This window comes from Phasianus colchicus, chromosome 1, assembly GCF_987193195.1.
Source record: "Phasianus colchicus chromosome 1, bPhaCol1.hap1.1, whole genome shotgun sequence".
In the NCBI taxonomy this organism is placed as follows: domain Eukaryota; kingdom Metazoa; phylum Chordata; class Aves; order Galliformes; family Phasianidae; genus Phasianus; species Phasianus colchicus.
Genome location: NC_143436.1, coordinates 32,175,481 through 32,247,569, shown reverse-complemented (window position 1 = coordinate 32,247,569; position 72,089 = coordinate 32,175,481). Strand labels below are relative to the sequence as shown.

Below are 72,089 nucleotides of genomic sequence, written 5' to 3'. Positions count from 1 at the left end.
CTGTGGAAAAGAAATGAGAGTTCCTGATAGTTATAAGGGGATTACATATGCTTCTATATTTCATGGCACCTAGTTCTGTTGAGGACTAGAATATCTATTTCTGATTGTCTTGGAGAATAATACTGAGCATGTAGTTTGGAACAACAACAAAAAAAAAAATAATAATAATTAATGAAAAATGTACACTCCCTTTCTTAATAAAACAAGTTAATCTCCACAAGAAGGATGGTTTTTATGCAGACAGAATATGAGAGTATGAAGAACTTCCTATAGTGTTAAGCCTCATCTCCTTAATCAGCTCAAAAGACAAGTTATCTACCAGTCAACATCTTAAAAGTCAGGAAAGAGTTACCTAAACATTAACATGCTAGACCTTTTACAGGACTAGTGGTATATATTTACATTATGAATGACACTTTCAATTTGATATTTGAAAAAGTGAAGGGAAAAACACAGTGTATAAATATTTTAATAGCAAGAATCCATTGTATATCAGTGTTGGGATTATAGATCATGGTATGAAGGTACAGACTTAAAGATATCCATACTGCAGCTGTAACAGAAAGTCATTGCTGTGAGAAGGAAGCATCCACAGAATATTAAGTCTTTCATAAGCTGTATAAGTAACTCAAGTTGAAGGAAGCTGTTTCTTCATTACCTCTGCTGTTATGTTCTGGCCTCTTGGTTGCAGTTGGTAAAAATCTCTTATATTTGTCACACACTAAGAATTAACATTTTTCTACACTTCATCCTCTCTGAATGCTTAGTAGTTTACAAATAGTTTCTCAATGTCACATTTCTATAATGGTGTTATGGAACAAAACTAATTGGTGTCTGTAGTGGATGCAATTCTATTCACAGCAAGATAAATTGGATTTCTAAACTGTGATTTCCATTGTGTTACCTCTGCATATCATGAGAGTTGTCCTGATGTGCACAGCAGTGCGCCTACTTATCTGTGCAGCTTTATGCAGAATACATCAACTTGTTTTGCTCTCAAAAAGATGGAAGGAATCTGAAAATATAACTGTAGACTGCCATCTGTAGGAAGGGTTTAATGATCATACTCACCTGTAACCAGTCCCCACATGGAGGAGTAGAAAGAATGACTTCCACTTAATGATCATTCCTGACATTCTGATTATTCTGCATTTGTATTCTATCAGGACCAATTAGCTACCAGGCTTCTTTCAGTTTGGTTCTTTTACTTGGAAGAATATTTTGCATTTAGAATTGTAACTTCCTACATTAGGAAAGTTACATAAAGCCAATTTTCAGTTTTGATTTTTCATAAGCTTATACTATGTTTGAAAGAAAAGAGGAAGGAAAAGGAAGAAAGAAGGCTCCACTGATCTAAGAATGCAAGGGGAGAAAGGAAAGGAATGAAAATTGCTCACACTGCAATCTCAGAAAGCAGTAATCAGTGGCAAAATGTCCAACTGAAGGCCAGAAACTAATAGCCAAAATGTATCAGCAGTAGGGTTGTTGTGGACAATACTGTTTAACGTCTTCATTAACAACCCGGAAGATGTGAATAAATATATTTTTAGTGAGTTTACAGATAGGGAAAAGTTGCTGATTCACCACATGTTTTTACTGCCAGTCAGAGGAATCTAAACAGGCTAGAGAAATGGGTAAAAGAGATCCTTCTGGAGAACAAGCTGTACATGAGCAAGTATAGTATCCTTACAGCAATAACCTCCTCAGCTGCATCAAGAAGACTGTTGCCAATACACTGAGGGAAATGGTCCTCCCCTCTCATTGGTGAGACACTCCTGGGATTCTGGGTTCATTTCTGGGCTCTTTAGTATGAGAGACATACAGATGCATTGGAGTGATGTTCTATAGTCTCATCTGTTACATGAGGAGAGATTGAGAGAACTGAGACTGTTAAATCTGTAGAAGGAAAGATATAGGGGGATCTTACAGATATGTGTAAATATTTGACGGAGTGAAGAAAATCAAGTCAATGTCTTCTAAGTGCTGTCAAGTGAAAAGGCAAGAGGCAATGGATACAAAATACAAAATTTCATCTGAACACAAGAATACATTTTTACTGTGAGGACAGTTAAAAACAGGAACAGTTTGCCCAGAATCTGTGTAGTCTCCATCAATGGAAATACTCAAAATCCCTTATGACAGAGGCCTGAGCAACTTGCTCTAGCTACACCAGCTCCAAATTGGATTGGACTGACGACATCCAGAGGTCTCTTCCAACCTCAAGTGTTCTTCCATCCTATGAAAATGGCTTCTGTGAAAATCTGAATGTTTATAGATCTTTCTTGAGGTGCAAACATTTTTTAAGATAAAGGTTGCAATTATTCTCTTCCAATTTATTGTGACTACCTCAACACTAAACCATAAAAGCCATAATAACCCACTATGTACAGTAAGAGATATCTCAGATATTTGAATTCAGTCCTCTGGTCTGGAAAATTCATATGAGTAGTATAATTCAGACTGTGATTCACAGTCAAACTCTAATGTACCAATGAACTGTGAGATTCCATTTCAATTTAAAACAAAATAGTCATGTATGATGCAGAAATGTTGTTTTGAGCACTTCTATTAAAAATGAAATTGTTGAGGGATCAGAAGGCTCAAAGGATTATCAACAAGGATAAGAAGTCTTGTTTGTTCTGGATGACGGAACAAACTTCCTTACAATTTCATACTTGGATGTTACAGTAGGAAATGTCTTGAAACTCTTACTCTGTATGGACACTGGCCAACACCTGAAAGCTACTCTAGTGTAACATGTGAATATCACTGAATCACAGAATCACCAAAGTTGGAAAAGACCTTCAAGATCATCCAGTCCAACCATCCAGCTATCATCAATAGTACTCATTAAACCATGCCCCTCAACACAATACCCAAACATTCCTTGAACACTTCCAGGGTAGATGACTCCACCACCTCCTTGGGCAGCCCATTCCAGTGCTTGACCACTCTTTCAGAAAAGCAGTATTTCCTAACATTCAGTCTAAATCTCCCCTGGCTCAGCTTGAAGCCATTCCCTCTAGTCCTATCACTAGCTACAGAAGAGAAGAGGCCGACCGCCAGTTCACTTCAACCTCCCTTCAGGTAGTTATAGAGAGCAATAAGGTCTCCCCTGAGCCTCCTCTTCTCCAGACTGAACAATCCCAGCTCTTTCAGCTGCTCCTCATAAGGCCTATGCTCCAGACCCCTCACCAGCTTCGTCGCCCTTCTTTGAACCTGCTCCAGGGCCTCAATGTCTTTCTTGCAGTGAGTGGCCCAAGACTGGACACAGTATTCGAGGTGAGGCCTCGCCAGAACTAAGTACAGGGGGACAATCACTTCCATGCTCCTGCTGGCAAGAGTGTTCCTGATGCAAGCCAAGATGCCATTGGCCTTCTTGGCCACCCAGACACACTGCTGGCTCATGTTCAGCTGAGCATCAATCAGTACCCCCAGGTCCATTTTCTCTGCACAGTCTTCCAGCCATTCTGCCCCAAGTCTGTAGCATTGCCTGGGGTTGTTGCGACCAAAGTGCAGGACCCAGCATTTGGCCTTGTTGAAAGAGCTGGTTCAACACTGTTCTGTTATGTAGAGTCATAGAATGATAGAATAATAGATTTTTTAAGATTGGAAAGATCAATAAGATGATCTAGTCCAACCATCAATAAGATGATCTAGTCCAACCATCAACCCATGCCTGTAACCACTCTATACCACTCAGTGCCATATCTATCCTTTTCTTGAATACATTCAGGGACAGTGATGCCACCATCTCCTTACTACCCCTTCTGTTATCACATTTCTTCATGGCTATTCTCCCTCCTTGATGTATTGTTTTTCTTGTTGCTCTCTTTTACCATGTCTTTATAAACTGGCACCTTTCTTTTGATCGCCTGTGACCTTCTGCCCATATCTCAAATAATTTTGTCTCCTTTTAGCCTAATGCAGAATGCAATGTTGTCAGATATAACCTCAAGACCTAAAATTTAGAAAAATAAATATTTACTAAAAATGGAACTAAATCTTTTTTTTTTTTTTTTTTTTTTTGCTATTAAACCCAGATTTTTATCCATCTTTTCTGTTTCACTAAGTACATATATACATACTCACATGGATGAAATTGTTTGTGTCTGTTACAAAATATAGGTACTGTATGCAGTAACTGTGATAATTTCCTATAAAAAGCAGACAGTCTTGAAAGTAGGAGCAGGACTGGCTCCTCACCAGTAAATTGCAGTAGACTTGGTTCATCTAAAGCCAAATAAAATATAAAATCACAGAAGAAGTAGGTCTGAATTGACACCGGTATTGTTATTTTTGGTATTTAATTCTTTGCCAGTTCTGTGGTGAATTTTCTTTCTTCTTTGTTTTTTCTGTTTTTACACAAATTCTTCCTAACATTGTCATTATGATAACAAAATTTGGTTTTAATAACATGCAACTTAAAGGACATAAGGATTCCACAGATCTCATCCTAGATGTGATCTAGATTTATCTTCTCTGATTTACATAAGGAAAGAACATCTCCCTGAAGTTCCTCACCATTGTTTAGACACTTTGTCATCATCTTTGTCAGATACAGTTCAGGACCTGACAGATATCTTTTCAAAAGAGTTACCAGAATCATTATACTTTTAATAACTTTAATCTTGAATTTAAGTTTTAAATTAAATTCTCTCTGAGGTAGATTTTTTTGTTCAAATCAGGAATTATCACTAAAATGACTGTTTCTGCTTGACTAAGAAGAGTAATTTCACAGCTTATTCTAGTTAATGGCTTCATTAATCTGTCTCAAATTTTTTGTATTCAACTATTTTGTTAGGCATATGAAATGTTATTTCATATGGAAGTGTGACTGTGTTAGTTAAGATAATGATATAGGCTTGAGCACCTTCAGTGACAACAGTTATTACATGACAGAGGTGACCTACCAGGAAGAAATAGTTCCAAAACACTTCCTGCAAATCTAACTTAATGCACAATAGACCAACAAAACTCAACACAGGGTTACTGAAGTTATTCTTCCACTTATAGATAGTTCATGAAGTGATCTTCCACAGTCTAAAGACGCTTTATTTTCAATGCCTGTTTTCTAGATCTTTTGATCTGGGAAGATTTTGACATAATTTTCCCCTTTTCATCCCGTTCCCCAAAAGAGTTTTTTTTTCCATAAAATTTCACCTCCTTTTCCTCATCACTGCTATTGTCGACATATTTCTCCTTTCCTCTGTATCCTATGTAAGGACAGTCTGAAGGAATTCAGGGCAAATGTGGGTATGGCACTGTCTCGTAACTGAATAAATGGAGATTGCTAAGAAGGATGTGAACTTGGTCTCTTCTGATCAGGGTATCTTTAACTGGAAAGTATGTGTGATTCCTGGACTGGTATTGAGAAACACAGGAACAGCTGTGAGACAGAGAGAGTGAATGATGAAGACAGGTATTATTGCAGTTGAGGAAGTAGATCAGGGGTTGATAAGATCAGCCCCTGGCCCAGTGAAAGGGTTCAGGGATAATATGGAAAATTCCTTCTCCTGGTCACTGCTCTCCTGGCTATCAGGTTTGAGCGTGACAACAGTAAAACTATGAAAGTTCATCAGAACAATGAAATGATGCAGAATCGTTTAGAATGATTACAGGTCCACTTCTGTGAGCCAGATTTTAAACAAAAATATAAGTTTCTCAGATTTGTTTTCTATTTTGATGAGAAGGTCTTTGGTTTGAATTCTAGTCAAAATTGATTAAATGTATTTAAAACAACTCTCATCTTAATAATTTTGATTTAGATATTCTTCCTTATGCTGCTTTGACCATATCAAACATTGTAATTTTGATTCATCTTTGCCAGAACACCCTTATTATTATCTCTTATTTTCAGTTATGGTTGAAGTGACATTTACCACAGGAAACTCCTGTTTTCAGCATATCAATAATTTCCAGAACAAATAGATATTTCAGGGCTGGATTTTTTAAAAGTTTCATTAAAATACATTTAAGTAAAGTTTCCAACAACATAAAGATAAACAAATAAGCCCACTAGGAGTTTTGTTGCTGTTTTATAAGTCTTGTTTTGTCACAATACATATACTCAACACTTCACAGTAAATTCAAGAGAAACATGTATTTCAATTATTCCTCCTTTCTTCCAAAGCAAAACAAAATAAAATAACTCCTACATTGTTTCTTTCTTATTTTTTTTTTTAAAAAGGTATTTTCAAAGATAAATTTTAAAGAGCATTTCTATACATATTTTATAATTCTTTCTTATTGTAACATTGTAATATTCCATTCAAATGCTAGGCAAATTTGTACTAAGATTGATGAAATAACTTATTTTAATTCCGTTATATGTTATATCAAAGTTTTTGTGAGCACTCAAAATCTGCTTGACCCCTCTTTGAAATGCCTTTGGCAGCAACAAGTACTTATCTCTATTTCTTTCACCTAATTCAGAAAAGCAGTACCTGAAGTCAGAATATCATTCCTGGGTATTATAAGACAATTTTATTGATTGACTGATTGATTTTTATCAAGCCAGATTAAGCAAGCTATAACTTTACATGCAGCTCCTGGTACTCTCCTCATTCTCAGAAGATTTTTTTTTTTTTTTTCAGTTCAACCTAAATGTTGTCTTTTAAGAAAGCAGAAGATCTAATGTCTACATGTCTAGAATGTCAGAGAATGACTCATCCTGAGAGGTCTCTGTGGACTAGTCAGCCCCTGGCCTAAAGAAGAGGTAGACAAACCAGAATGGTTTGCTTTAGCAGACTGACAGCATCTGTGTCCCCATCCTTCCCTGGTTCAGCTGTATGAGTCCTTTTGAAGGGTAACACAGTGAAGGCTGGGGACTTCCCTAAAATACCGTATTACCATATTACCATACCTTTGGTGGTGAACATTTCCTTTAATTTATAATGCATGAACCTGCAGAGAGGCTTATCTCCTTTAGGAGATTAAAGCATAGAAATTTACCCACTTAAATTTACCAACAAACAAACCAATCACACTCCAGTATAGACGCCATTAACAACATATTATGAGAACTTCTCCAGGATGTACTTATTTTGCTTTCAAATCCACCTGGATTTCATGTTCTGTATTTACTGGAAGCTGGTCTGAAATCTAGATGTATGGTAAACTCACACTAAAGTATCAGTCAAAATCTCTTCAAATAGTTGTGCTGCTGAATAGAGTTAGTGGTTCCTACTGAGAGTCAATAGCACACTAATCTTCCCAGCATTTTCTTTATCACATATTGTTATTTCAATAAAAATCTGCGCTGAAGTCAGGATTTGTCTCCACTGTATTGGATGCTGCAGACAAAAACACAATGCCTAAAATCAAAAGCTTACATCCTTGGAAAACAAAATAAAACATATACACGCACACATAAAACAAAACAAAACCAAGAAACAACACAGAAAAAAAACAAAAACACAAAGGTTCAAGAAAGTTTCATGACATAATGATTTTTGTATCTTATGTTACAAAACACATATGTGCTCTGAAGCACATGTACCTCAAGGCTCAATTGCAATTGCACCTTTGTAGCATGCACTCAGACATTTCCAAGAAATTTTTATTTTCCCTGGCATACAGTGAGTTACAGCTTCAGTTCAGGCTCACTGTCCAGACTCTGATGTACATATTTACCCTTTGTCCTTTCTGTGCCATTAATATATATCCCAATATCTAAGTGGTTCGGCCAATATCCTTTTCATTCACAGCAATATCAGCCTCCGTGATTTAGGTCAATAAAGGGCCTTGTTGCTGTATACCAACACCAAAACATGTTATGCTTATTACTTTTAGGACTAGGAGTGTTTTTTATTGTTGTTGGTTTTTCCCAGGAGACTGTGATTAATAGGGAATTTCTGAGGTCAAGCAAGCTAAAATAAGGAATGGAGATGGTTATGACTGCTTCAGCTGCAAGCAGTTCTGTCCAGGGTTGGTTGTTGCACTTGGCCTAAGTTAAGGAAGTTGCCAATATTAATTAAATGGTTGAAGCTGAGATGATCTCAAGAACTGTTCTCATTTGTTAGCTCACATATTCTTTTATTGCCCTGCAGATCCAGATTTACCTTATGTCCATCTGAATAAATGTCCTAATACTTGTTGGTATGCATAGATGTCGTGACAGTGCTGGAAACCAGATATAGACACTCTCTATTTTCTTTGTGTTATATTTGGAATTGTTTTATAATACAAAACATTATTGAAATTAATATGAAATGCCATCGATTACCATTATTTCTCAGATGAAACTAAAAGACTATGTTCTGATGCTGATAGAAAAAACACTAAACATGAATGAAAAATACTTTTGGTATTCAGGGTTGTTTTGTTGTTGTTTCTGCTTTATTCTACCATTAAGTGAAATATTTTTTTGTATCTTCTCAGTCTCTAGGGATTACTTCTTTACTTTTCCCATGAAAGGAAATATCTTTCAATAATTCTTTATTTCCATCCAAATCTGTTCAGAGGAAACTGCATTTGAAATAATGAAGAATTAAAGATCATTCAGCATGCATGAAAATACAGAGAATTCCACAGAAGTTGTGTAGATATATGATAAATGTGATAATACTTTATTCAAAATGATAGTTGATCTCTTTAGAGTTCACAAAACCAAAGAAGATTATCATAGTGGAACAAAGTGTATCATGGCCCAGGGCAAAATTACAATACTTTTGACAGCTAGACGCATGAGAAGAAAAGTCTTCCCAAGGATGTGAAAACACACATGCCTAATGGAAGCTAACAAACAGGAACTGACTGGAAACTGGAAGTTCTTGAATGGAAACTCCCACTAAAAAAAAAATTAAATTATCCTAAAAAAGACAAGTAAAAAATATTTTTTTTATTTTGCTTTCCTCTGTGGTACAGTGATTTTGAATTTTCTCTTGAAAAAAAAAAAAGGAAAATGAAAATTTTTACTGAATTTTTTTACTAGTTTTTCAAGAGCCAGAGTAGACTCCAGGAGGCTGGAGGCTAGGAGTAGGGCTTTTCTAGAATTAGCTAAAAACTGAACATCTTGTGGACACTGTCTTTCTGTGCCCCCCAGAAGAATATCCTTGGAATCAACCAATTCAGACTGTCTATCACCAGGGAGTGTGGAAGGTATGGATTTGAGAAAAACTATCAGACTCAACATTTTGGGGGGTGGGGGGAAGGGAGGGGGGGGCTGGAGGGTTGGGGAAGAATAATTTAATTTTTTGAATGCGTAGAAAATGAAATTTCCAATGCAAAATAAATCTTAATCAAAGCTCACGTGATCTCTGTTCTTGATATACCTCAAATGCTGAGTTTTACCTACTTATACTGTAGATTCCTAATAAAATACATTTCTCATGGGATAAGTTCACTCTTGCCAGCTCTTTCATATGGTTTGCGAGATTTTAAAATATCATTCTCGTTCTGGTCAAGTCAGGTAGGGACCACTGTGAAAATACATATGTTAAAATATACAATCCAAACTGAAATTACATAGATACCAAATCTTTGGTGAGATCTGTCATAGACTCAGAAATAAACGTGAACATCAATCCTAGCTGCTGACTACACTGCTAAAACATTTAGATGACTTCACTGTTGGTATTACATGGTGCTTCCAAATACTGAGAGGTTAAAGAAATATTTATTATGCTTAAATCATGTTGACATGCAAATTTCATTTACAGTCTCGTATTTCCTGTATCTTCCAATATTTCTTGTTTTCTGTGGAAAACTCAGGTCATCCACCTTCTGAATTTACATCATTTCAGGAGGTCTCTAGTGCAACCATCTGCTCAAAGCAGGGTCACTTCTGACCTCAGGCTAGGTTGACAAGGGCTTCTCCATTCAGGTCTTGAAAACCTCCAGGGAAAGAGATTGAGCAGACTGTTCCACTGAATGACTTTGCTCATGATAATTTTTTTTTTTTCTCCTTATGTCAAATCATAAGCTTCTGTGTTTCAGTTTATGATCCCCATCTCTCATCCTCCTGCCATATGGAGAGATTTGTTCAATCTTCTCAATAACCTCCTCTTAGTTCACAAAATCACTGAATGTTTGGGTTTGTAAGGGATCTCTGGCAGCCAGCTGGTCCAAACAATGCCTAAGCAGGGCCACCAACAGGAGGTTGCCCAGCACTACATCCAGGCTGCTCTGAAGGTCTCTACTCACTGGGCAATCTGCATCAGTTCTTTGTCATCCACACTGCACAAAACTGCTTTCAGATGCTCAGAGGGAACTTTCTGTTTTCTAGTTCATGTCCATTGTCTCTTTTCTGGCACTGAGTACCACTGGAAAGAGCCTGGCTCCATTTTTTTTTTGCACCCTCCCTTTAGGTAGGTATACACATTGATAAAATCTCCCCCAAGTCTCTTGTTGCTGGAATACCATTCCTAAACCCCTCCCAGCCTCTTCTTCCCTAGTTTTCATGAGTTCTCATTTTTATTAACTCTTCTACAAGACTTTAGACATCAGCTACCTATTAGGAAGGTGTTTTTTTAATTACACATGTAAACATGAAAAATCTGCCTTTAATAAATCCTTCAGATTTTACTGGTTTATTTTTCCTGTAAAATATTAGGATTAAGGAAAATCAAATAAGTACATCTCTACCTTATTTTTCATGCCTGAACTTGTAAAATGTAATGTGCCAATGAAGAAAGAAATATCTATGAGTTTGTTTTAATGATGTAATCAATTTTCCTCCACAATCCACTAAGACTGTTATGCTATTTTTGGCATGAGAATACTTTCATTTATTTGTCACTACGCTTCTGTTATTTGCTTCTGCTAGACAGAGCCCAGACACAATACTGTAGTCCTTCAGATGCTAGTAGATTTGCTGCTGACAAAAGGGAATCTCACAGCTGGCATCACATTAATTTTTCAAACTATTGCATACTTCTGTGTTCTCTTCTTCTTTTACATATCAGAGTGCTATTTTTCTCTTCCTAAAGAATATGAAATCCCTGCAAGAAATTCTGCACTTTAAAACATTTAACTTGAAAAAATTACTATGCAGATAGACTTCAACTTGTAGATATTGTGCATTTGACCACTTGGGGCAAGATTTCATCAGATTTTGCTAGATCTTCTATTTTTTTATCCAGACACATAATTAGCAGGAAATAATTGCCAAAGCTGATGTACTGATGAAAATTATACTGACAGGAATTCTGGAAAATGTTGTTGCAAATAACAGTTTTTGAAATAGCATATGTGTGTTCACATGAGTACACTTTTAATTTTCAATCACACAGTGTAAAATATATAACTTAAGGAAAAGAAAATCTAGATGTATATTTTAAATTAAATAGGATAGACCTAAATGAGCAAGGCTTAATATAGTGGAAGATATATATATATATAATTTATTATAAATTATTATTTATTTATATATTTATATATTATAATAGATATTGCCATATCAGTGAATTATCACTTTTATCCTTACTCTATTTCTCAAGGGTCTCTCATAGAAATCCTATTTCCTTAGTTATATTGTTACTTTTTTGTTCTTTTTATTTTTTCCTTTTAAGTAAAGCTTAACATTTATCAATAATAATTTATATTTTCTATGTGTCAGCTGCATTACAAAGCTGATACTGAATCCTTCTTGCCATTTGATATGCACTCATTACTCTTCTCAGTTTTGCACTGCTAGGCTATCTGATTTGTTTATTGTCCATTCACATAATTTATAACGATAAGAAATTACAAAAGTCATTTAGATGCCTGCAGACAACCCATATGGTGGGGCCTCAAATGGATGTGGTCTTTTTCCTGTCAAATTAATGCGTGCTATATATTCACTGTTTCTTTTGCAATCTTTGGTTTTATTTAGCCTCTCACTTATGGATGCGTCACTCACAGAGACCTTCATCAGTCAGCCAGTTATTCCACCATTAGTGATGTTCTGCTCTTCAAATGAGCATCTTTAGGCAAATAAAAACAAATCTGCAATTTCAGCAGATGATAAAATGGGGAAAATAAATGGGTAAGTTTTAAAATGTGATTAAAATAGTTTCAGTAGATGACTTAAAATGAAATGAGACAGACTTATTAAAATGAACACACAATACAGATTCTACCATATCAAAGATTATCAATGCCTCAGAGATCTGTGGTGGCATCTTTCTGCTTCCCATCAAGCCTTCCCATAATAAAATAAAAGGTTGCTTGCAAATTTAAAACCAAAAAGATGACCCAAGACTTAAAATGCTCCTTAAAATCAACTGAAATATTTTGGCAAGCCAGTAGATTCTCAGGCAGCTTTGCTGTCTTAGAACTTAGAGAACAGGCCATAGCAAAGCAATAATGAGTAACTGCCATTCTCCTAATTAGAAGTCAAGTTGGAGTTTATTGCTCTAATCAGAGTGTAAATAAGGAAAGAGGCATGAAGAAGAGCCACAAATAGCTCTTGTGATGACACTTGTACAGATGGTTTGGGCACTGAGGATGGCATATTTATACATATTTATGTGCATACTATCTCGATGGTGAAGAATAAAATATTTCCTACACTTCAGTTTGCCAATGAAATATTATATTGCCCATAGGAAAAGGATGAAATAAGGGAATGCTGCTAGAGGAGCAGCTGAACAGGGACCTCCCTGTGGAACCTCTCAGTCAATGACTCAACAGAGCAAATAGATTATTCCCTGTGAAGAATTTACTGACCTAATACCCAGGCGTATCAGAGAAGATGGTTAACAAGATGGTTTAGAGAACATGGGAAGGGGAACATCGGACTCAAGCAGAACTGTTCAGAACAAACTTCTGACAGAAAGAAAAGTAGAGGTATAGGTTTTTTCTCAGTCCATGCATGGAACTAATCTGGATCTACTGGGACTGAAGAAAAAGAAAAGAAAATAGAAAAAAAAAAAAAGAGGGAAATGCCATGTTTTACTGTTTTAATTTTTTTTTTTAGATGTCTTGTTCCAGCAGGCTAGGATGTTTTACCAATGAACAGATTGGGATGCTTTTAATCTCCTATCCCAAGTGGTCAAGCACCAATTGGATTAACAGAAGAGAGGAATTCTGGGACCAGTCCTGAACAAAAGCTCCTGTCAGTGCCTGGGGCTCCACAGTGAGAGATCTTCATTCCACAAGCACAAAACTTCCCAAAGAGATGGCAACTCTGCAGTCAAGTGAACAAGTTCTGGCCTAAAGAGCAAATGAAGCACAAAAATGGGATGAATGTGACCTGACAAGTGTTGGGGGTACTCATGGAGGTCATATTGCCCCTGAAGTACTAAGAAAGCCAGCCCACAGAATGGCCATGTTTCCAAAAAGTACTTTCATGTCCCATTTCACTGAAATTCTGCAATTCCATTTGATATGCAAAAGGTCAAGATCATAGCCCACAGATTGGTATGTTCTTTCCTGAAGACTCAGAATGGCTAGTGGCACTACCTGACCTTAAATCAAGGAAGCAATAATTTTCAAACTTTCTCCTTCTCAAGCTTTTACATCACTCTGCAGATGCTTGCAATGAAATTGTAGTATACTGTTAAGTATTCAGGGATTGGCCATGTGTTTCACAGCAGTGGTGAATCCACCATGCAGTGTTTTTCTATTTCAGAGGGAAATCTGGAAAACACAAACATTTACATAAGTAAAAGAATGTTTAGGGAAGATCAGAAAATGGCACCTCATATATACCTTTCTGTAGAAAGCAGCAATCTCTTCTATTGTGTTCTGCAATCTTTGTGTAGTCCTCTCATTCCCCCATTTCCTTCCATCTGGTGACTGCACACAGGGCACTGCTCACCAGATTGCTTCATTTCTGGACCCTGTCAGAGCTTCTTCACCCTCAGTATCAACATCCAAAGCAAACATTTCAATTCTTCTTAATAATACCTGTGGGAAAAGGAAGGGAATTTCCAATCAGAACTTAAGCTACAGTCCTGGCTTCTTTACCAAGCAATCTAATTAATATAAAGGAAAATTAAAAAAGGTAGAATTTCTGAAGGCAGCATTTAAGGGAGTTAATATGTCTTTTTTAGCCAACTACCACAATGAAATACTAACTTCCCAGACAACTAAGAATGTTATGAAGAAGGATGAATGAAATCTTATTTTAAAAAATTCTTATTAAATTGTCATGTTAATAATGTCTGTCTCAACTCTTCCTGCAAACTGGTCTGTCCAATCCAGGGTTTTCTAAAAGCAATGGTTTTTTTTTGTAGAAAAACATTTTGTCACAATAAGCCATGCTACCTTTGGATGCATATAGCCATGTTAGAGCTCTCTGAAATGAGGGTTTATGTTCCAAAGCCATAGGCCCAGGAAATCTATTATCAGCTAGTCATGGAAACCTGCCTGTTAAAAGAGACACAAGTTAATGTTTTTATGTGAGTGTCTTCATTGTAACCACGGTGAACCAATAAAGCCTGTCTTTATAAAGATGAGCACAGAGAAACATCTAATACTGACAGTGCTTTCTTTAAGCATGTTTGCATGTGTTTGTGTATACAAAATAATAAATACCAATATGGTAGCAGACTCCATAAATTTATTCTTGCTGTAGCTTTACCTATCACCACTTAACAGGCTTTCAGTGTTCAGAGCTTATTTAAATCTACTTAAAATTTTTGTTTGAAAGCAAAACTAGTACTGAGGAAAAGGTTTTGCCCAAATGCTGTTTTTTATGCAGCTGTCCCTAACCAGCAAGGTTGCCTGCTGAATCGTAATTCCAGTTTTGGAGTATTATTCACAGCAACAAACTAAAAAGTCAGTTTTCAGTGTGTCACTAATTGTTTGGTTAAATTAATGGAATTTAAGTTCATTTTACATCATGTTTTCTTTTGGTTTTCAACATTTACTAGTCACTAGACAATAACAATTGTTTAATAACATAATTAGTCAGGCATCGATTTACAAGACATGTGACTTGAAACCATATGATTTCCAGGATTTCAGTAATTATTTTTATTCAAGTTGTAAAAATTCCATGCCATATTAACCAGCAAGGCTGGGAAAGAAGCCAACAACGCAGTTTAACATTTTATGATTAAAAAAAATCTTCTTTTCCAAACTGTTTAATAGACAACTTTCTATGAAGATATTTCTGTATTAAAGCTGTGAAGGCTAGTCACCACAGGATGAAAATGAAACAGAAAATGGTGAGTAATGTCTAGACGGAACTTTCATGGACCATCTCCTCTGTGGACCCAGTATGAGATATTTTAAAAGGTTCCAGTTCCAGTGCAACGACAGAAGGAACTCAGCAAAGCAAGGTATTGTAACCAGTGGTTCAGTGAAAGCTGCTTTGAAAGAAGTGGCTAAATTTCTGCAGGCATAAACAAAACTAAGATTTGCTGTATTTTGTTTTCTGCACTCTGAGTGTTCATGAGAATTAATTTCTCAGCTACAGTCCCCTTAGACTGATTGCATGGACATACCTTCATCATTAGTGTTGATTGCTCTTATCATTCTCATTGCTTTGCAGTCATTCAACTAAAAATACATATATATGTAATTATTCACATGAGTAGGGAAATGTTCAAAACCCAGGACTGAACTTTTGTCAAATGTTCCTTCAGAATGTACAGATAACAAATTTTTATTTCAACTAATTCAAAGGCAATTTTCAGAAAGCATTTCTCCTGTACAAGTCACAATTCATGTGTTAACCATAGAACTCATTTTATATGACCCCAAGGAAGCAACCAGTCTGGCTATGCAGTAGTAGTACGGTGGAGGTGTATTCAACTTGCTCTGTGGGATTTTCAGTGCTCAGAGACCCCAATTTCTTGCATAGAAAGAAAGTACTGCTTATGATACATTCTCAATAATCAAATTTGTACGGAAAAAAAATCTCACAACAATAACAAATGCCTTTTGAGATACATGATTACTTTTTTAATGCTAAACTTGAAGAAAACAATATGTGTACTCAATAAGAACTAAGCACATAGAGATATATCTCTATCAAAAGCATGGTGAATTCAATAAGTTCATGTGAAGCACATTAAAAGTTTGGATTTGAAAGCTGAACAGAATTCTATATATGAATGTATGATTTCCACCCATAACCAAACTACTCAGTTGCAATTTTTCAGAGATCACTAAATAGAAAAGTTAACATCACAAAATTTAGTGTGAAAGAGAACTCAAGAAATAAAAAAAAAATATGATTTATTTCAAAAATGTTTAAGCAAGTTGGTTTTATGTACTCATACTCACTCATTTGCTCCTAAGATTTCTTCACTCACACACTCATATCTACTTATGTACAAGCACCTACATGTACACCAGGTAGTTAAACCACAGAAGGGCAGGCGATGATGCCTGTCAAGAAGGCTGTTCTTGACTGGAAATGATAGGTTCTGAGGAGATGTAATAGTAGCCTTCCAGTACTAGAAGGGGCCCTACAGGAAAGCTGGGGAGGGACTTTTTTATAAGGGTTGGTAGAGAGAGGACTAAGGGAAATGACTGTAGCTGGAAGAGGGTAGATTTAGACTAGATATTAGGAAGAAATTCTTCACTGTGAGTGTGGTGAGACATTGGAACAGGTTGCCCAGAGTTGTGGATGCCCCCTCCCCAGAAGCATTCAAAGCCAGGCTGGATAGAACTTTGAGCAACCTGGTCTAGAGGGAGGTGTCCTTGCCTATAGCGGGGGGTTGGAACTACAAGGACTTAAAGGTCCCTTCCACCCCAAACATTCTATGATTCTATAATGATCTTGGACAGACCTTTCATATTTTTCAGGAGATGTCAGTTCCGAAAGGGGTCTTCATTAGTTCAAATTTTAATTTAGTCCATAACTCTCAGACCATGCTGAGCCAACTCATTGTCTTTTTTCTCTTGTTTGGAAAATGTGTTTGAGATATTGACCTGCAGTTTATTTTCCTGTTGGGCTAGTGTGAAAAGAAAGTGCGAACGGGTTTTATTGCATCCTTGTTGCCAAGCATGAGGGTGTAGGGTCTCCTGATGGCAAGACATCTGTGCTATGATTTTATCAGACTACAAACCCTGTGATATTAGCACAAGAATCTCATTCCCCAATCTTAATACTTGGAGTAGGAGGATGGCAATAATGATCTGGGATCGTATCAACACAGGCCATTTTTTTCAGCCTTTCTACTGTTTTCCTTCTGGTACTTCACACACTTTCCTAATTCCATTCATATTCATTCTAATTGTAATATTTCTCATAGAAAACTCTGTAGCCTTAAAGAATTGGCAAATATGGCTTATAAATCAAGGGGGTTTTCTCATGTACTTAACTCATTTGAAATTCTGGCCAGCATCTGAAGTGTGAGTTTGTTGTTACTAACAGTGCATTTCTAATTATAAGCATCTTGCAACAGGCTGAAACTACAATATAATTATCTATTTTAGATCTTACTGGAGTCTGCTTTTCAGTTCAATTTTAATAAATATCTGTTTATTTAAGCTTGATTTCCCATGTGGATATTTAAGTTTGTAACTTATGCTAAGACCTTACCTGTTATAGACTGAATCTCTGATTTATAAATCATTTTTCATGAGTAAATATATTTTCCAACTCCATCTTGATCAAAAATATATTTATATATGTATATTCAGCATCAGTTAACTTTTCTGAATCACCTAAACTGACAATCTAAGAGACATTAAATAAACAAAAATCTTCCTTTATTATTCCTGTAACATAAATTTGAAAAATCTGTTAGGTAGACTTTGAACATGGTATTTTTCTCTCTTGCTTCCCTTAAGCTCAGCCGGTTCAACTGTCTTTAACTTATTCTCTTTAATTTTTGTAAACGTGACAAGTCTTTATTTCTTAGCCAGTTTTATATAGTACTTGCATATTACTTTTTAACTCTATTTGCTGGGCAGAATGGTATACACATACTTGAATTTATAAAAAAAAATTCCAAAACATTTTGTGATAACGTGTGTTATTTTATTAAGAATTGTAAAATTATCACTATACATAAGTTTCAATATATAGCTTATTTTAAATGGGGCAGAATATTTTAATGGTCCAAGAAAAGACATATTTTATAACTTACAACTAGAGATATATCTGTAATTTTTTCCATAAAATATGCATGAATGATTTTCAGCTCCATTTAACTAATGTGTTTTGGAAAGTCTTTGCAATAGCAAATGCAACAAATCTCAAGCAAAGTGGGAAGTAATAAGTAAATGTGGTTAAGGGTAAATTTTCTTTTTGCAATTCAGATTTTGGACCAAGTATCTCTCTAGGTAGATTGCCTCAGCATTATTTTGGAGTGTGACAGAGAGATCATCAGGTATAAAAATGCAATTTATGTCAGAAAATAAAAATGTCCAGACATCGTACATTACTCACAATGCATTTGCTAATGGAAAAAGAAGTGTACCCACCTTTGCACTAACTAGAGATCTTCTGAGAATTATCAGCTGCTATATGAATAGGTGCAAAAGAGAGTGTTGAGTCTTGAGCTGAGAACTACTGAATGTAGAGTGACAGCAGAAGTCACTGAGAAAAAGCAGGCGAGAGACAGTCTAAAAATCCATGGGATACATACATCTGCAAGGGCACATTGCCCTCTGCCCTCCTCTCACACACCCACCATGAAATCATGCTTTTTCTTTGATATTATCCAGACACAGTGAAGCAATGCCAGAAACTGCAGAGTTGACCATATGCTTCCTGAAATAGTAGGAATAAGCCTAGTTCCTAAAACAGAACCAAGAACAGCAAATATAGTTTTGCAAATAACTGATAGGACATATCAAAATCACTGTAAAGATTCTAACAGTAACTGATCTGGTTAAAAAGGGAAAAATGTCTCACCAGAAGCAAATGGTTAGGATTTCAAACTGCAAACAGAATTCCCCATCACAGTGTTAGTTATCCCATTTTACTCAAAGGAATCAGCTCAGAAATGAATGCCTTCAGTGTTTGTTTCTGATAAATAACTAGAGCTAATTACTTCCATATATCTCTTCAGGTCATCTATAGACTTAATCTGCTGGAACCAGGCTTATCAGAAGAGAAATGCTTTCTATAAGAGAGCACAGATAAAAAACAAACACAGTCACAAATAGAAGGGACAGAGGTACAGTTCTGCTCCCTCCCTAATGAATTTGTATGGTGGTTTCACTATAATGGCAAGTAAACTGCACCACAGTGCTCTCTCACTTTTCTGTCTTGAAGAAAAAAAGGGACAAATCCAATGAAAAAGATCTCATGGGCAGAGATAATGACAAGACAAGATCAACAGGGCATACTTTTGGCTATAGTAAGGTATACTAAAAAGGACATATTTTGGGGACTTGAACTTTGGAGACAGGCTTTTTCTCTCGGACGAATAATCAAACCCATGAGTTACTCTAAAAAGAAACATAACGATGCTGTGTTACTGTCAATGTCAAACTTTTTAGTCTTCTCTGATAACTTGTGCAGTGCCCACTGAGAGTAACAGCAGTGATTTAAATGGGAAGAACAGGTCCTGATTGCCATTCACAAGTTCACTAATTGCAAAGAGGGTTATCAGGTTTAGGAGATATGTGCTAATAAACTAAGTTTCTTGCCACTATTATTCTTCCACAGGACTTAGGCTGTTCCCTCAATTAGCTATCTTGACAAGACACGAACAGCTAGAGGGTACTATCCTTCAAAGTTATTCTATGGCCAAATAGTACTCATGCTTTTTAAGAGAAAGGCTGTGGGTTTAAAGAAAAGCCTTATGTAAGAGTTGCAAGATTTAGTCCTCTGTTTGCCAGTCAGCAACATTTTTGCCATCAAATGCTCTGTGGCTGCCTCACAAAAATTCTACATCTGCAAATGTTGTCAATATATGGATTTTTTCTATGTTGGAAAGTCTGTCTTGAAATATTCTGTTTTCAGATGTTATAACAAGAAATGAAGAAACACAAGAAGCCTAATGTTATATTTTACATGATTGGTAGTATTGAAGGGAAAACACAGTTATACCCTACCTTACTTCATTTTAAAAACTCAAGCAATACAATTTATGGAAAGGTAGGATTGAAAATGCAGCAAAATCCAGATAGTAGAAGAAATATAAAACATGCAGTATCAATGTATTATTTATTATGTGCTAAACTGTGCCATTAACATAACTTCTGACCTTCAAATATCACTGTAAAGACAGAATAATAGTTCTGCCTCAATGATTGCCTGATTTTTGCATTTTATGTGGAAAATGACAAGATATCTGGGTTATCTGTCCATTTTAAGAGTATCTGTTGCAACTCCTTGTCATGAACACACATTTAGCTTAATCTTTTGGTAAGTAATGTGCAAAACAAGGTCAGCTAAACAATATTTGAGCAAGCATAGTCTGGAGATTGATCTAAAATTCATCTTTAGGACAAGAAGAATATCTGAGAATCGGCTGTAAATTTGACATGCATTTTGAATGTGTCACCTCTATGCTCAACAGGGGTTTAAGATCCAAAAAAGCAAAAGTCACCACTACTTGGAACACCGGGTTTATATATGCTTCCATGTACAAGTAGCAAACCAAACCACTTTTTTCCTCAGGAAAAACAATCCACACTTCCATTTGTTTTTATGCCTCTACTATAAATAATAGTTGAGCTCCATTCCATCTACTTTCTAATTGATCCTATATTACTCAACTTGGTATTCAGAATTTAGCTAAGAATGATGTCAACAATAATTAATATTTCAGTGCTATGACCATAAAGAAATGAATGGAATAAAATCATGGTAATATTTAGCTGCTAGTAATTAATTTAATACCATGGATGATGAATATTGCTGGTGGACAATTTCTTTTTTCTTTCCACTCCATAGGAAGTCAAATACAAGACTCACCAAAGGAAAAATTAACTTCAAGAAGTTAGATGCTGTACATGACGACAACTGGGATGGAGCCAAGGCAAATGTTCTAGGCATATTGCCTGGATATATTCAGATTTCAAGGAGGTAGTGTCAACTGCAGTAAGTATTTGGGCAGATGCTCATGATACGTTAACTGCTTATTCAGATCAAAATCCTGTGTGGCAGACCCTGACCTAATATCTCTTCTCCTCAATAAAAACTATTAGCAAAAATTTCTGTTTCATATAAAAATGAAAAAAAAAAAAGCTCTTGCTCAAAGTTTTGCAGCATCAGTATTGCAAGATAAAGTTTCAATCTCAATTTGATATTCCAAAGACCTTATGTGAATATGTATATTTTCATATTTTTGTGGGGGAGAGAAAGACTGTGTGTTCCTGCCTGTATATAAAATAAGATAGTACAATCAAGGTAGTACATGAAGGTTTAAAAAATAGTAACGTTGTACTATCAATTTGAAACTGAAATAAATATAACATATAAAAATGTCTTTGATACCTCAGGCGTAATAATATTTTATTCTGGACCAAAAAGACACATAAAGCAATGCTACCAACAATTAAATGTGAACTGTACCTCTCTATCACAAGAGAATTGAATAACTTTTTGCTAAGGAATATATTAGAAGGTGTCAAAATGCAGTTTGCAAATTATAGTTTAGAAGATACCTTCATAGTGAGATTGAAAAGTATTTAAGACATTAATTATCCACAGATCAAGTTATGGATTTATAGAGGATATAGAAATCAGTTTGGTGAGAGAATGTGAGGCAGGAGTTGTAGGATATATATCTTAAATTACCTTTTTTTTTTTTTGCTATCTAACACATGAGAATTATAATTATTTTCTAATATGAGATTGGTATGTTACCCTTTTTTAAACTGAAATATTGAGCTTCACTGAGAAGAAGGAGAATTTTTATTTCTAACTTGACTAAATGATCACTTCACCTTTGGCTTTTCTAACTCAGATACATCTGATCTAGAAAGTTATTACAAGTAGTATCCTTTTCAGTTAGCATATATGTTAAAAAGTTAATTGAATATAACAGACTAAAATTATTCATATTGTTCTCTTCCCCTTATGTCCTCTGTGATATTCAAAAACTTTGTTCTTCATATGAAACACACTGAAACATGAGTAGCTTCATTCTTTCTCTACTCACACCCCAGATCTAAGAAGGGATAAGTTGTTTACAAACTCTTGACATATAATCACAACAGTTAATGTAAAGTTGGGATTCATGACATTTGCATGGAGTAGAAATATTAGCATATTCCTAAAAGTAATAGAAAAAGTATTTCAAAATAGCGAGGATGTGTTTATCATTACACTTTTACTTCTACATACACCTTAACTGAAAGCATTTTGTAACCACCATTATCACTGTTCAAATTTCACATTCAGTGAAACTTTCTTTACAGAGGTTACGCATGTCACATGAATGGCAGTCTCTAGGTGAGAATTTAAATGTGCACTCTTGAAATTTGGCTAGTCACTCTCCACAACACTTGCTTGCCTTGTAGCAGAAAAGAACCAACATGCTCCTTGATTGTGTTGCAATACGAATATGAATGTATAGATAACTGGATGCATACGGATGTACATACACACTGGTGGACTGCTTCAAAAGTAACAACTCCTATTTTATTATTATTGGTCCATGAAGTCAAAGATGGATGTTGGTGATATGACAGTAAAGGCTGAACTTTCTCGTCAATTTTCCGATACATTTTGTTGTCATGTTGCAGATGGCAGCAGAGGGGCAGTCTGAATAAATGGCATCAGGCATGGAAGTATGGGTGAAACAAAAGTGTGTCTCCTTAAAAAAAAATTGCAACCATTCACCTACTCTTGGCAAACTTTTATGAAAATCAAGCACGAATGGAGCACTTTCATGCCAAAAGCACATTTGAAAATATCTTGGGATGTATTTTCCTCATAACTAATTTTTTTAAACTGAAATTTACAGAATATTTAATAGAGTAATAGTAATGTTTTTCCATACTACATAAATTATATAAATCCTGTCTTATTTCCTTTTAAATTTATAAGTAATATGCCTCTAGCAACCCTTCAAGAAATCATAGGCAACAGTTGTTTCATTCTTTCACCAATTAGGCTTCAAATTTAGGAAAGGAATCTTCAATATAAAGTCAAGGCATGACTTTCTTTTTATTAATAATGAACATTTTCAAAGAACATTTCATCTAATTTATATAATATATTATATATTATATATTATATATTATATATTATATATTATATATTATATATTATATATTATATATTATATATTATATATTATATATTATATATTATATATTATATATTATATATTATATATTATATATTATATATTATATATATGAGCATGATTATGCTCTCCTTTTGGTGAAGAAATAGAGTACACAGAGAATACCAGAACCACCTCTGGCTCTGCAGAGATGTTCCATAGTAGTGAAATGGCTCTTTCACTTCCTACATTCCTCCATCTTCTGTTATTAAAGCATTCTGCCTCCCAGGAATCATTTGCCAGAGGGCAAGATACATACGGTTCATCTCTGTATATGCAAGGATTGTTTTTATTGATATTTCTTGGAACAAAGTTTTGGTTTAAGAAAAAAATATGAACAGATTAGTCAGAGAGTGCCATTGGGTTGTCTTCAAAGGGTGCTTCAAGATAAGCAATATCACAGAATCCCTTCCTAGTTCACCAAATGATTTCAATGAAATAACACAAGTCATCCACTTTCATTAGTGATATAAAAGGAGATGTGAATTTTAGTTCAGAAATCAACTAATTACAGGCTGAGCACAACACAAGCCATGTTGTTATGTGTTGAGTTTAGAGCTTTGGGATCAAATATTCCATACTACATTTTAATATGTTTTAAACTCCTGGTAACTAATATTTCATTATAAACAATCTACTTTATTTATGGTTTTTATCTCAACAAAAAAATACTGACAAATTCCCTCAGAAAGTGGTTAAAGCTAGTAGGAGAGCAGGCAGTGAGGCATAAGGAAAACAGTTGTGTATTCTATTCCCTTATCTACTCCTGAGGAAAACTAGCTAGGATCATTGAAAAATTACAGGCAGGACACACTGTAAAATTGCAGTACAACAGCCACTGTACAATACAAACTCTTATATTTTGTCATTGTCTTATGTTATTGTGCTCCTCATTATGGAGTAAAAAAGCGGTTAATAATTAAGGCAGGTGCTGAATACCTTGCTATAAATTCTGTTCTGAGGTAAAACTAACAACTAGCATGTCAATAAAGATCCTCACGGCTGTGTGAGGAGAAGAGATTGGTCTACTATGTCTCTCACAAGTATTTTTCTTACATACTTCATGCTTATTCTTTAACTTTTTCAGATTGATTTTATAATTTTATTCAGTATTCGCCCTTAGACAGGTTGTAGTAAAAACTACCAGGCACAATATAGCCATAAAATATTTCACAACATTTCTTTAATTAGGTTATCCATTAAGATCAATATGATGCATTCTATTTTCTTTATCATAAGCAGAACAGGGATGGCAAACCCCGTTAATACACTGATATTACTTAGATATATATGTAAGAATTAATAAATTTTCCAAATAAATGACACATAATGAAATGTTACAGTGCAGATATAAAATACAGTAAAGATCCAGTATTTATTTTTTAAAGTATGCAAATTGTATGTTTGTCTCAAAAGGCGACAAACAGATGGAGTGTTGTGTTCAGCTCATTTCTTCAGAGTTTCTATATCTGCCTGATGGGAATTCCGTTACCTGCACCAGCTGTACATCTGACCTCTTTGACTTCCACTTGCCAGACTCGGAATAAATGAGGCAGCACTGGCTTGTATTTAAAATAAAGTATATGTAAATATGGACATATCTGACATGTTGCTGCAGTGCCTATTTAAAATGTATGCTCTCTGGTATAACCCTTGCACTCATAACTATAAAATCTTTCCAACTGTCTATGCAGTAAAATAATTTTATATCTTTTATTTTTTGGTTACTATGCTTTACTTTTTTTTTTTCCTTAATCAGAATTGATTAAGATTTCTAGTCTAAGAATCATTATTAATTGTAGATCTAATTATTGCAGGAAAAAAAGAAATATTTATTGGAAGTCTCTGTGATGATAATAACACAGTTAATGTTTTTTTATACACTTAGTTTCTACTCAGTTTTCTTGGTGTTATGATTACTCTCCCCCTGCTCCTACAGAATCTGAGATCAGTAGTTTCAGCCTGGTTGCAGTGGTGAGCATTAGGATGAATGTTTTTATCTGGAGTCCTTGATCAGAAGCAAGATAATGTTCATATTGATGTTCTCTTCTTCCTAGCCCTGTGATATACATAGTCTCATAGGATGGCTTAGGTTGGAAGGGACCTTAAAGACCGCCCCATCCAACCGGGGGGTTGCCCCTGGCATGGGCAGGGTTGCCACCCACTGGATCACACTGCCCAGGGCCCCATCCAACTCAGCTATGACTGCCTCCAGGGATGGGACATTCATAGCTTTTCTGGGCAATACATTTGAGTGTTTGACAACCTCTCAGAAAGGAATTTCCACCTAACATCCAACCTTAATTTCTCTCTTTTAATTAAAAGCCATTCTCTCTTGTCCTCTCATTATCAGACCATGTAAAAAGCTGGCTCCCCTCCTATTTATAAGCTCCTTTCAAATAGTGGAAGGTTGCAATAAGGTCTCCCAGAGCCAACTCTTCTCCAAACTAACAAGGCCAGCTCCCTCAACCTTTCCTCATAAGAACTGTACATGCAGTATTTATAATTTATTCTCTTTGTTACATCTAAAAGTAGCTTTGTCCAGGTCTGAATTTTTTTAGCAGTCCAGAGGTCAGTTGTTTACAACCCTGAGGTGCCCAACTATCATCTCAATATTCATCTACACTACAGTCTGTCTGAATTTCTCAGTGATTTTGCTGTTCTATCAGTCTGTACTACGTCAGCTTGGCAGAGTCATAAATAGCTCACTATATAAATAATAAGCAGTTAATTTTTGTATCTCGGTAAAACTATGATTGTACAAAGACAAAGAAAATAGAACATGAGCTACAACCACCTGGGTCATTAGGAGAATTGTTGTTCAAGCTAGCCTCCATTCAAAGGCCTTGCAAACTCTGTTCAAAATCTGTGTCCAAATACTAGCAGTATCAATGCTATTTATAAATCTATAAGACCACAGAGTTAAGTGCCTGTTTTGTAAAAATAACTATATATCATTAAAAAAAAAAAATCAGAGATTATTTTCATTTTGTGTAATGGCAATCATCTTAAATCACTACACACTGTATCAAATTCCTCCGCTGAATTAATTTCTGGCAAACTTGCACACCCTGGATTTTAACAGAGCTCTATCTGATCAATGTTAAAGCATATGCTGACCTAACACACCCCACTGCTGTCAAGAGTACTCTTCTATCTTCTCTCTTCTATCTCAAATACACAGTCTGAAAAATACACCTGCCTCACTGCTGCAGCATCAGCTGGGTCTAGAAATTAGCACAGGAAAGCGAAGAGAGGTATTCAAGGCAATCTTAGAAAAGAACTGAAAAGAAAAATAAAATGTGAAAAGTGAGTAAGTGGGTTTTAGGAATGGGCACTTAGAAAGGACAGAAAAGAGGTGGCAAAGAATCTGAGCTCTCAGAAGTTGAAGAGGTAATGAGCTTGAAAGCATTTCCGTGTCTGTATATATGAGAGAGAGAATTCATACTTGTAGAAGTGTCAACCTGCAGTTTCACAAACCACATAATTAAGAGAAGGATAGAGCTGATTCTGTACCAGGTGCCTAATCTCCATGATGTCAAATTTATTGTCTACACTAACTGCAAGAAACTCTACAAATCGACCCAAAATCTGAAACATGATAGATTTCCTGTGGTTAGCACTAACCCTCCCTTCATATTTCTCAGTACTGGTGAATTTAAAAAATGTATTTACTTTCAATCTTAAAAATGCCAGGCAGTAGTAATTCTAATCTAGATTTACAAGGATCTAGTAACTACTTATGGAAATATTCTATGGGCTTTGCAGAAACAGCTCATAGTTTACAATAGTATAACAAATGCAACAAGAGGCTGTGCTTGCAGGCCATAAAAATGGAGTAAAAACCTAAGATTGCTATTATGAATTTGAAATACCCAGCCAATATCAAGTCTAGTATCATCTCATCTGAAAAAATTGATTGTAACATTTTTATTATAAGGTCTGGATATAGCAGGTTTAAAAAAAAAAAAAAAAAAAAAAAAAAAAAAAAAGCACACTTTCAAAAGTTTGACATTTGAAAGCGAAAAACATAATTCTTTAATTTACTTCAGAATGTATTTATTTTCCACTACAAACAGCCAAAATGTGGAAGTTTACCTGCCTTTAAAAATAGCTTTGAGTAATTGTAGTTTAATCCCTTCTTAGATGGGGAACACTGATGCTACCTGAAAAACAAATTTCATTTTCCTCACATGACAACTCAGTATAATGGAATCCAGGTGTTAGATTAATTTCTAATTTAACCATAAATGAAGAAAAGAGAAATATTAATCCTCAATGCAAGTTGTTGTGGTATTACAGAATCCATCATAATGAAGAAATGACCGCACTTTGCACAAAGGTTAACTGTACAAATGGTACTCTATTGACAAAAATGTTAATGAGTTTGTGTGGCAGCAGGTAAGCAAGAACTGGCAGAAGGAAGGTACTGTGATAGGCAGATAATTACAATGGAAGTCATGTCTTTGGTAATGACTAGGATTCACATCACATATTTTTCCAGTCACAGTACAATTTCACCAGCTCTGTTTATGGTAATCTACAGGATTATTTGACAGCAAGGTGACACCTTGACTTTGGAAAAAAATTTCATAGACAGCACAATTACTGATATTGTGACATTCAATTAGATATATCACTGCTGTATAATTTTGATTTTAGAAAATATACAATCATGGGGTACATTTTTCATCAGTACATGAAGTTCTTTGTTTCTCCATTTGAATCTCGTTGTGCTTTGATTTTACTAACATGGGATTCTGGAGAAATTTAACAGCTGTGTATCTTTAACTGTTCAACTGTAGGTTTAATAAAGAAAAAGGAGAAATGATGCATTTTAAATATACTCTTTTCTAAAAGAGAAGGAATATATATTTCCAGGCAACATTTGTCGATGTTGTAAACTCTACTACGTAGCAACAAATATGCAAATGCTTTTCAAAAGGGAATTCTTTGACAGTGGATATTGAATCACATGCCAGGCCAAATGCTCAGTTACCCCATTTACCTCAGTTTCAATAAGAATAGGAAAACAGTCATGTGAAGAATCAGATACATGCCACTCTTTTTACTCTTTATGTAAGCAATGTGAAACAGTGGAGAGAGGACAGGACTGACATCAGAAGTTCCACAGTATCTTGGTTCATGGGAATAAGCCGGATCTTATGGTGAACATTTCATTACAAGACCAAAGTCCACAGCATCCTGTCAGTATTTGGATGTAATTAAATAGTAGTCAGCAGTCACAAATGATAAAAGATACACTTTGGCAAACAGACAGCAGATTTATAAAAAAATGTTTTCTCTTTGAAATTCATCATGGAATGCTTTGCGCAAAAAAAAAAAACAACACCTTTGGCTTCGGGCATGCTTGTGAACATTTTGTCCTTCTGCTTCATGTGCATGTTCCAGTGTCTTAACTTGTACAATCAGAAAGTGCATTATTTTTTCTCAGTTCTTTCAGTGACTAACCTTCAATAGCCATCTCATCTAAATCTATCTTGCTTCTTAATAATGTATCTTCACAAATAAGCATTCTAAGTAAGATTTTTTTTGCAAACAAAAATGAAAGAAATAAGAATATAAGAAAGGATATGAATATGTGAAAAACAAAGCTTGTTTAGAGAAAAAGCTTTCCTGCAAATACTGTATCTTACAATTACAATGGCTCATCACAGTAGTGATTTTTCTTCACTTTGCTGTGGGTTTTGCAGTCTAGAGTTTGTGTTATTTGCCTTCTTTTTAACTCTGGATCTCTGTGAAAACTTTGTTATTTCAAGGCATGGGATCTAAGCATTAATCAATGAGCAGAATTAAGGTACAACAGTGACTCCTAATCTGCATGGAGTCTGCATCATTCTTCTATTGAATTCAAGTGTAAACTTTTATACTGAAATTGGATTAGAAAAGTTGGCTTAGGTAACTTATTGATAGTCATGATGTGGAAAAAAACAATTTGCCACCAGTATCCTATTATTTCCACTTCTGTTCAGTAATTTGTGACTTGAATGAATAAAATCTAAGGTTTTAATGGGATGAGGATGCTGCTAAGATTTGTTAGAGTAGTGACAGAGTAGAGAACATCATGCTTACTCTCTCCAAGGATACAGGCTGCAGTCATAATTCTCTTACATTTGTATAGGGCATCTTCATGCCAAATAACCCCCAGATGATTTAAAAATTTATAAATTATATATAAAAATCTTTTTGTTCACCACTGAAATTCAGAAGCGCCTGCTGCAAAAGACTTTAAACAATGCACAGGAATGTCTCATTCACTTTAGGACAAGATACAGCTACTATAAAGCAAGAAGACTCTGCATGCAGACAGTAACACTTCAAGTAGAAATGTAAAGATCACTGAAGGTAATTTAGTACTTAGAAAGTGTGGGACATTGGTTTAACAACCTTTTGTGTACTAAAAGGACCGTACATCCAATAACTCACTGAGCAAGTCCAAGGGCACTTGATGCACCTAGAGCACAGTTCTTTAAGGTGCCAAGCACTGTGGTACACAAGAGAACAAATGTTTAGTCTGTAAATATGACATGAATAAATGTAAATAAGTGCTTAAGGACTCCACTGCTCAGACCTTGCATTGTTGTATGAAAGAGCTGGTGTCCCTGAGAGCCTAAAGTTCATATCTTGAAGCAAGAATTCATGAAGAGAAACAGAAACAGAGAGAGGACTCAGTACTTTTCACTGGCAGAAATAGGTAATTCCCCTCAAAATCCTTTCTTTCAGTCATTCCTCAAGAATTTGCTTTAAAAAAAAAAAAAAAAAAAAAAAAGACTAAAACCAATCAGAAAAAAATTAAATCAGAAAAATTGCCTACATCTCTAAAAAATGTTTACACAGTTATTAACCTAACTGTAGAGATACCTATCTCTACAAACATTCCCAGTGCTCTATTAAAGATTGTGCAAGGAAGAGGTCTACCATAAACACTGCTTTAAGAAGTATCTCGGAGGCAAAAATTCTTGAGGACAGATAGCTGCTGCAGCCACAGCAGTTGTACTTCTTTGGTAATGGACAGAGCTGGCAGCAGTCTGATGGGGCTACAGGACATGAGTAGTAAATCTGAAGGTCTCAAAGAAGCAAGAGGGAGAGCTACCAGAAGGGAAGATGGCTTTGATAGGGAAGTCATTTATCTTAGTCTTCTGAAGTTCATCCAAAGGTGCATCCGTCATCTTTGACAGCTTTGGATTGTTGATCCTCAGACATTCCTAACCCTAAATCTGCAACCATATTTGCTATCTTTTACATCAGCGTTTAGGTTAGAGTTAGGTTCCTTGTGTTAAATGTATAATGGAAGGTGACCATTATATGTCTCAAAAAGTACCTAGAAAGGCCAGCACAGCAAAACGAAAGCAACCTAAAGTCATAATATTAAACTGTAGTACACCCTAGAGTGAAATCTAAAGAAAATGTTTAAAAGTGTTGTCACAATTTTTCACATTTTTCAAGATTGAATGATAGGTCTCATTTCTTTGTTTTTCAGATACACTGACCCATTTCTGAAGTTAGTATACATACCATACATACCCTGTCTTTCTATCAAAACAAGTTGTAGACATACTTTCTTTTTAAAACAGTAGAAAGAAAAGGGACATGAGCTATTTTATAAAATACAATTGTTAGACAACTCATCTACATAGCAGACGACTAAGTTCAAGTATCTATACTCTAAGGGCACTGAACTTTCATCTATTATCTCAGTAGAAGTCCTAACCAATAAGCTACAAACTAATGAAACTATGCCACACTGCAATTCATTACTGACTGGTCCAAGGCTAAGGGAAGGAATCTCTGTAGATTACTCCGGGAAGGAATGATCTGCACCCTGGTTTTGCCTTTTCTCTCCCTTCTTTTTCTTTTTTTTTTTTTAACATTCCCACAGTAGATTCACAATAATATCAATGAGATTTCATACTGTCAAAGACAAAATACCAAAGACTCAGACAAGCCTGGTAGTTATTCCCTAAAATGGCTGTGTGAGTGAGTCTAGTACAAAGAAAAGTGTAATGTAACTTCAAATACTTCAAACTCTAGAGAACACTTTAAATTTGCAGCCACTAGCAAAGTGTTTTATTTCATACTAACATTACTTTTAAGGATATCAGTAATACTTCTCCAGTAGACTTAGTTGCTAAATGGAGAAAAATGTGACATAAAGATCAAGTTACAAATGTCTATAGTGTCTCAAAAGGGATTAGCACCCCAAGTAGTGCTGAATATGCAGTAGGTGTCACACTTCAAAGTAAGGCAAGTAAGTTAACCGCAGTGTGCAAGTTATACGTGCCTGACCTCTCTGGGAGGTATTAGTGGGTAACTAGAAAGTGTCGTCAGAAAATCCCCCTCTCAGCCCAACACAGGAGATCAAAAAGGCATGTAATCAGTATGATTTCTTAAAAGCTTACCCTCAAAAAGGAGGCAGCTACCCTGAATCATTTCTGCCATTTCTAAGAAAAGTCTGCTGTCACTGTTCATTGTAACACAAGGGTGTCCTGTGTTACTACTGGTACTCAAAAGAGAAGGAAGAGAACACCCTCAGTATCTGTTTTTGCATGAAATAAGTAAAAGTGTAGGGAGACAGAAAAAGTAGACTCAATAAACAGTCCTATTCAGTAGTAACTGGCAGACAAATTCACTCTACTGGAGGGATTCAAAGATCAGAAAGAAAGGGCTGTTATATTAGAGCTGAACTCTTATCTCTGCTCATAGTTAGCAGTCAGAAATAGCAACTGAGATCATAGAATCATAAAATCATAAAGGTTGAAAAAGACCTCCTATGATCACCTAGTCCAACTGTCCACCAGCACCAATAGTACCCATTAAACCATGTCCCTAAGTACTACATCTACCCTTCCATTATCCTCCAGGGATGATGAGTCCACCACTTCCCTGGGCAACCCTTTACAATGCCTAACCACTCTTTCTGTTAATAAATTCTTCCCAGTACCCAAACTGAGCCTTCTTGGCACAACTTGAGGCCACTGTGTCTCATTCTATCACTGTTACCTGGGAGAAGACACTGACACTCACCTGTCCTCAACCTCCTTTCAGGTAGCTGCTGGGAGTGATAAGGTCTCACCTGAGCCTCCTCCTCTCCCTCATCCACTTCTCATAAGATTTGTGTTCAACACCTTTCACCAGCTTATCTGTTCTCTAGACACGCTCCAGGGCCTCAATGTCTTTCTTGTAATGAGGGGCCCAAAACTGAACACAATACTCAAGGTGCAGCCTCACCAGAGCTGAATATTGGGGGATGATCACCTCTTTGCTCCTGCTGACTGCACTATTTCTGATTCAAGCCAGGATGCCATTGTCCTTCTTGGCCAACTGGGCACACTGCTGGCTCATGTTCAGCCAAGCACTGACCAAGATCTCCAGATCCTTTTTCTCCACACAGGTTTCTAGCCACTCTTCCCCCAGCCTGTAGCATTGCATGGGGTTCTTGTGACCAAAGCACAGGATCTGATAATTGGTCTTGTTGAATCTTATACAACTAGCCTCAGCCTATCGATCCAGTCTGTACAGGTCTCTCTGTAGAGGTTCTCACTATTAAAGATAAAAGGTAAAAGGGGCATTGAGAACCTCAACCTTTTAGTTACTCTCAGCAGTCTTGTTCCCCACCGTATCCAGTAAAGAAGGGAGATTCTCCTTAGCCCTACTCTTACTGCTAATATATTTGTAAAAATATATTTTGTTGTCCTTTACCACAGTGGCCAGGTTGATCTCATGTTGGGCTTTAGCTTTTCTGATCTTCTCCCTAGATGAAAACATGTTTGTGAGCTTCTTCCATTACAGCATTACAGGTCTAGTCTTCATATCAGATCTAAGGCAGCAAGAACGATATCTAAGAGAGACAGACATTCTCTGATACCCAGGCATACCCACAAACGAATATTCAGCCCTATCAGGGTTTGGCTCAGTATCAGCATGATGTCTGACTGGTAACCCCCACTCCCCATCTTTGCTAAGGAAGCATATTCCTAAACAGATTCTCAGATGGATTCCAGCAGAATGACTAACCAAGACAGTAAAGTCTGGTAGAGCATCAGCTGGCACCAGCAATGGTTCAGTGTGGATGAGGGCAGCCAAGGATGTGAAGAGAATGTCAGGAGCTGGGGGTTGCAGCAAGTGGGGCAGGTGTAATCAGGGCATGTACATAAGCTGACATTTAAACATAGGCATATGACAAGAGTTGAGAAGGAAGTCCTATAAAAATAGTACTGAGGAATGGGGATTTACCCCCTCCTTCACAGTCTTCTGTGAATTGCCAGTGTAGACCCAGCAGTCCAGGCTTCAGTGGTCAGAGATGAATCCACTGTTGAATTAGGAGATGGAAATTAAAAGGGAATATTGGGATGAAATAGCCCTCATGTTTGCACACATAGCAATGTAGATAGGTTCCCCAAATATCGATTCCTTTCTGTTCTCTTGCACTGGAGTGTGTGCACTGGAGAAGTACAGTGGTAGAGGGCAGAGGAAGAGGACAAGAGCACAAGAGGAAGTAACCAGTAACAAGAGGAAAATCAAAACCAACATCCTCTATGTGCACACACACAGAAGGAAGTTGAGGAGGAAAGTGGATGAATACCTTCATCAAGAAACTGTCTTGAACAAGGAGAAAACAGCAAAAACAGAGATGAAGGAAAATTATTCCACTGTGAAATATAATGGGGAGACATAAACATGTCTCTCTTGCTGAGGCTTCTTCACTTTGCTCTGGGAAGGGAAGAAGACAACAAACCAAAATTACAGGTTAACAAAAGACCCTGCCCCCTCTGCAGCCATCACTGCCCAGGTTGCATTGCAGCCCTGATTAGTTTACTGCCTTTTTCTCAACTTATGCCTGTGAGTGAGAAGCACAGGCATAAATCTAGCAAGTGCTTCAATGCTTTTTACTTAATGTTCAGTGGAGCAAGAGCTGAAAACAAGATCTCTCTTCATATATTTTTTCCTTAACTACTAGCACATTGAGTCCTTTGTGCATGCCCTTCTTCTTCTCTTTTTTCTTCTTTCCATCTTCTTTTCAAGAAAAGTGAGAGTGATGGTTTCACTCACCCAAGTTCTCAACGAGTATCTCACATCCTATTAAAGAACTATGATACAAAAAACTATTGAATAAAAAGATGATAGAAAGCTGTTTTCTAGTTTTCTTTCTTAGCAAGCTCACAGGTAAGCTGAAGAAAGAATGCTTGTTAGTGAATTCAGGTGGAATTCTGGTGGATAATAAGCTCAGGGCTGAACAGTTCAGCTCTAGCAAGGGTTACTTCTTCCTGCATGTGTCTTGAAAACTTACAAACACCTCAGTAACATTTTATATAAATGACTTTTCTTCTTACTGATGATTTCTGTTGTCTTCCCTTGTAATTGCTACCATTCTCTATAATAGTTTTTCAAAACTAGAGTAAACACATGTAGGCTCCTGTTCCAATTCTAGTGCATGTCCATGTAGCTGAGGAGGAGATAACACAAACTTTAAAAGTAGCACACCTGCCAAGGAACTGTTCTGTGAGATATGTCATTGTTAGTGTATCTTCTCCAGGAAAAAACAGTTAAAAAATGTTTATTAAATTACTCTCTTTTGTAAAATGAGTACTTTTTACTGTCTGGACAACGTCACTTTTTAAAATATGCATACATATTTTGCCCAATTAGCACTGAAAAACAGCTTCAGGGTATAAGCATCAGCACTTCTAATGATGTTAGAAGGCCTGGATGCTCAGTTGGCATTTGATACTTCCATGAATAGGATGTCACTAGAAATGTGGAATTAATGCAGAATCAGAACAGTACAGTCTTGAATCAAAACTTCCAAACCATTGAGAAATAAGAGAACAAAATGGAAATACAATGGTAATTCAGGCATGAAGAATAATGAATGGAGATAATGTGATTTGCGTGATCCTTATTACTGATGATGGGACTTCATAGCTTGAAGCTTTAGTCCACAACATGTACTGCAACCTATTAACTGTCCCTGCAAGCACAGTCACAGTCCAGAATGTCACAGATGGCAAAAGCATTTCCATATATGTCTTGAGATGATCCTCGAAAGGAAGAATATGTTCTGCAGAGGCAGCAAATGCAGTTGAAATATGTATAATTTTAACCTATTTTAACTTTAGAGTTATGCAAATTTGATTAAAAGGTTTAAACAAAAACTGCACACTGAGCAACAGCGGCATGTGGGCTTCAGGTGGCTTTCTGCAGCACATGCTTTTCCACGCTCCTCCAGCTCCCTCTGGTGCTTAGTCTCTTCTATTTTTTGTAAATGCAATGAGCTTTAGCTTTTTTTTTTTTTTTTTTTTTTTTTTTCCCAAACCTCTGTTTTGATGAGAAAAAAATGATGCAGATTAAAATTGCGCCTAACGCAATGAAATGATTGCTTGAATTGATAAACAGTGTGTGAAAAGTTTCATATAATTATTGCCCCTTATTTTCTCACAAAATGACAAGAAGCCCATCAGATTCTTCTGATTGCTTTCTGGTGAATTGCTGTGCATATATTCTACCATCTGAACTTGACTTGGTGTAACTGTAATGTATCTGTTGCTCAAGCTGACGCATCCTGGTTATGCAATTTTATATTATACCAATCACTTTTAAAAAATAATTATGTTTTCACATAGCTCAGTGTACTCTTTATTACTAATGTCTCTTTCAAGCATCTCTGGAATACTTTATTTCCCAGATTTTTATGGTGTTCACCTATGAAAAATGATAAAGAAAGGAAGCCGCAGTTTGTATTCTTGTACTCTATTCTTTATTACTTTTTCTTCATTTCTAAATAAAGTTGACAGAGTTTATCCCAGACAGCTATAAATATCCAACCAATATGCTGATCAAAAAGCAATATGAATACAAAGCACTCTCACACACATTCATTAAAGTAGAATTTTGTTTTGTAAGATATAACAAAGGGAAGGAAATACCATCAGGAATATATGTTGGAAGTATTATGAAACATTCAGCATCATGCTGACTGAAATGGAGATCTGAAAAACAGCAAAGGTTAAGGGAATATTAACATACAAGATTATGCTGTTCTAAGGCATCTCTGATCTGCAGGGGATTTTAGAAAACCCACAAGGTCTAGCTAGATTATGTAAAAGATGGGAAGCTTAGATTTCAATGCGCAATTTTCTCCATGGGTATGTAGGGTATTATATTCTCTTTTTTTTTCTTTTTTTTTTTTTCCCGTTTGGATATTCAGCCATGTGATTATGTCAGCCCCTGATAGAATCACCTTGAGAAAATATGATTATGAAATCTCCATGTGAAATTCTGCAGAACTTTTGAAAGTACAGGTTTCTGGAATCTTGGGCAAGATGTTACTTTTTTCAGAACAACCAAAGTGACTTTCTGAGGGATATGCATTAATAGTCAGCCCCAGAAGCAATGCTACCTGCAGGTATGCATCGTGTTACACCTGGGAATATGTGCAGTCCACCTAAATTCCACCACAAACAGCTCGGACAACTCAAGCTTGATCAAATATTGCAGACACTGTTTGGATATATTGTTTTGTCCTTTGTGAGGGCAGTTCTTACACACAAATATTTTCTAGGTATTTATTTCCTGTTCAGGAAGTGATGACACATCGTTCTCTGTTCCGGGCACAGGAGAAGTGGCTATCTTTGCTATCATTTCCTTCGTGCAGTTTGCTATTGAGACACAGATGAGAACCCTAGAGTTATAGAATCTTGAGAGTTCGAAAGGAACCTTAGATGTCATCTAACCCAGCTCCCCTGCAGGAAACAGGGACATCCACAGCTAGATCAGGTTGCTCAGAACCCTGTCCAGTCTCCAAGGATGGGGTATTCACTACCTTTCTGGGAAGCCTGTGAGGACAGGATTCAATGGGCTTGAGACTAATTACATGATTGAATCCTTACCAGCAAGGAATTATAGAATTACATTTAGATCCAAAGGACATAGGTGTGTAAAATAAGTAGGTGGGCTGCAGAAGCCCAAAGCTGCAGTCAGAAAATAGTCCCTTCTGAGGCTCCTAATTCTGGAGGTAGTGGGAGGATATTTCCCTCCCAGACTGAAAGCCTGTCAGGCACTTGAAATCTTCTGACTTCCCCTTGACTCAGCCTCGCCACCATCACAGATCAGTTAAGTGTTGGACAGGCCACCCAGGCATCTTCATTCAGAACAGCAATAATAGTCAGTAAGCATAATGCTGTGCACTGGTGACCGAACAGCTCACACGGTAAGTATGCATACAGATGCAAGCCATTAGCAGCACTGTATCTTCTGTTCATGCTACGTACTGTTATACGTGATATCTCCTATGCTGAGTGTCATGGGTGTCTGGTGTAGACTCTAGCTGGGCTTCTAATGGATTGTAGACAGTCTTGCTCCTAGTCTGGCATCTAACTGTGTCCCTATGCACACAACGCCCAGCTTATCATTCCTTCAGTACAACTGCTACAGTGACTAGAATACCTCCTTTTTTTTTCAGCCTTCAGAGTATTGCTTCAATCTCCATACTACAGAATAAGGAAAAAGAGTAATCTCTACCAAATTAATCAAGAGAAAATTCCTTTCTGATCCCAGGTTTGGTGATTAGTTTAATTGTGACCATGCAAGTAAAATAACTCTTTTAATGCCACTTGGGTTTAAGATCTAAAACTCATCATTTCATTCTAAGTCACTTACTTACTCATTAATATGGGTAAAAAAATTACTGCAGCCTCCCTAGTGCTGCAGGGGAAGACATAGAAAAATTGGAAATAAAAGTTATATATGGGGACTGCTCCAAAAGTAATGCCTCCTATTTGATGATGGTGGTGGTATGGAAGTAAAGGCTGAAGCTTCCTGCTGATATTTCATTGCATTTTGTTGCCACGAGACAGAGGGGCAGTCTGACAAAATAGCATCTGACATGGAAGCAAAGTTATGTCATTGAATTCCTTCATGCAGAGAAAATTGCACCATTGACATTCGTCAACATTTGCTGAACATTTATGAGGATCAAATAATGGATACAAGCACAGTGAGGCAGTTGTGCTGAAACTGCATTTCAGCAGTTGTGACAGCAGGTCACCTCCATTGGTGCAGATTTTTACAGCCGCAACATGCAGGCTCTTGTTCAGTGCTGGCAAAAATGCATAGGGAATGGTGGTTGCCATACTGAAAAACAGTGTTTTGTAAACAATAATTTGCTCTATTGTATAGTGTTATTGCGGCTTATTGTTTTCTGTGGAAATAAATAGGAGGCTTTACTTTCACAACAACCTATTTTGAGATCTGAAGAAGAAAAACATAGGCAAAAAAAAAAAAAAATGGAAGCAAACTTCACCAATGATCAAATGTAATCCTAAAATACAGGGTTACTGTATGTTGGTACTTGTAATCAGTGAAATTTTGACTGCTAAGTTCTTTGTGATATCAGGCAAAGTGTCATTAGGAACACCAGTAATCACATAAAGGGAAAAAGTTGACTCATCTAACTGGAGATAGCCTCTCTGGGCCTCAAACACTCCTTCTCAGGAAGTGGCCTCCATCCAGAAAACAGTCTCCCTTCAGAGGCTAGCCCTTAAATGAGCCTGGGGGGAAGGAGGAGGGGGGGGCAGATTCATGGTGCATCCCTTCCAGTCACGTGGGAAGCACAGGTAAATTGCTTGCACCTGTGCTTCCTGGGCCAGCCACCCTCTTCTCCAGGTGCTCAGTCATCAGTTCAGACTGTGACATATCAATTCCCTTACATTGTACCAGGTAAATAAATAAATAAATAAATGTGAATGCACAACAATCTGATTTGACTTTAGGCTCAAGGGAATATTACTCAAATGCTTCACATTTCTGATTCTGGGCTCAAGTCTTTCCCTATATTTTTTATTCCCAGTATAAAAAAATATACATCCCTTGTCCTCTACCCTATTTAGAATACCTTTAATCTTCGTTTTCTAATTTCCTAATTAAATTAATGTTGGCCATTTCATAACCATTCTACCTTATGTCTTAAATTCTCTGTGTTAATATATATTTATAGTCATTACTTCCACTCTCATCCAGTTTTTCTGCTTCTTTCCAAACCTTGAGAGAGAATGAAAGCATCAAAATGCACACAGCCAAGGAAAGCATGCGTAGAACCACAAAATTTTGACCCTGCAACAGAGACATTCTCTTGAGAGTAGGTGAAGTGAGTGAATTTCAAATTTGTATGGTGACCTTATACATTGCCTAAGCACAGCCAGGAAGCAGGTGGCATTCTTTTGCTATTTCTCGATAGCTTTAATTCAACAGGTAGTATGACAGAAAGTTGTTTGATTGGTTAGTTTTGTTTTGCCTGACTGAACTCACTGTGAACAAAACACAGCTGGAAAATTCTTGTGCTTAGAGCCCAAGTTGCAGGTACTTTCCCAGCCCACACTTGTGTTTGGGATTGCCGTAACCCAGGTGCAGGGTCTTACATTTGGCTTTGTTGAACTGCATGAGGTTCAGATGGGCCCACCTCCCAGGCTCATTAAGGTTGTCCCCCTGGATGGCAACTCTCTCCTCAGAAGGGTCAACATCATTCAGTTCAAGGAATTGAATTATGCTATGGTTTTACAGGTGTCTGGTTGATGATTACCCTGGTTACTTCTACATTAGGGGCTGAATATTTGAAATACAGATGAAAAGACTTTGAACTTTATCACATATTATTCCTTTGTTGATTCACATCAAGCCACTGCACAAAAATACTGATGTAAAATCAGTTTTTAAAACTAAACTAGTACCTGTAGAGAAGTATCTTGTTAAGTCCTTAGATGAATAAAGAAACAATTTAGAGAACACAACAGTAATCTATCTGTACCGTTCCATAACTTTAAGATGTCAGGGACTTTTTAGCAGTCCTGTATATACAAAGCACAGTTATGAAGAATGAAGCTAAAAGATGAGGAATTAGATATCTGATTGTAGTTGCAGTGCAATGATTTTATTAGGGTCACAGAGATGTAGTGGAATAGCTCACCCAACAGGAGCACTGAAATGCTCCTTGAGAAGAACAGGCTGAGACGGAGGAATTACCCTTTATATGAGAGGAACAAAGCAAAAAGCATGGCTAAAGCTCTCAGACTTATAGAATGGCCTGGGTTAAAAGGCACCTCAAAGACAATCTAGTTTCTACCCCTCTGCCATGGGCAGAGTTGCCACCAACTAAATCAGGCTGCCCAGAGCCTTGTCCAACCTGGTCTTAAGCAATCCAGAGACAGGGTGTCCACAACTTTTCTGAGCCACCTGTTCCAGTGACTCTCACCACTGAGTAAAGAATTTTTTCCTAACAGCTAAAATCATTTTCTCCTCTTTCAGTTTAAAGCCTTCAGGACAATAGATTTCAGCCTCACAAGGGATCTATTCAGAGTTTTAAAAGAAACAATGTCCTAAAGATGGGCCAATGAGAGCTAGATGACTTATAAGGATTAAATCCTCAAAATTAAAAAATGATCAATCCCTATATGCAAGCCAAGAAAAGATGGCAGACCTGCTTGGATGAATAAGGAGGTTGTGACAAAACTCAAGTGTGAAAAAGAAGCACAGTAGGTGGAAGCACAGTTGAGTGATTCAGGAGGACTTACAGAAATGCTGTCTGAGCATGCAGGGATGGCATTAGAAAGGCCAGAAAAAAAATAATAAACAAATAAATAAATAAAAAAAGAAGTTGAATCTGGCAGGGAACATAGAAAGCAACAACACAGGATACAGGAATAACAGCCAGAAAGGGAAGAATAAGGAAAATGTGAGCCGAGCACTAAACAATATAGTGGACTTAGTGACAAAGGACATGAAAAAGACTAGATGACTTCATTGACTCAGTATTTACTAGTAAGATGAGCTTTCAGAAATCCTATGTCTCTAAGATCAGTGAGAAACAAAAACACACTTATCGACAGCAGAGAAAGAACTATCTAAGTTTCTAAATGTGTAGTAATAGGTTCATTCTATGATTCTAAGGGTAGAAATAAAGACTGAACCAGTCTTCTCAGTGGTGCCAAGGGTGAGAGGAAATGAGCAAAAACTGAAATAATGGGAATTCCATCTAAATATTCAATACATATCTACGTACCTACAAGCACTATTAAATACTGGAAAAGATTACTCTGAGTCTCCATCCATATACGCATACAAACGCAACTAAACTTGCTCCTAAAAAACCTGACCTAGTTTACCCTGTTCTATACAGTGTGGTTGAGAGATAGTCTCCATCAGTTTTCCAATCTCAGCAATTCCATTGAGGAGAACTAATACTACCAGTAAAAATAAATAAATAAATAAACAAACAAATCCACTCACCACAAGTTGAAGGCCTAAGATATTTGGCAATCAGTGTGAAACAATAATAATCAGAGGACTGTTTGATGCTTTGTGGACCTAAGTATGACACTTCAGTCTTGACCCAGTAACTTTTTCTAGCAGCTATACCCACAAGCCCTTTGACTGAGGAGCCACATCTCCATTCTTTCAGTGAACTGTACTGTACTTGTGGTAGACTCTTATTTCTTATTTCAAGAAAAAGAAGAAAATATGGCTTTCTAGGGTCCAAGACAATTAATATAATACCCTGCATTTGGAAATAAAAACAGAATTAGACAACTTCTCTAAGATTTAAGATGAAGTTAGGAGCTTCCACCTTTCTCAGATGAAGAGATGAACTTACCTGTCTTAGAGTTACACAAACTTTTTGTGTAAGACTGGTTGGTGGAGACTCTTTTAACAATGCTTACCCAGTTTGTAGGTTTGATCTGGTAAGCCTGGTAATTTGACTGTTAGTCAAATTTCTAATACGTAAAAGGGTTTTATGTTACAACTGACATTAGACAAGGTGGAATTCCAGTGATTTCAGAGGTGCTCAAAGACTGACTCTGAGATATACGTGGCAGTTCATTTTGGATTTAGCTTCAGCTGTTAAATACACATATAGAGCTGTAGTTACATGCCCATTTTTTCAAACAGAATGATAACCATCATCAAATTTATGACCATTTATCAAAGATGTTGGAAAACTGAAGATTTTTATGAAACAATTTATTCAATAACTGAATTAAATGTGCACTGAAATATGCAGATCATAATTTGCCAAGTAATTTGATACACTAAATGATCTTGCTGGAACAAGTGAGGAAAGACAGTATGTTTAGTCTAGTTCATTTACGTCATTTACCTCAACAGGAGATGGCTCCTGGAAAAAATTTACAAAATGAATTGATACATTCGAAAGAACTGCCCCTTTCCACCAGCACTGTGCGTGTAGATGTAACTCCAGATGTTACAGAACTACCAGTTATGAACATAGTTTTTCATGTTTTTCCTTTACAAATTAGCAGTGTAGCGATCTCGATTCAGGAAGTCTTTATAAGCACGTTTTGCATCTGTTTTACTGTGTGGGATTCTCCCAAATGGTTCCAGATCATTGAAGCAGGTATCAAAAACCTCATCCACAGCTTTTTCCGCAGTCTCTCTGCTAACTTTTCTAACAGCCAGAATGGAACGAATTGCTCTGTCTCGCACACAGGTCTAAAATGAAAATCAGATAAAGAAAATCTGTCATTACTCGAAAAAGCAGAATACATCCTTTTATCCTTAAAAAAGGTTTTGTCAAGTACTAACTTCTACTACACGCACAATGATTTTTTATTACAGAAAAGTCAAGCAATGTCTCCAATAAGCATTAAAATATGTAGTTTTCAATTCTGTTTTGACTACGTATCTTAGTTTTCCATTGCATACATAAACCTTCAGAAAAGAAAATGATATTACATTTAACAGGAAAAAATAAAATTTTAGATTTGCTGTGGGTACTTAATATGTGTATACTTTGACTTGCACACAAAAGAAAATATGTCAAAAATAAACAGACATAAATACCAGTTAGTACTTTTCCAACTGAAATTCTTTAAAACATAAAAAGGAACGATTTCTCTATTGGCCTTTGTTTTGGTACATTTCTTTATGTCTACTTTTGCTTACACAGTTTGTATACTAAAAGATAAAAATAACATAAGCATCTCCAGCTACAAATGCTGGAGCCAGCATATTGCTGTTCTGGAGTAAACAAGACTAAGGACTTTAGGACTAAACCTGTAATCTTTATTATTAAAAAAATAATTCCTTTAAGAAGCACATGGTGCAACTTTGCTCCCTAACCCTGGTAATACAGTTGCTGTAACCAACAATATGGCAAAGAGTCACAATATGCAAGTGGGCTGGCCACGTACCACTCTTCTCCCTTTATCTCTCCCCTTTTCTAGCATCACAGTGTGAGGATGTCCATTCACAGGGTAAAGTCCTTTTGCATTATCAAGGCCCAGGTGGTGGGTCACCATGAGGATGTGGTTACACCCCTCACATAATGTGGAAGCACAAAGAGCACTTGGAATTGGGACATAGAACTGGAAATTGTAAAATCAAGCAGTAGCATGCACCAAGTGGGAGCCAGACCAGAACTGCTGCTGTCAAACCTATGACTCCTCTGGTACCTCATCTTCATTTCAGAGGACTGAGTGAGTGGCTCATGTTTGTTTAGATGAAGTCAGAGTTTAGGTTACGATTAGTGCATTACATACTGATCAACAAGAATCTGACCCAACCTGCAGAGGGTCCAGGTGACTGAAAAACCTGTGTAACTAAGAATTCCAGAAACTTTGTGTTAAGTTTAAGCTACACTAAGTGACAGAAATTGTAGATAACAATCAATGCTGACTGCTAACATTCTATGTAATTATAAATTCTTAATTATAATCAAAACCCTGTGGCCAGCTGTCATTCTTCCAAAGATCTCTAAAACAATCTGCTTGTCCTCAGTAGCGTTGGGTGATGTGATTATTTAAACCCATTGCAATACTTCCTCCAATTTTCAAACCCTTAAAAGTTTTAACCCTTTGGAGCAGGCAAGTATTCCTGTTACATTTCCTGTGAATCCTGATTTTGTTCAGTTTTGATTAACCATCCACTGTCAGTGGCAATGCTTTAGAATATGACTAAGTATTCTCGTATTTCATTTCAACAAAAATAATTAAGAAAGTGTTTTAAATTAATGATCTCAATGAAGGGACTGAGTGCACCCTCAGTAAGTTTGCAGATAACATCGAGTTGGGAGGGAGTGTTGATCTGCCTGAGGGAAGAAAGGCACTACGGAGGGACCTGAATAGACTGGATAGATGGGCCAGGTTAACTGTATGAGTTTCAATAGGGCCAAGTGTCGGGTCCTGCATTTTGGTCATGAAAACCCAGGCAACACTACAGGCTTGGGGAGGAGTGGCTGGAAAGCTGCCTGATGGAAAGGGAGCTTGGTATACTGATAGACAGTCAGCTGAATATGAGCCAGCAGTATGCCCAGGTGGCCAAGAAGACCAGTGGCATCCTGGCTTGTATCAGGAATGGTGTGATGAGCAGGACTAGGGAAGCAATCCTGCCCTGTACTCAGCATTGGTGAGGCCTCACCTTGAGTACTATATTCAGTTTTGGGCACCTAGTACAGAAAGGACATTGAGATGCTGAAGCAGGTCCAAAGAAGGGCAAGAAAGCTTGTGAAGGGCTTGAAGAATATACCCTATGAGGAGCAACTGATAGAACTGGGGCTGTTCAGTCTGGGGAAAAGGAGGCTGAGGGGAGACCTTATTGTTCTCTTCCAATATCTGAAAGGTGCTTACAGCAAAAGCAGTGTTGGTCTCTTCTCACTGGTGACAGGACAAGGGGAAATGGCCTTAAATTGTGCCAGAGTAAGTTTAGGTTGGATATAAGGAAAAAAGTCTTTACTGAAAAGACTTTTCAGTAAGCACTATTCCAGTTAAGCACTGGAATAGGCTCCCGAGGGAGGTTGTGGGATGTGGTGCTCAGGGACATGATTTAGTAGAGGGTTGTTAGTTAGGGTAGTATGGTTAGGTTGTGGTTGGACTTGATTACCTTTAAGGTCTTTTCCAACCTGGGCTATTCTGTGATTCCACGAACCATTAAAAGTTAATTAAACAAAGGTTAATTAAGAGCAAATCCATAGGAGCATTGGTCCTGTCACACTACTGCTCTCCAGAAATGGAACTGCAGGGTAGTACAGAGAGACAAACAATAATATAAAATGTGGATGAAAAATATCAGAAACCATCAAAAAAGAATGCTATTATTACATGCACATCTGCAGGTACAACTGACCATGTAAACTGTGAAATTAAATTACAGACTAATGTTTCAGGACTGACTGGTACCTTACATCTGTAAAACTAATAATGAACTTCCTTCAGGAAGTACAAAGGTAGGATTAAGGAGGAGGAAGAAGAAAAAATAATGCAGAAAACTAAATATTAGGAGGCTGCTGCTTTGCAGAAAAACATTCAGTCACCTGCAACAACTGCAGAACAGGCCAGGAATGTGAATGCAGGTTCCTGGATAAACAAGGCAAGATTAAGCTCCTTATGCTTTCCCCTCCTCCCCAGCCTACCTGTTAAGAACATACTCCAGTTGGAGTGGTATGAGGAATATGCAGATTGCTTAGTTGCATTCTGCTCTCTTCTCATTAGCAGAGAGGTTTAAGAATGGGAAATACACAAAGAATGCAAGCCAAGAATGAACAAGACTGCAGGAAATAGAGGAATGTGCACAACAACAAAGAAACAATGAGTGCAGTCTGGATATAGATGATAGGCACAATTAACAAATCCTGAAGTACACATCCAAAAGAAAAACTTTTAGAAGAAAAACAACAGGGCCCTGAGGAAATCTGAGACATAAACAAGCACAAATTGAGGCTCAGTAATGGGAGAACAAAATGGAAAGAGAGAAATAAAGGGTACATAAAAGTAGAACAAAGGTATTAAGGATTGTCAGACATCTACTTTTTTCTGTGACATTTTCAGCTATAAAAGGAGGCAGAGATCAAATAGGTAAAGAAGGCTCATTTGTTAATCAGAAGACGTCAATATCTACAGTCTTTACCTGATGATGTCCTTTCAATCCAAATTTAAACCTAGCTATTTCATTCATCAGTGTACAGTCTCCACTGAGATTAGCAGCTCGAATCTATCAAGGGAAAAAAAAAAGCCACAAGATAAGAAAAACATGTGGAAATATAAACTTTATAAAAAAGTAACTAATTTTTTCTCAGAATCTTTCTAGTGGCTGAAGGCGGAAAATATTCCTTTCCAATTTGCTAAGTACAGAATACCCTTTTTAACTGCTCATTCCACCCCAATGGATTACAAAGTAATACTATACAGTCTGCAGGTTTCTCTGGGGATTAAAGTTCACATATTCTCAATGCTTAAATGAATGAGCTGAAAACAACAATTGTAGACTCCTAAAAGAAATTAAGTTCATCCTAAAAGCACCTATTTTAGAAACTGATAAAAGAGTCTGGAAGAAAAGCAGGTACCTGTCAATGACTACTACCTGCAATATCTAGAAAAGCAGTAACCCAAGCTCTTTAGAAATAGACACATTTAAATGAGTACATCTTCTTTAGCTTGTTAACTATCTTGTCCTATGCAGTACAATTTCTTCTGTCAACTGTTCCACACATTAACTCCTGAGTTAAAAATCACAGATGAAACTAAATTGCGTAAAATTAAGTACCACTGTGAAAACAAATACAGAGAAAATATGAAATGGAAGAATTAAAACATTGACTGAATAAAACTTGGAAACACTGTAATTATATAAAATAAGTATCAAAAGAACTGGAGAAAACAGTCTCAACAAGACCAAGATCAAGCCCAGTCATATACCATATATAGGAGTAAACAGTTCTATACAAACAATACTGTACTATTATATATACAGCATAAAATGTGCAACTACCAACATTACAATCAAAAATTGTATGCTAAAGAAGACAAAATGTCTAAATGAAAAGCAAGTTAGCATAGTTCCCAGCTGCAGGAGAGGAAAAAAAAAAAACAGTACAAATATTCAATTAAGATGTGAATGTATTCTAATCTCAAACTATTCTCATATGGAAATAACCACGTCCTGTTACACTTCCACCCACAGGGACAGCATTCTACTTAGTATAACAATGACTTACCACTATTTGTGAAAACAAAAGATTTGTTGTCTATATGAAAACTGGTTAGGTTGACCAGACAGAAAGAACAAAATATCTCAAGAGCATTAACTAAATAAAATTCATATAACAGGACGTCTAATTAAATGTCCCTAATGACAACCAGCAATGAATTCAATGATAACATTAGAATCATTTGAACTTACCTCTGAGCAGGCCAAATGTTTGACATTTTTAAACCAGTCAACATGAGCACGGCAGTGATCAAAAGCATGTATCAATTCATGCGCAACCACTCGGTTCATATGGGACTGGTGGTGAATGTTGTTCTGACACAGAACAATCTGCAAAAGAAGAGATACAGGTATCTTTTTCATCAAGTTTCAACATCTCCTTTACTTCTTAGAGACCCGCTGCTTAAAACCTACAGCATACAGACTCTTTAGGTCATCATTTTTCAACATTAGTAGCCCCATCAATGTACTAGCAATGCAAGTTCGATACTGGTGAACAACTTTCACGTGCCTTGTTTTCATGACTTTAACTCAGATATCAGTACATTTTTTCATTAAGGAATAAAACGTTTAAAAATCTGTAGTCCTCTAAAAGGTCAGCTTGGTTTGGAAAGGAACCCTGAAGATCATCTCATTCCAGCCACCCCTGCTGCAGGCAGGGTTGCCAGTCATTAAATCAGACACTACATCAGGTTGCCCAGAGCCCCATCCAATCTGGCCATAAACACCTCCAGGAAAGAGGCATCCAAACTTCTCTGGGTAAATTTCTCCCTGACATCTAAACTAAATCTCCCTTCTCTTTGTTTAAAACAGTTCCCCCTTGTCCTATCACCATCCACCTGGGTAAAATGTTGATTTCCCTCCTGTCTGAATGCTCTGCATTGACAACATCTAGTTCAGTGCCTACCTGAGAAGTGGCAGAATCGAAACCTCCACTGACGCAGCCATCACAGTTTTCACAAGAAAAGTGCCGATCATTGAAAACAGTGCTGAAAGGTACAAAGTGTGGGAAGAACTTGAGAAAGCCTGCTAATCCACTACAATGAAGATGTTACCACACAGAATGGGATGAAGTAGTTTACATACCAGCCAGACTGCTTCATGGCCGCAATAAGCAGTTGAGCATACGGATCTAAAAAAACATTGCTGCAGTCAATTTAGTAGACAAAAGTTTTGAAAGTCATCTACAATCAGAATACAAGGACCGTCATAACAGAAAGAATGCACTGCATATGCAAATTTTTGCTTTGCAGCATTTGACCTTCAGGCAATCACTGACACCTGAGTGCCAGAGCTCAGGCTATGCAAAGCAACGCGCTCAAAGCTATTGAGAAGTGAAGTCACATCTGACGTTATTTTATAAGTAGCAGGCATGAAGATAACGGCCAGGGTCTTTGCAGGCAACATAACAGAGCGAAAATGAAGCCCTAAACGTGAACTCCCAAACCCCGCAGCTGCCGAGGCCCCGTCCTGCCGCCGCAGCTCTCCAGAGGGGCAGCGCCCGGCACCTGGCGGTGGGCAGCCCTGCGGGGCGGCTGGAGACCTCGCGGCCCAGGGGAGAGCTTACTCGTCTCCAGAGTCATCCTCAGCATCACCTGGCACCTGTTGTGGAAGGTGAAGAGGCTGCGAACCAGGAAGCTCTGCGGCTCCTTCTTGCGATCGGGGAAAAGCCGGTATCCGAAGTCATCTTCCTCCTCCCCACCGTCAGCACCAGGCGGCGAAGCAGACTTCCCGTCCTCCATGGCAGCTCCCTGCACCCTCGCTCCTGCCGGCCACCGTCCCCGACGGCGGGGCAAAGGGCGGCCGTGCCGGCAGCGCCAATCGCTGGGCCCGCTTCCAACCACGTGACTTGGGGGAGTGGCCACCCGGTGTCGGGGGCCGCGGGCCGTGAGCGGAAGTGAGGCGTATTCTCGCGCGCATGCGCTGTCCGTTGCCGCGGCGCCGTCGGAGCGCCGTCGCGCTGCAGCCTGGGAGGAGGTCGGGCTGTGCGGCGGCAGGCGGTGCAGGTGAGGCTGAGACGGGCAGCGGAGTGAAGGGCGGGCCGGGGTCGGGCGAGTGGGGGTCTTCGTTCGTGCGTGTAGGCGGTGTGGCCGTTGCTCCAGCCTGCTCTCATGCGGTGGGGGCCCGCCCGGCCCCGTCTCCTTGGCACCCGCGTGGGGATGGTGGGCAGTGTGAGGGGCGGGTGAGCGGCTCCCGGTGCTGCTTCACTGAGGAGGTGGGGAGATGGCGGCGGGCTGCAGAACCCAGAGCCGCTGTTCTCACGGGACTCCTTCTGAGGCGTGCTGCTTTGCCCGCTCGGTAACGGGACGGGAGGCAGTGAAAGCCGCCTCGGGGTGAGACAAAAAAGCACTCATATGTAAGCGTGCTTATGTTGACAGAAAGCGTGTTTCAGCGTTGGCTTGTCATGTGCGTTGTTTCTGCTCAGGTGTAAGTTAGTGTGTAGATCTTAATCTGTAATTGAGTCTTAGTGTGAACATGTTGATGTTTTCCTCGTTCTGTCTTCTGGGAAATGCTCCAGAAATTGCTTTAAACTAAGATGAATACATCATCATTTCCTGGATTTTTCTTGACCTACTAAGTCCTATAACTTACTCTTAAGTAGGAGTGCATGACTTATTTTTTGTTCTACTTTATCTAAATAATATCTTGACTTGTTGTTGTCCTGAATGCATTTAACTGTGTTTCTTAGTCTCTTTAATTTTAATTTTGCCATGCTATTTGAGAAGCACGCCTACCATTTAAGTCAGATTTCTTTATTTTGAAGTTGCTAGCTTCCTTCATTGCTTACAAATTCTTTGGAAGATCTCTTGGTATTTTGGCAGGTTACAATGACTGCATCAAATAAAGCACTGGAGCTTCAGCTGCAGATGAAGCAAAATGCTGAAGAACTGCAGGATTTTATGAGAGAATTGGAGAGCTGGGAAAAGGATATTAAAGAAGTTGATTCTGAATTAAGGAAACAGAGTGGTGTCCCAGAAGAGGTAAAATCAGTGGACTTGTGATTATGATTATTTATTTATTAGATATGTCAGTGTTTGTAATTGCGCTGTCAAAACACACTTGTTTTGCAGATGTTTTATTTCAGAGAACGCAGTTAAGTTCATCAAATTATGTTCTGACTTAAAATACCTGAATAGATAGTAAGAACTGATTTGTTCTTCATTTGGAGTAGATCAAGGATCCCACTGCAAATTGTTCTGCTCACACAGCTGTGAATCCATTAGCCTGGAGGTCACGAATGCTTTGGGGGCCGATAAATGTTTAATCAGTTTCTGATAGATCTAGTACAATATTTCTGTCAGCAGCATCAATATTACTTATTTATTGTGCACTGATAATGTATTAATCAGTGATACTTTGCAGAAAGTTGTCTTCTAAAACTTATATCATGAATGTAATACTCGTTATTACTATATATTGAAAGATTTATGCTTGCTATCCTTTTTTGTAGAATTTCTTGTAGAATTCCTGACAACAGCTTTCTTGATGGATTTATGAAATAAAAGTAGACAGTAGATGGGGATACCTGTGTGTAGACATAGGTACTATAGAATATTCAGTACAAGCAACTTTCGTAAGTCTATTTCTTTTATAATAAAGTACTTATTTTGATATAGAATTTACCACCCATTCGAAACAAGACTTTTAAGAAAAAGAAGAAAAGCAAGAGTAAAGTCCCATCAAAGACAACCTCTGAGGAAAACAAGAAAAACAAGATCAAGTCTTATGATTATGAAGCTTGGGGAAAACTTGATGTGGTGAGTTAGAGTAATTGTTTATTACCCTGTGGTTGTGGTTTGTTTTCTTTTTTGTCCCTAGCTGATTTTGTTTTTAAATCAGATTTTTTAATAGTGCTGAGAGTTACATTTAGAGGTCTGATGAGGTTCAACACGGCAAAGTGCAGAGTTTTGCACTTGGGCCGGAGGAATCCCAAGCATCCCTACAGACTGGAAAGAGAGGTCCTTGAGAGCAGCCCTGTGGAGAAGGACCTGGGGGTCTTGGTAGACGAAAAACTTAACATGAGCCAGCAGTGTGCCCTTGCGGCTTGGAAGGCAAATGGGATCCTGGGCTCCATCAGAAGAGGGGTGGCCAGCAGGGACAGAGAGGTGATTGTTCCCCTCTACTCTGCTCTTGTGAGGCCCCATCTGGAATACTGCGTCCAGGTCTGGAGCCCCCAGTACAAGAAAGACAGGGAGCTGTTGGAGAGGTTCCAGAGGAGGGCCACGAAGATGATCAGGGGACTGGAGCACCTCCCCTATGAGGACAGGCTGAGGGAGCTGGGCTTGTTCAGCCTGGAGAAAAGAAGGCTGTGGGGTGACCTCATTGCAGTCTTTCAGTACCTAAAGGGAGCCTACAAAGAGGAGGAGAATCAACTCTTTGAAAGGGTGAGTGACAGCAGGACAAGGGGAAATGGTTTTAAGTTGAGGGAAGGGAGATTTAGGTTGGACGTCAGGGGGAAATTCTTTACAGAGAGAGTGGTGAGGTACTGGAACAGGCTGCCCAGGGAGGTTGTGGATGCCCCGTCCCTGGATGTGTTCAAAGCCAGATTGGATGGGGCCCTGGGCAGTCTGGTCTAGCATTAGGTGGAATGGTTGGTGGCCCTGCATGTGGCAGGGGGGTTGGAGATTCATGATCCTTGAGGTCCCTTCCAACCCTGGCAATTCTGTGATTCTGTCAGTATCCTACTTTACAAGAGATTTTATGGACAAAGAAAATAGCTCTTTCCCTACAAAGGATTAAGCATTGGAATAATGAAAAATGCTATAGTTCTCTCTCTCTCTGCTTTCATCCAGCAGATTGCATTTAACTTTAAGGAAGAAAAAGTGTTTTACCAATAGGTCTATTCAAAGATTATAATTCTAGTGGAATATGACACTAAACACTGCTGTGGTGTTAGAAGATAGATGTTTTTCTTGTGGAGTGTGGAATACTTCTCAGTGAAGAGGACTTTAGCAGTAGAGATTCTTAAACAGATGAAGCTCATTTTCCTAAAGTTTTACCTGATTTATTTTGTATTTTGAAGTTATAAAGGTTTATTTTATCTATTTTCAGGATAAAATACTGGAAGAACTTGATAAAGATGATAGTACTCATGATTCTATATCTCCAGATTCAGACTCTGAAGAAGATGGAATTCATATAGATAAAGAAAAGGCTCTTGCAGAGAAGGAAAAGGTTATTACCAGTGTTTACTATCTACAAATTATCTATGAAAAAACAACTTAAACATAGGAGCTGTTATAATTTCTTCTTAAAGATTGCTCACTAAGATAAGACTGGAATGTGCCTGCTCTTCAGATTTTTTTGAAGTCTTTTTTTACAGCCCATTATTTCAACATTTAAAATTCTGACTGCATTTTTCTTATGATCACTGATGATGGCAGGTTCTATTTAAGGTTCTATGTAATGTACAGTTAATAACAGTCAGTATATTGGTGTTGTTCTTATATTAAGAAATTGGAATGTTTTATAGAATTCCTGCATGAATCAAACTAGTATTTTAGTTACAAGAAGTATTTCACAGTGAAGCAGTATTTTCTGAGAGATATTTAAAACATTTGAGCATTCTAAAATACAAGTATGAATTATATATTTTTAATCAAAAATTAATATTTCTGCAATAATTTGCTAAGATTACTCCTTTATTTCTATTCACAGGGTAACAAATACTTTAAACAAGGAAACTTTGATGAAGCTATAAAGTGCTACACTAGAGGGATGCATTCTGATCCATTCAATCCAGTATTGCCCACAAACAGGGCATCTGCTTTTTATAGAATGAAAAAGTAAGAATTTTATTGTTAAATCGTATTTTTTCTTTTGACATGCTACCTTCAGTTGTGTGGCTTTATCATCTAGTTTACCTTTCAGCTTCTATCAGCCCTGTTTCTAAGGCTCTAATTTCTTTTCAGGGAAAAAAGGGTATGAGGGAGTTGGTTATATTCTTTGTTGCAGTAGGTTGTTGTTGTCTTTCCTTTCCTGATTTAATGTATTCTGAATCAAAAGTTGCTTAAACACTTGTGCTATGTCTCTTGAGAAACCTGCAAGATTGTCACTTTAGAAAGAGCCTGTAAAGTTTCAAAGTGTCTTCCTAAGGTTTTGGGTTTTTTTATCTAAATGCATGCAAACTAACTCATTCATGTCTTTGCTAGGTTTTCTGTTGCAGAATCTGATTGCAATTTAGCACTTGCTTTAGATAAAAATTACACAAAGGCTTATGCCAGAAGAGGGGCTGCTCGTTTTGCTTTGAAAAATTTTCAAGGTGCTAAAGAAGGTGGGTTTTCTTTAACATGTTCCTTAAAAAACATACACTATTCACCTGTGTGCTTGGCTAAAGCTAGTATGACATGCATATTTGGTACAGGAATTTAGGTTTCATTTCCTTTTAAAAAAATAATAATAAACCATACCACATCTTTATTTCAAGGTAAAGTTCAAGCTGGGAGTCCAAATAATTGCTGTAGTTGTCAATACTTACATGATACTTCAGCACTAAATATCTTTGAATACTTTGTTGTTTGTAATATCAGGGTTTTTAGGCAACTAAAACTTTATCTCAATGGAACGCTCTGATTTTATGCTTTCGTTGCTAACCTCTAATTCCTACCTGAAGTATTGTTTTCTGATTTTCTGATAGATTATGAAAAAGTTTTAGACCTGGATGCCAACAACTTTGAAGCAAAAAATGAACTGAAGAAAATAGAACAGGTAATAAAATTGATATACCCTAACATAAATTAATTCATCCTGTTCACTTTATATCATTATTAACTTATAATAAGAACCGCATTCAACAAAATTGCATAGGCTTTTTCTGACATTTGAAGATCACTGAGGTTGAAATTTGTGACTGAATTACATCTAGTTTTGGAGTAGATGTATATGTTGTTGTAATGGTGGGTTGGCGCAGCAAGCTCTGTGGCTTTTTTATCATCTTCCATGGGTGTTTTTTCAACCTCTTGTGTTAAAAGTTCTTGTTGTTGTATTTTGTTTTAAGTCATGTATAGCATTTTGGTACAAAGTAGCAATATTTTGAGAAATTAATCTTCCTGTCTATAGGTTAAAGCCTAAATGCTAGCCTGTGTATGGTGCCACTGGGTGCTGTGCCAAACTAGAAAGTGAGTTTAAGCCCAGTGGAACAGAATATTCTGCTGCCTCTTTGATAAGAGGGAAAGAATGTAGATTGTGATGAACTTAGTAAAACAGAAAATGACCTAGCATTACCTCTTTAACTGTAGTCTTGAAAATTCTTGGAGAATTTCATTTCAAAATGAAGACCCAAAGTCTCCAATAATGGAAGAAATAAATGACATGTGAGTTTGGAATATGCCTCAGCAATTATATTCCTTTTATTTACCAAGTAATATCCCTACTCAGAAGCCCACATAGAAATGCATTTTCAAGAATGGTTTAGAGTGATCTCTTCTATTTGTGCTCTTACTGTAAGTTGAACTTGTGTTAAAATGCTTGGCTGATTTTTTTATAGTTTAGAAGTCTAGAATATACTCTAACTTCTATTCTGAAAATGCTTGAGGGAAATGTGTACTGAGAAACAATGATACCTTTGCAGGCTCTATCATCTGAAAGTTCAGAACAAAAAGAGTTTGTAGAAGCAGTCAGATCAGAATTAACAGACAATGAGAGAAGATGCATTGAAGAAGAACAGCTCAAGCAAAAGGCTGTTACAGAAAAAGATTTGGTGAGTTGCATGTTCTGATTGGACGGATGTACTAGTAAAGTAAAATGTTATGTTGTGTTATTAACCATACAAATGTGCAAATTTAAACTTGATTCTGTCCTGAATTTCATAAATACAGGGTGCTTGGTATGCACTGTAGGGGAAAAAAAATTACAGCATACATTTTTGTAGGTAGAAGGAAAAAAAAACAGTGCCACAGTAAAGAAATCATACCATGGCTTAGGTTGGAAGAGACCTTAAAGATCACATAGTTCCAACCCCCTGTCTTGGGGATGGTTGCCACCCACTAAGTCAGGTTGCCCTGGGCCCCATCTGGCCAGGCCTTGAGTGCATCCAGGGATAGGGCATCCACAACTTGTCTCAGCAGCCTTTTGCAGTGCCTCAACACCCTATATGCTGTTAACTTTCAGTAGGGAGTGGCTTGTACTGCTCATCAAGAGTAAAGAAGTGTCATCTCTGCTACCATTCTTCTCACTATTAAAAAAAAAAAAAAAAAAAAAGGAAAGGTTGCAATTCAGACTTGACAAGTTCAATGTTGCCAGGCACAGACCGGCAGTCATTCAACTCTGCAACTGCTGCACTTCACTAAACTAAGATTTCTTTATTGTCACCTCTCTTTGTTCCTTTTATCTACATAATGTATGCCCCTAATCACCTCGAACTTTATATGTAGCATGTTTCCTTTAGTCCTTGAAGTACAGGAGAAGTAGATTTTTGTGGTCTCTCTGCACAGAGATTGTATAAAAGATTGTATAAAAATAAGCACGCCATAAATGCCTGCTTTAACCTGTATATTGTTTGTCATATTGATTTTGTGACCTTGTCTAAGAAAAGCCAATTGCACTACATCTTGCTCGACGTTACTTTTTCTTCTAAATATGACAGGGTAATGGTTATTTCAAAGAAGGAAAGTATGAGGCTGCTATAGAATGTTATACACGTGGTATAGCAGCAGATGGCACCAATGCACTTCTACCAGCTAACAGAGCCATGGCCTATCTCAAGATACAGAAGTAAGTAGGATTGTATGCACTATACTGTTGGTTTTTTTCTGTGAACCAGAAGAAATAATGATTTTTCACCCAAGTTTCGTTACAGTCACTCCAATTCTTCCTATTATTCATTCTAAATCATGCTGAAAGCAGTAAAGGAATTTAAAAAAAAAACAACAAACAACTGAATATGTGTGATCTTCAGATGTATCTCATAGGAAAAAAGTTCTGAGAAAATAAAATGTCATCAGTTTGAAATTATAGCAAAACCTAAACGATTTCTTGATTTCTTCATTCTTTCACATGTAAAATTCTACATATTTATCTTTTTCATAGAGCCTGCCCCTTCATAGTCTTTTTTGATTATTTAAAAAAACAGTCAGCTACTAAATATTGCACTGAATAAATAAGTAGGTTTTAACTTCTAACTTGAAAGGGAGTGCATAGGAACTTTTTCAGAGAAGAGTCATTTTTTAAAATATTTCTCTAATGCTGGTAGTGAAGACATGTATCTATAATGTATTTAATTTTAATTACTCTTTACTGAAATAATCCATTAACAATAGGAAATGCATGCTTTATACCAAATGAGAGAAATTCCATATCACCATTTTTAAAATTGTCAAATACTGCTTTTTTTGTTTTGACTCTCTCATCTCATTTGAGATGAAAGTTTAGTCATTTTAAATTGATAGCATGAAAAGTAGAGAGATGAATATTTTGTTGGTGATCTCTTCTGATGTGATACGGCTGACTGTGTAGAGACAATGTGCTGATATCAAATTCTATGTTTATAAAATAAGTTGCTCACTCTTTCTGTGACAAACGATTTGCAACTTAGGATTGAGGCTGTGGAAGACATTACAGTGCAAATAATGTCAGTGAATTGGAGAAAATAATACTTTAACTGAATGACCAAGCAGAAAAGCTGACCTTTTAAGATATCAGCGTGTCATGGGTCTTCGTATTTTGAAATGAAGACCCAGGAAATGCAACAAAAGCTTGCTGATACTCTCAAAAATGTCTACAGTTGATGAGAAATGCAAAAAATACTATTTCCGTAAGTGTAATGATAAATTGAAAGAGGAGAGGGGAGGAATAAATGAAACCAATATGCACATAGTGAAGTCATAGTCAAACATAACTGTAATGAGGAAATTTTATCTTACAACAAAAGCAAATGACCATAATAGAAAGCTATACTAAATTATTCTTAATAGTATCAAAAATCGTATGCCCCTTATTACTTCGTTTATTTTTCTTTTGCATTTAGTCCCAGTGATTTTTATTTGTGTATAGTTAACTAGGATCTTCATGTCTTCACTGTTTTGAATAACTGTCTCTTCTGCTGAAACTGATAGCTGCTTTTGAAGCCGATTATTAACTTTATACTGTTCTTTTGCTGAGATATGAAGAGGCAGAGAATGACTGTACGCAAGCTCTTCTGTTAGATGCGTCTTATTCTAAGGCTTTTGCTAGAAGAGGAGCTGCGAGAGTTGCTCTTGGAAAGCTAAAAGAAGCTATGCAAGGTATGACTTTGAATTAGCCTAAGTGTGATGGATGGATGGAGATAAGTAGAAGACATAGATAAGTAGAACGAGATCGAGTGTTGTCTTTTTTAAATCTTCTGATACCAATTACCATTTCTGACTAATTGAGGTTATCAGTGCAAAAGTTGAGATGGATGTTTTTTTTTTTTAAATTGAGTATGTATACAAGTTTATTGTTTTGGTATTCACATGATAGGAAACCAGGTTTGTGTGGAATTACAACTATTGCTATTTATACATAGTAAGAAATAGTTTCAAAAATGTGTTTGAAGCTAAATTATGATATAAATGTTGGGATTACTTACCTTCTTTAATTTATGGTTATAAAAAGAAACAGGCTTAATAATTTGCCAGAAGTACTTTGTAACTCTAAATGCCTGGAGTTTTCATGTGTTATTTTTCACTCAGATTTTGAAGCTGTTTTGAAGCTGGAACCTGGAAATAAACAAGCAATAAATGAACTCACTAAAATAAGGAATGTATGTATACCAATGTCTTTTTTTCATAAACTCAGAATAACTGCTTTCATTCTTTATTATGTAAATTTTAGCATAATTCTTTCTGATTTTTTTTTTAATTTAATCTTTGTGATTGTAATCTTATTGTATTTTTTGTTACCTTATTTAATCTTTGTAACCTTATTGTGAATTTTGGTTGCTTGTTTATTTGTATTTTTGTTTTCCCAGGAATTAGCTGAGAAAGAACAGTCATGTCATGAAGAATATCCTTCAGAATTGATAAAAGAATCTGAAATAAAAAATATAGTGAAACTCATTCATAATCCATTAAATCAGAGATCAACAGTAAGTTAGGTGTTTTTTGATGGTGTTTTGGTTTGGTTTGTTTTTTTTTGCTTTTGTGAATGATGGGAAAAGTAGAATTTAAGTTAAAATACAGTTTTTGCTTCTGTGTGTCTTCTCATTGATATGTTGTGCGCATGGATAGCTTAAAATTCAAAATGCAAAGATTTAATTTTTTGATATTTTTTCAAAAACATAATTTCTGCAGTTCTGTGTGTGTGTTTAATAGTAGCCACCGTTTAAAAAGTGCCACACAGGAAGCATGGTATATGCGTATACCAGTAATAGGAAATGGGGAGGCAACCTCACAACCTTCTCCTGGATTTATATCTAACACTGTAGTTAGCAGAGTGAAGGGGAAGCAGTTGAGTCTCATGTTTGATTGCAGACTTGAGAAAGCTCTGGATAAACTTCTTCCTCCTTTTCATCAGCTGTATTCAGTTCCTATAGCAACTATTTGTTAACATGGGGTATTACCTACTTGTCTCATGTTGATGTCACACAGGGTTACTGCAGTAAGTTTGAGCCGTCAGTTTCATTCTCATATACTGTGATATATCTGGATGCTATTTTTGAAGAAACAGTATTTCTAAAGTATGAATTATCAATGGTTATAGTCAGATTAATGAGTTACGTATGACAGTATGATATAGGCACGTACTCTCTGTTTTTATGTGAATACAATGCGTGTTCAAAGTATGTGGTTAGTTTTAATAGAAAACATAATTACTGTGGTACCTTTCTTTGATATATGCTCTCTGTAGTCATATGTAGTCATATACTTTTATCTTTAGAAACCCAGAATTTATTACATAGCAGCTGAAATACAATAGGTGGTTATACGAAGTTCTCAGTTTGTCTGCTAAATTAAGAGGCAATACCAGGTGGCTTTTTTTCTTTCCAGTTCTGTCAAGGTAGAACAGGTACAAGTTAATCATCCATGTTTTTTATACTCCCCAAAGAAGAAATATAATTTCTTAGCTCATATCCAGTAGGCACTCGTTGTACGATTATGAGATGGCATATTGTCAAAGCAAATTGTACAACTGGTAGCAGCAGACAATTTAAATGACTTAAAGCAGTTTGGAAACTGCTAGGAAGGCTTGCAGTGTTATTGTTTTAGAAATGGAGGGAAGCCTGACATTTCTGGAAGCCTGAATTGCTGAATGTTTAACTGTATATGTTTGCATTTATATTTGTAGAACAATTTAGACTATATATTCAGCAAAGCAATTCCAAAGTTCCATTAATTAGTGACTCATATGACTTACGAATGTGGTGTTAGGTGGTGTTCAGAAATTATGGTGATCATGCAGAGATGAAATAAGCTGAAGGAGTTTATTTACTTGGAATACCCTCCAGCGGTAGGATTAACTGCCTTTTGAGGTATCTAACTTAGTCAGCCAGGAGGCCTGAGTTCTCTCAGAATTTTAAGTTGAGAGGTAAGGGTTATGTTGATGGGTGCTTCTTTGTTTAGCTAAATTGCAAAGTTTGATCACATCATTGGTCAATATACAAGCTATCCTGGCCAGTTCAACCTTTTTAAGGGAAGGTGGCCCTCACCCTAATGGGTGGGTTTTTTGTTGTTTTTTTTTTTTAATTAGGGAAACAGTGCAGATTCTGAGATTCTCTAGAGTAAGGGTACACTGTTTTATACACTGGTTTACTGAGGTATAATACATATAATACACATTCCTTTGTATGCCCTGAAGCTTTCTTTTTGAAGGAAATTTATCTTTATTGAAAGTCTTCCATGTGTACCAACAGAGATGAAATTGGTTGTCATGGGATTGTTTAAAATTAGACCTAACAGTTTATCCAGGCCTCTGTTTGCACTGATGTAAATTCTATGCATGTGACATCAAGTATGTGTTCTATTTAGAAGCCTTTGCGAAGAATAGCCATTGAAGAAGTTGATGATGACGTGCTGAATAGTGATTTCTCCAGCTCTTCTTCTTTAGTTCATAACTGGAAGAATTCAGTGAATATTGAAACAACAGAGAATCTAGATCAGGACAATCAGTTAACTTCAGTGGATATTCCAAAAGCAAAGCAATTGAAAATTGAAGAAATCACAGATGTGTCGTCACCACAGTAAGTATAAAATTTCTGATCCTCCTTTAAAAAGGTAAATGTAGTTGAAATATAATCTTCACTGCACGATTTCTACATGTGATGAGTGTAGAATGTAATTTGGAGAATTGGAAAATTTTAAAAATGTTCAAAGAAACATGCAGTTCTTACATATCTGCCTCATTGATTGCATAGTAATTGAAACAAATACTACCTGTAGTGTCAGATGAAAGACTGGTAAGTGTTCCTTTTTTTTAGAATGTGAATACAGCATACAGGAAAATACTACAAATGTATTATCTTCCGTGTGTACTTTTTTTCCTAACTATGATTTGTATTTTAACAATTCAAAGTGTATTGTGTATTCTGAAGTAGAATTGTAACATTCTTTGCAAGCCAGTTGAGTGAGAGAAAAAGGAACAGGAGATGGTATCACAAGCCTTTCTTCCTCTGAGCAAGCAGCTGATAACTTTGGCTTTGCTCAGGGTTCCTGTATTTCATTGTGTTAGACAGTCTGGCTGAAGCATAGAAACAGCTATCCCAACTAAGTGTTGAAATTCTGCTTGTCTGCTTAAGAAAACTGTATATGCACTGTTGTTGTCTCATTGTGTTAATATTTTTTACGGAATCCTGATTGAATCCTGTGAGAACCATTTCCCTTTGCCTTTTCATCTGAGTCAGATTGATTTACTATGAGGTGTTGAAGGAAAAAGTAAATTGCTGAAAATACAGATCTACTTACCTGGAAAAACATGGGATAAGAATATATCTTCACATATGTCCTTTTGGCTGGTTTGGGTCAGCTGTCCTTGCTGTGTTCTCTCCAAGCTCCTTGTGCACCACCACCCTCCTCACTGGCAGGACAGCACATGCTGAAAAGTTTTCAGCACTGTACAACTAGAACATTAGTGTGTTATTAACATTGTTTTCATCCTAAATATGTTTTAGCACTGTATCAGCTGCTGCGAAGAAAATTAACTATCTCTGCCAGAACCAGGACATACAGATATTATTCTGCATTATGAAATTGCAGAAAATGTAGTATTTTCTGCAGCTGTGTTTGCATTTTTTATGGTATAGATTTCTATCAAAAAAAAATAGGGAACTGCTGAGTATATTTGTGAATGAAAAGATTAAATGAGTATAAATCTTTTGTATATTGAATGTTTTTTTATAGGTGTTTTATTTTATTTTACTTTAATTTTTACTTAATTTTATAGCTTTTTTCATCTTAATTTTACAGATTAATGTATTGCAGATCTTTCAGGATTTTGAGGGTTTTCAGTTAGGTCCCTCTGCAAAGACTTCTGTAAATATTTTATAGATTACATATTTCAAAATCTTTCTGCAGGCTTCCTGCTGGTGTCAAAGGAATTTCATCAGTATTGCATCCATCTGTGAACAAACAGATAGATAGAGAAAGCAAAACATCATTTAGATCTGCATCTCCAGTCCCTGCCATTCCTGCAAATTCTTTCCAGCTTGAATCTGATTTCAGGAAGTTGAAAGAGTGCCCAGAGAAAATGTACTTGTACCTGAAGGTATGAACTGTAGTATCGAGTGACAGTTTCTTTAACATTGAGGCGACGATGCAGACGTAGGTGAAATGGGTAGCAATGTTAGATTGTTTTAATGAGGTATAGTAATCCCTTTCTCTGTGTTTACATAATAGATAGCGTGATCTGGTTTTGAATAGGTCTTGTGTGCCTGCCCTTTCATTTACCTCAGCACAGTCTCTATATATAATCTGTCTTGTTTCAAACATAGTCTGTAAGCTCTTGAATACATTAGTAGCCATGTTAAATTTTTATGTCTCAAATTAATGCTTCTAGGTTAATTAGAGCAATATTATTTTTAAAGTGAACATACATGTGAAACACATTGATCTGTTAACGTTTGTTTCATCTTATATATATCTTGGTTAAAATTGCTTACAATCCTTTTTTAAAGAATTTAGCAATAATTTCTCAAGATAAAATAAAGACATACAAAAGTAATGTTGAAAATCAAAATATATAGCAGTAGTTTTTTTATTTATTTTTCCCACTTATGCACTTCTGACATTGCCCAAAGCATCCAAAAGACTCTCATTTCTTATTCTCATGACTGAACTGTTGTGGTTTTTTTTCCTTAACATGACACCTTTTTAATTTTTCCAAAGCAAATAGAGCCTTCGATTTATCCAAAACTGTTCCAGAAATCCTTAGATCCAGACTTGTTCAACCAGATACTGAGAATTCTACATGACTTCTACATTGAGTAAGTTTGGTTTCTCCTTTGTCTTTCACTTCTTGCTACTCTGTTGTTTTTTTGTTTGTTTGTTTTCGCCCTTCTCCTTACATTTGTTCTTGCGGAGTTATTTCTCTTTGGGCTTATGGAGTTGAAATGATTTTATTGTTCCTTAATAAGAAATTAAACATATGTTGAAAATTCAGAAAAGAGTTGGAGGAAAAAAATAGCCTGTACTGACCCTAGTCTTTTGAAAAGTTCTGCTGTGTAGCAGTAGCAAATGTTTATTAGACATGTACGAAGTAATTTTTTGTATGTGTGTTCCACTATCACATACAGTTGCACAATGTCAACTTCTTATATATAAGAAATGCAGGTAGTCATTTTTCTGTCTAGAAAAGCCTAGCTTGTGATACATTGTGAATTTTTAATTACTTCCTTGGACCTAGATGTTCTGATAAGAAAGGAGGTGGCAATTATTTTTGAAATTACTATCTAGTTTGATTTCCTAAAGTTGATTTTTGCCTATTGGAGGCAGTGTGCCACTCCTGTTAAACTCTGAGATCCCACATACAAAATATTTTCAGGTTGTTTTATGGAGAAAAGCAATTGTAAATAAAGAGTAGGATTTCCTTCAGTTTCTTTGAAAATATATATGTAATGTGTGTGAAACACGACATTTTTAAGAGTTATGGTCCTGTGTTTGTAATATGACTTACAAAGGTTAGGAAGCTTAAATTGTTTGCAGTGAGGTTAAAGGTGTTTTTTTTTTTTTTTTTTCTGGAGGGAGAAAGACAAGTTATGAGAGAAAATACTATTTCTTGTTAGTATTTGTAGTGAAGATAGTGACTGCTCACTACTTGTTATCCAGAAGAATGTGAAATTAACAGTCTAGGAATTTAGTGTGTGGGAACAAATGACGGTAACTAATGTTATGCTTCTTAGGGCAAAATGTAAGCATTAAATCGTAAAACTGTTCTGTGCCTCAAGAGCAATCTGTTTGCATCAGTCCATTACTTTCTTTTTCTGTATTTCTCTTCTCTTGCTCTGTGTTAAAAGTATAACTGCATGAAGATTTCCAAGAATTTGTCTCTTTGCTTAGTCAGTGGAAGAATGAACAGGAAAGATGAAAAGCAGAAGATCCTTTCATTTCTTGTTCCTGACATCTTTAATATTGCTTGCAGCTACTGAATCTTTCTAATGAACAGTAGTTATTTTTATGTTTCTAATAATCTTCTCCAGGAAAGAGGAGCCATCACTCATCCTTGAAATCCTCCAAAGGCTATCTGAATTAAAAAGATTTGATATGGCAGTAATGTTTATGTCAGGATCAGAGAAGAAAAGTAAGTAATTCAGTACCATCATTTTAAACATAGGTCATGATACTGCCAAATTTAGCAAAAGAAATGTAAAATACAGTGCTACTCTTGTTGTTTATTCATTAAATAATTATTAAAGATTAGTTACTTGTCTTGTTCAATGTTTTAATTGTTTTAGGGGTTAATGTTAGAAGTGTTGTTATTTTTCTTAATCTTTTGGTTAAGACTCAAAGCTACAGCTAAATCCTCCTTAGTTTTGTCAATTACACCAGTTCATTTTAATCTGATAAAATAGCCTTCACTAGCATTTCAGCTTGTCATTCGATAATGCTACAAGTTTATTAATTTGCTTGAAGTCTTAGATCTGAGGTCTAGGTGTACCAGCTAACTTTTCACAATATAAGACCATTTCGTGGCAATTCTGACTTGCTTCATTTTTGCCAGTTTCTAAACTTCTGAGTCTATTTGCCTCTCTTGTTCTCAAGACACTTCTTAGATTGGTTTATGGTTTAGGTAGGCATTGACTTGAGTTCCTGCTTCCTAAAATTGTGGCTTTTTTTTTCCTCTCATGTTTCCAGTCTGACTATGTAACAATGAGACACTTACAAACCAAACCTTTATCTAGGACCAAGTAATGCTAATTTTGCTATCTACAACTAAGTTTTGCTTATAACCATTATACTTCCAAAATATTATGTGACTCTAGTTAAAATAAGATTACTTATTTGACTCGCTAAAGTGCAAGTAAATTCCACTTACAAATTGCCTTAACAATATAACCTGAAGTAAGTGTTATTTGCCATCTGGCATTAACTTCTACCTTTGCAGTTAATGCTGTAGTGCCAAGATAGTAAACAAAATAAAATCTGTCTGTGTTGTTCAGGATTGTATAGCTGTTTAAACAAGTGTTGTTAGCCAATTCATGAGCATCAAAACAAAGCAAGGTTTTCACTACCTTTCTTCACCTTCTCAATAATCGTGAAAACATACCATATTTCAGCTATATAGTACTACTTTTACTCTCAGTGGAAAGATCTGGACTAATTTACCTTGTGACTGTCACAGAAATAACAGTTTATGTTGGGATTTTCTTTCCACAGTTACACAGGTACTATTCAGTCATATGAAACGCATGGGATTGAAAGATGCTTCTGTTGAAGAACTGGAGAAGAAATACGCCGTATTCTCTTAGTGAGTTTCCTGACACTACACATGTAAATTGCTCTGTTTTCATGCTTCCGTCATGTTGAACTCAGCTGAAGAATCCTATAAAGACTGGAGTTCAGTTGCTTTTGTATATGTGATTAGATTCTTAAAGTTGATTCATCCAAATGGCCAGTGCCTGGAAACAGAATTTCTTAGTCCTGCAGGCACATTTACTTTCTAGCACGTGAAACAATACAGGTTTACTTATCTTCAGCAGAATCTGTTTGTTAAAAAATGATGAACGGTGTTCCAGATAGCAACTGCAGATGGAGATCTTTATTAAAAAGAAAAAAAATTATATTTATGAATGTTCTTTTGGTAAGAATCAAATGATGTGTAAGAAATGTTTTTTTATTTCAGAAAGTAAAATAAACATTGAGCTAAAATAACCATGTCAGTTGTATTTTTTAAAATAAGGATAGACCACACCAGTACCTATAATATGCAAAGTGAAACAGAGGGGCAATGGCCAAACGTTCCAGAATTCCTCTACTTAGGTTCATCCAAAAGCACTGACCTGTGAGATGTTCCTCTGAACTTCAAATATAGTTGCAGAATAAAAGGAAGCCAATTATCATGAAATAAAAGAAGTATAGGGAAAACTGTTTGTTTGTCTGTGGAGAGTACTTTTAAAGTAATCTTAAATTTATCTTTGGGATCTTTTGTTCCTAACCAGCTAAAGCTCTCAAGAAGGCTCAGAAAATGAATCAGTATAAAGAAGAGAAAGGCATGATATCACATCAAATTCTTAGATAAGAAATAACATCAGGTAAATGCATAGTAGATTTCTCATGCTGTTAACATGAACAGAGGATGAAAGTAACATCTCTTACGAAGTGTACTTTAATTACTTGAGTGGTAGTTATGTATTACTTCCAATAATTTTCTATGTTTTCTATGCTTGACCAGTACCTTTTTCATTCTTTCGATATGTTCTGTTTTCATCTTGATTCAGACCTTGTGCTTTCCTAATGCTTCTCTAACTGTGGAAGCCTTCTGCCATTAAAGCCTTTATTTGAATAGTTGTGGTCTTTTTCAGATAAATAATTAAATATCTATAACATTAAGAAAAAAAGGGTTCAAACTTCCAAGATCACAGAAACACCAAGGTTGGAAAAGCCTTGGAAAAGATCATCCAGTCCAACCATCCATCTATCACCAATATTTCTCACTTAAACCTTCAACACAAAATCCAAACGTTCCTTGAACACCTCCAGATTCAGTGACTCCACCACATCCCTGGGCAGCCCATTCCAGTGCCTGACCACTCTTTCAGGAAAGTAGTATTTCCTAACGTCCAGCCTAAATCTCCCTAGCCCTGATCTTTACTCATAGGGTTTTGACCTTATCAACCCTCAGCCACAAGCTCAGTAACATCAAAGCACTCTCTAATATAGAGAGCCACGCTGCCACCCCTCCTTCCTTGCCTATGCTTCCTGAAGAGTTTGTAGCCATCCATTGCAGCACTCCAGTCATGGGAGCAGTCCCACCATGTTTCCATAATGGCAACTAGGTCATAGTTAGCCTGCCACACGATGACTTCCAACTCTTCTTGTTTGTTGCCCATGCTGCATTTGGTGTAGATGCACTATCAGCTGAGCCCCTCTCCTCATCATAATCCCATTATGGCTCCCCCAGGCTTATCTGTAGTGGGCCTGGTTTTATCCATTTCCCCCTTCATATCTAGTTTAAAGCCCTCTCTCCAAGTCCTGCCAGCTCCTGAGCAAGGATCTGTTTCCCCCTTTGGGACAGGTGATACCCATCAGCAGACCTCATGCCAGGTGCCGAGTAGACCGCCCCATGATCAAAGAATCCAAAATTCTTCTGTTTGCACCAGCCTCTCAGCTGTGTGTTTATAAGGTGGGTTTTCCTGCTCCTCTCAGTGTCCTTCCCTGCCACTGTAGGAATACAGGCACACACTACTTGTATGCCTGCTCCAAGATGAATTAATAGGGAGAAGAATGATTGTTATTTTCTGTTCAGTTGGTATTAGAAGAACAATTTAAAAGCATTCACAGCTGTGTAGTGTTTCATATACATTCTGGGGACTGTATACAAGCAGAGCCTGAGTGGCTGAAACAAGTGGAGCACTTGATTCATAAGGCAGCTTTAAATTTATTCTGAAATGGAACTAGCACAAGGACAACAGCCAGCGTTGTTAGGGAAATGGATGAGCCTTTATGTAATGCAGTTTGCAGCCTACTTACAACGTGGACTGTTGTTACCAGGTGTGACCCCAATTACTTGGTAAGTAGCTGTTTTTCTCCCCACTGTAAATCATTACTGATAATGCGTCAAGAATGCTGCTTGTTAATAATAGCAATATATATATATGTTTAAATAGTGACAGAAGTTATTAGAAAAGAAATTTTTATGTGCTTTTGTAGGATAGAATATCCTCTAATGGACTGATATTTTTGTCACGTGAGCGGCTCAATGACCCAGGAACACAGATGCCTACCTAACTAGGGTATGCTCATAGAGCATTTGGTGTGTTCTCAGAAACTCTTGCTTGAAGGCTGTTGAGAAAAACAGTGAAAACAAAATGATACTGAAAAGATTTGAAAACAGTAGGTCAGGAATCCCACAGCTCCATTTAGTCTGCTGTGCATTTAATGAGAACGAAGTGCTGTGTTTGGTTTCTGGTCCCTCTTCCGCTTTTATGTAGATGGTTCTTCGATATTCATATGATGATGAGGAGGGCTGATTGAAAAGAATCTGTTCACACGTAGAATTTGTTGGGGTGGATACGAAGACCTGGTTCGTGCTGCTACTGACTTGGGCTAGAGGATGTGTTATTGAAGATTGTACTCTACTCCAGTGTTTGCTGGCATTTCTGAATGCAGTGTCTGATAGTAACCCGCTATGTGCCTGAGGTTGCATGGAAGTGCTAGATGAGGCAGCAGAATGCGTTCAGAGATCTGCAAGATTCGCTTTCTCCAGGAGATGGCAGTATTTTTTTTAACCTTCTAGATTGCTAAAGTTATTCCTAAATCTCTGAATTGAAGAGTTATATGAAACATGGAAAAAAATCAGAGATCTGAAGTAAATCAAGTAAAGAATTATTTTTGGAGGGAGAGAATATTTATTTATTAATTAATCCTCTCAGTGGTTGCTTTCTGCTGGTAGGGGAAAATGCCTAATGCAACTAAAGGAAACTAAACTCTGTGGAATAGCTTATGGCCTTGTGCTATGCTTGAATGCTGTAGCATCCAGTGTGTCAAAAACTTGAGGTCTTATCCATTGCAGTAGCTGATTCGGACTTAAATTTTGAAGCTTATGGTGTGAGCTTAGCATTTAATGCTAATAAAAAGAATAATTTTTTAGACCACTTATTGCAAACTTTTTTACATTGGATATTGTTCTCCAGTAAGTCTGGGAGACATCCAAATTCCATATTTTCTATTTATTTTGTCACCTAGGCAGTGAGTGAGAATGTCATTGGAACTGATCCTGGAAAATATTTCTGCATTACAACCTTCCAGCTTCCTCTTTTGACAGTAGACTGTTGTTTTTCTTATTTCTGATAATTTACATTCATACAGTAGTAGTTTAATCTAAGTTCTGATCCCTGTCTTGCTTATAAGAATGTCCTGAGATAGCCAGACATCAAAGTATTTTATCTACTACTAGCCATTAGACTACTACTGGAAAAAGATAATTGTAACGTAAGTTGGTTTTGGACAACTGATGTCAGTTGTGAAGTCTGATTGATGGAACTTATGTAGCAGCTGACAATCTTGTATTTTTCTTTCTCTGATCTTACAGAACCAATGGTATTCCATGTTTACAAGATCTTTTGATCACTTCCTCAATGTGTATTTCTCAGTTGAAAAATTTACCATGCAAAAGCTATTGCTATTGATTATTCTTGAGCAGAAGACTACCTTGACTCCTCAGGAACGTATTGTGTGTTTAAACCTAGTCTTCATTCAACATTAACAGGAAGAACAAGTCTGCTAAAGGTCTTGGAGCTCGATTAGTGCTTAGTCTGGCCTTACCTGCTTTTTTGGTTACGATAAGATGAAGTGAAACTTTTGGAATAAAAGGTGAAATTGATTTTCACTGTTGTAATCTCTCTTAAGCACTCAGTTTGGCCTGATTGCAACAGTGAAGATGTGTTTTTTGTATATGTCTGTTCCTTTTTCTGCCCTGAGATTTTTTCCATTACATGTCACACTGTGCTGAATCTGTCTCTGAATTTGTCTTGGTTTTCAGTCAGGTTCAGAACATTGTCTTTTCTGCTGCCTTCCCTCTTTTGTAATTGGTTTCAGTCAGCTCAACCCGTACAAGTATCATTTGAAGTCTCACTTTCTACTGTATGCTGAAGGTGCTATGTAACGCTGTGCAGAACATGAGCCTTTAGAGCTCCAGTCCTGTCCCTGGAGTTGGGATTTCTTAGTATTTTGTGATTGGATTCCTGTGGTTGTGAAAATTAGGCTGTTACAGGGTTACACTGTATTAAACAACTAATGCAACATTGTCAAGAAAACACACATTTTCATTTAAGATGGGCAAAAACTTTTTTAGGATATTTTTCCTTATAGTCCGTAGCAATGAAAGGGCATGAAATTAATACTTAATCCTCAGATGTCTGGCAAATTCTTCTGTTTCATGCTTCATTCTTCAATAGACAAGCATGTTTGAGTGGAAAAGCTGGCATCTGTCACCCAAAAATCTGCAAGCACTGGTTGAACTAAGGGAGAACTTCATGTGCAATATTACTAGTGAAAACATACCTGTCACATCTCATGCATTGCTAGCATGTTTTTGGTCACTTCACTCTCCTATAATAAGATGCTTGTATTTCCTGCACTGGGAATATGACAGCTCTCTATTTTTGGGTCTCAGGCTCCGTTAGCTGGTCACACAACTGAGCCCAGAGCACAGGACAGAAATAGTGAGACTGCTCTGAAAGAAAGGAACAGTACACTGCAGGAGCATCCCTGTGCCCCCAGCATTGCATACTCTGCCTGGCCCATTGTGATCTCATTTTCCCCTGACAAGAGCCAGGCTCTATCAGATGATGTAAGTATCTGCAGCACTGGGATTCAGCTAGCTTTTGAAATCTGAATTACTTTTTCAGCAGTGCTGAGTATAAGGCCACAATGTGTTTGAACTCTAAAATTAAAAGCAGGAACTAGAAGATTCACCCCTTGAACAGTTTTGAAGCTTCAAGCTCTATTGATCTTACGAGAGGGCCTCTGCTCTGTCTCTCACCTGCAGCTGTACTTGGAAAAAGTGCTGCTGAAAATGGATACAGATGACAGCAAGTGAGGGTTTACTTATCTAGAGCTTTTCTGAGAATCATAGAAATGTATGAGTTGGAAAGGGACCCTTGAAGGTCATCTAGTCCAATTTGCCTGCAGTGAACAGGGATATCTACAGCTAGATCAGGTTACTTCAAGTCCTTTGCGAATGTCTCAAAGGACAGGGCATCCACCACTTCTCTTGACAACCTGCTCCAGTGTCTCGCTACCCTTGATTGTAAAGAACTTCCTTGTGTCCAAACTACATCTTGTCTTTTTTCCTCTCATCCTACCATTACAGACCCTGTGAAGATTCTGTCCCCTTCTTTCTTAAGCCACACCTTTAGATACTGAAAGGCTGCTCTTCGGTAGGCTAGGAAGCTAGAGCCTCCTCTTCCCAAGGCTGAACAGCCCAGCTCTCTCAGCATGTCCTCATAGCACAGATGTTCCATCCCTTGAATCGCTTTTGTAGCCCTCCTCTGGACATGCTCCAACAGGTCTGTGTCCCTTTGTACTGAGCGCTCCACATCTGGGCACTACTCCAGGTGAGATCTCACTAGTGCTGAGTAGAGGGGCAGCACCGTTCTCCCTTATGCTACTGGCCAAGCTTCTTTTGATGCAGCCCAGGATACAGTTGGCTTTCTGGGCTGCAAGGATACATTGCTGACTCATGTCCAGCTTGCCATCCACCAACACCCCCGACTTCTTTATGGTCAGGGCTGTGCTCCATCTTTACATCCCCCAGCTTATACTGATAGCAAGGGTTGCCACAACCCAGGTGCAAGATCTTGCACTTAGATTTATTGAACCTTGTGATGTTCTCTGGACCCACTGCTCAAGCCTGTCTAGGTCTCTGGATGGCATCATGTTCTTCAGGCATGTCAATTGCACTACACAGCTTGGGAGTATCATCTGCTTCATTTCTGTCTTCAATTCCAAATACAATTTCTGGCTAAAACATATACTTTGGAGCTTTATTTGCATGCTTTGTTCAAACTAACAACATTGCATGCTTTGAAGTAGAAAATTCGCTTTTTGGTTGTCTTTCTGGCTTTTACAGCTAGGTGAGGCTGATGCCTTTTCCCTGAAGTGGACTGAAAAGGGCTCATCTGAGAGGGAGGAAGAGATTGTATATGTTTGAGCTGTCATGGAGACAGAGCTGTCAGCTGGCACTGCACGTCATGTAGGAAACAGAAGAGATGCATGGTACTTGTGTGAGTGCTTGTTGTTCTCTGCATAATGTAGGAGCTCAGTGGCAGGCTGAAAAATGAGAGATGTAAATTTCCATTTCAAGATTCACAATGAGCATTTTTTTGAAAAAAATCTTCTGATATTTTAATCTCAACCTCAATATTCAACACATCTATTTCAATAACATTAAACTTTAAATAAATTTATTTGGTTAAATATTTTCTACATGAAATTTGGAGAAGCTGGAAACTGAATGTACCCTATCAGCCCACTTTGAACCCTCAGTCTGTTTTAATAAGTTCAGCCAGCATTCCTCTCTCAGAATTACTCTTTGTACTTTGTCCTTTCATGCTTTTGCCTTTTACATATCAGGTTTATATGAAGTATTAAGCACGGATTCCTGCCGTCAGTGTTCCCATTATCAGATTTAGACAGAACAATTCTGTTGCTTCAGAAGCAAAGAAGAAATTTGTCTTGATCAGGATACCTGCGTGCTGCATATAAAACAGCCAAGGAGTCTTCAGCTGCCTTCCAACAGGGTTTGTGCTAATAGAAACTGGAAGCCACTTTACCATGCAGCCAGAGACCCAATCTCAAGTTGTTTAATAAGGCTTAGTTTTCCAGCTACAGCAATACTGATGCAAAATGGTGTTGGAAGGATCAGCTTTGAAACCTGTTGTGTTAAGATACT

At 37.0% G+C, this 72,089-nt stretch overlaps 2 protein-coding genes across 8 annotated transcripts; one reads left to right on the top strand and one right to left on the bottom strand.

Moving 5' to 3' along the window:
• Positions 1 to 35,858: 35,858 nt before the first annotated feature.
• On the bottom strand, positions 35,859 to 48,940 carry ATP23 (ATP23 metallopeptidase and ATP synthase assembly factor homolog). 5 transcript variants are annotated; one of them, XM_090138089.1, is made up of 6 exons: positions 48,693 to 48,940; positions 48,177 to 48,236; positions 47,998 to 48,079; positions 47,283 to 47,420; positions 46,011 to 46,094; positions 35,859 to 42,599 (listed from the first exon to the last, which is right to left on the bottom strand). In XM_090138089.1, exons 1-6 carry the CDS (start codon positions 48,830 to 48,832, stop codon positions 42,396 to 42,398), a joined length of 708 nt encoding a protein of 235 aa, XP_089994215.1. In that variant the 5' UTR covers positions 48,833 to 48,940; the 3' UTR covers positions 35,859 to 42,395. The 5 variants fall into 5 exon arrangements, with proteins under 5 accessions (XP_089994215.1, XP_031445405.2, XP_089994226.1 ...); XM_031589545.2 differs by having other exon boundaries at positions 48,177 to 48,222; positions 48,686 to 48,827; XM_090138100.1 differs by having other exon boundaries at positions 48,177 to 48,274; positions 48,686 to 48,798.
• A 13-nt stretch (positions 48,941 to 48,953) lies between these two features.
• Positions 48,954 to 65,347, top strand: RPAP3 (RNA polymerase II associated protein 3). 3 transcript variants are annotated; one of them, XR_016465386.1, is made up of 17 exons: positions 48,954 to 49,096; positions 49,893 to 50,071; positions 50,708 to 50,848; positions 52,143 to 52,265; positions 52,749 to 52,876; positions 53,243 to 53,364; positions 53,728 to 53,798; positions 54,661 to 54,789; positions 55,675 to 55,802; positions 57,189 to 57,310; positions 57,740 to 57,810; positions 58,018 to 58,134; positions 60,014 to 60,225; positions 61,556 to 61,745; positions 62,366 to 62,463; positions 63,645 to 63,776; positions 64,853 to 64,964. XR_016465386.1 is itself a non-coding variant. In XM_090138071.1 (17 exons), the coding sequence occupies exons 1-17, from the start codon at positions 49,009 to 49,011 to the stop codon at positions 64,942 to 64,944; spliced, it is 2,112 nt and encodes a 703-aa protein (XP_089994197.1). In that variant the 5' UTR covers positions 48,955 to 49,008; the 3' UTR covers positions 64,945 to 65,347. The 3 variants fall into 3 exon arrangements, 2 of the variants coding, with proteins under 2 accessions (XP_089994197.1, XP_031445402.2); XM_090138071.1 differs by having other exon boundaries at positions 48,955 to 49,096; positions 63,676 to 63,776; positions 64,853 to 65,347; XM_031589542.2 differs by having other exon boundaries at positions 48,961 to 49,096; positions 49,913 to 50,071; positions 63,676 to 63,776; positions 64,853 to 65,347.
• The last annotated feature ends 6,742 nt before the right edge of the window (positions 65,348 to 72,089 follow it).

What these genes read in the sequence shown, in the direction of transcription:
- ATP23 (XM_031589546.2), bottom strand. Translation starts at nt 48,832, where the DNA reads ATGGAGGACGGGAAGTCTGCTTCGCCGCCTGGTGCTGACGGTGGGGAG. An exon ending in AACATTTGGCCTGCTCAGAG is followed by an intron (nt 46,095 to 47,282) that starts GTAAGTTCAAAT and finishes TTCCCTTGATAG; the next exon opens with ATTCGAGCTGCTAATCTCAG. An exon ending in GATTGAAAGGACATCATCAG is followed by an intron (nt 42,600 to 46,010) that starts GTAAAGACTGTA and finishes TTTTCATTTTAG; the next exon opens with ACCTGTGTGCGAGACAGAGC.
- RPAP3 (XM_090138071.1), top strand. Translation starts at nt 49,009, where the DNA reads ATGCGCTGTCCGTTGCCGCGGCGCCGTCGGAGCGCCGTCGCGCTGCAG. An exon ending in AGAGTGGTGTCCCAGAAGAG is followed by an intron (nt 50,072 to 50,707) that starts GTAAAATCAGTG and finishes ATTTTGATATAG; the next exon opens with AATTTACCACCCATTCGAAA. An exon ending in GCTAAAAGAAGCTATGCAAG is followed by an intron (nt 57,311 to 57,739) that starts GTATGACTTTGA and finishes TTTTTCACTCAG; the next exon opens with ATTTTGAAGCTGTTTTGAAG.